Consider the following 72,089-nt stretch of genomic DNA (forward strand, 5'->3'; position numbering starts at 1 on the left):
GTTGCTGTACAGAGAGATGCATGACAGACGAAGTGGATATAGACAGATGATGAATGATAGATGATGGAGAGAGAGATGGGGACATAAGTAGGTAGGTAGGTAGATACATACATACATACATACATACATACATACATACATACATACATATAGGTAGGCAGGCAAACACACAGAAAGATGGGTATAACTAGATGATAAATGATGAGAGATAAGCAGATGACAAAGTGGTTATAGACAGATCATAAGTGATGACTGATAGATAATGGGTAGATAGATGATAGATGGACTGATTTATTGATAGATAATAGATGGATAAATGGTCAAATGATAGGTAAAGAGGAGATAAAAAAATCAAAAAGAAGGGAAGGGTAAGAGGTGTGGAGCTTAACCTCTAGCTACTGCTTTTTCTTGTCTGGTTTTCTCTAGCAGGGACTGTTTCTAATTCTGTTCTCCTAGAGTACTCCGTGAATTACTGGTGACCAGGCTAACCCCACATGAATTCTGATTCATATGGACAGGGACAGGGGTAGAGTCTCCATATCACCATTATTTTAAGATTTCCACATGATCCCTATAGACAACCTGAACTGAGGACCTCTGGACCAGGGGCCAAGCAGAGTGTGTTGAGTGGCAGAGGTTACATCCTTATCCCTGTACTTAGAAGGTAATAAAGGTGAGGTTTTGAGGGTTTCCTGTAAAGATCCTTCACAAGATGAAGGAAGTTTGCTACTATATCTAGTTTTAAGAGATTTTTAAAAATAGGGATTAGAACTTTATTTTGTAGTTTTTCTTGCTTTTCGAGCTGAAAGATAATTTTACATTGAACTCTCTTTTAATCTTATGAAAAAGTATTTATGGTTACAAGCTTCCCTTAGAATATCATTTTTGTCTATAACTCACAGATATTTTTGCTCTGTTTATATTTTTATCAATATATAAAGAGATTTTAATTTCTATTCTGATTTACCCTTCAGCTCAAAAGTAGCTCAAAATGTGTGTATGTATTTTCTGAAACCTTCAAGTAGGTGAGATTCTTCAATTGTCGTTTTGTTCTTAATATCCAACTCTATTGCAGTCAGTGTATGAAAATGCTCCATTTCTGCCCTCTAGAATTTATTATGATTTCCTTTGTGGCCCAAGCTGAGTTGATTTTTAATCTAAAACGTAATTGCAAGCGGTGTGATGGAAAACTATTATTCTCTGTTTGGCACAAAGCTACAAAATCAAGCCTCTTTTATTCACTAACCTGTTTCCTTAATTACTTTTTGTATCTTTGAGATGTCAACTTATTAAAGAAGCGTGAAGCTCTGCCCTGTTCCCTTCTGCTTCTCTCTCACTAGTCCTTGTGTTTTCTACGGCTTTGCTTCAGTAGGTCATGTCTGTGTTACCGAAGCTTCCTGGATGTAGGAATGCTCTTCGGGCAGATAGAACTGATGGAAGGCACCACGTGTGTGTATATATATATATATATATATATATATATATATATATATATATATATATATATATATGGGAGAAGATGGGTGGGTGTTGCAATTATGGAGATAGGAGAGTCCCAGGAGTCATCGTGCAGGCTGTATGCAAGCTAGATTCCCTGTCCAGTCCAGAGGCCTCCAAACCCGGAGAGCAGATGGTATATCTAACTCTCAAACCAAGCCCACACGGCCACTGGGGCAAGTCCTGGAGTGTAAAGGCTGGGGGGACTGGGCCTGTGATGTCCACAGTGAGGGGAAAGAAGACTGTGTCCAGTTGCAGGAGACAGACATGTTCCCCTTCCTTGGCCTTCAGCCAATTGGAGGGTGCCTGCCTACTTTGAGGACAGACTTCCCTTTCCTGGTCTACTCTGGTTCCCATACTAGTCTCATTTGGAGATGTCCTCGCAGGCATACCCAAAATTGTGCTGTCCTGCATTCTAGACACTCAGGCTGACACCTAAAATTCACACTTACAGTGATTTGCAGCCATTAGCATACATTCCTAGAGTTCTTCTGACCGTAAACAGTGCCCCAGTTCGCTCTCTTTTGTGCTGAAAATTACAACTGGATACAACTGAAGACCATCATATGAAATAAACTAGACCTAGAAAGACAAATGCCATGTTTTCTCTCAAATGTGAAACCTAGGTTTTTGGAGACCATCATAATAAGTGAAGTAATAGACCTAGAAAGGACAATGTCATGTTTTCTCTTAAATATGAAACCTAGATTTTACACACACACACACACACACACACAGAGAGAGAGAGAGAGAGAGAGAGAGAGAGAGAGAGAGAGAGAGAGAGAGAGAGAGAGACTCATAGGCACATTATGTGACAATAGAAGACATGTTTAGGAAATGGAAAAGACAAGCAGGAGGGGAGAGGAGAAGAAAGGAAATATGCTCAAAGTACATGATATACTTGAACACACCCTTGACCCCACTTTGTGCACTATATATATGCCAATCAAATTATCGAGTTTCACCATAGCCAGGGCTACATAGAGAGACCCTGTCTCAAAAACAATTCTGTTATGCTAGATGTTGGTTTTTAATGTTTTTGGATTTATACTTTCTATTTTCATGTGTTTACATTATACATGCATATTGGTGTCCACAGAGGTCAGAAAAGGATATTGGATCTTCTGGAGCTAGAGTTACAGGTGGTTGTGAACCACTTAATATGGGTGCTGGGAACTGAACTCTAGTCTTCTGGGAGAACAGCAAGTGCTCTTAACCACTGAGCCAAATAGTGATATATTGTGTCCCCCAATATATTGTGCATCCTAATAAACTTATCTGGGGTCAGAGGACAGAACAGCCACTAGATAGACATAGAGGCCAGAAAATGGTGGCACTCACACCTTTAATCCTATCACTTGGGAGGCAGAGATCCATCCGGATCTCTGTGAGTTCAAAGCCACACTGGAAACAGCCAGACATGGTGACTCATGCCTTTAATCCCAGGAAGTGATGACAGAAAGCAGAAAGGTATATAAGGCATGAAAATCAGGAAATAGAGCGGGTAAAGCTTTTAGACTTTTAGCAGCAGTTCAGCTGAGATCCATTCTGGATGAGGACTCAGAGGCTTTCAGTCTGAGGAAACAGGATCAGCTGAGGAATTGGTGAGGTGAGGTAGCTGTGGCTGGTTCTGTCTCTCTGATCTTTCAGTGTTCACCCCAATACCTGGCTCTGAGTTTGTTTTTATTAATAAGACCTTTTAAGATTCGTGCTACAGAGCCATTTATCTCCTCAGCCCTGAGGCTAATTTTTATTTCATAAAGTTAGCTGGCTTCTTCATTAGTTGGCTTTCATTATTCTTTGCCATTTTATTTTAAGATTGTCTCATGTAAACAACTATCCAAATATTTGGATAGTGTGGGATTTTTCCTCGGTCTAAGAGTCACTGTCTTTTGATGTCATTTGAAGCCATTATGGCTTCTCAGACATTCCAGGATTTTCTGTTTTTCCATGCTGTCTTCTCTTCTTATTTTGTTTGGTTGACTTATTGGTTTTGCTTTTTTGTTTGTTTGTTTTTATTTTCTCCTTTCTGGCTTTGGTAGAATTGATCGAACTTGATTTTGTTTCTCTTTTACGTTTGACACTTCATATTATATTTCTTCTCCCATCCACTATTCTTAGCTTTTCAGCATGGTACTTAAACTTACATTTTCCCCAGCATGGTACAAGTTCAAGTTGGTATCAATACATTTTGACACCATCTCCCCCTTCCATTCTTCTTTCTCCTCCGCCTGTGTTCACCCTCACCTCCCCCTGCTCCTCACCTCCCCCTGCTCCTCACCTCCCCCTGCTCCTCACTCCACTTTCACTGGCATCTCTTCTGGATTTAATTGTGCCGCCTCTACGCTCATACTTGCTTCTTCTAATCAAATACTTTTTCTTGGATTTTTCCCCCCCTGGAAGTTGTAGAAAATACTGGAGGGAGCTTAGTTTTTAGGAGCTCAGTGGTCTGTGGACATTTGACCATTTTCTTTCTTCTGGGGAGAAGACACAACTCAGCTATTTGTAGCTATATTCACCAACGCTCTGGAAGGTCCACCAAAAGAGAAAGAGCAGGACAGAAAAGGTGTGTACCAAGTGAAGGCTTCTCCCCAGTCCTTTTCCAAGTTAAGGAACTCAGCTAAAAGGCACATACATGTTCTGCATAGACCTTTATTTAACAAAAGAAGAACGCCATGATTGCCCCCGCCAGAGAGTCAGGTGGGCTAGCCAGAGTGGGGAGGGCAGCTTATTGGCTTCTGCGTTATGCATTTTTAAGTTTCTTGTGGTCCTCTCCCTCTTGGGAAGCCATTGTCAATCTTTTTCCTTTGGGTACCATCTTCAGCTCATCCAACTCTACTGTGTCTGTGTTTTTTTTCCTTCCCTACTTACCAAGATATTTGTTAGTGGACACATGGTCCCTGGGAAAGCATCCAGGCACGTGAGTTTCTGATACAGCAGGAAGAACCTAACTGAAGCTTCACGAGAATTTCTAGCCACAAGGGGAATTTGAACCTTTAAGAGACCCAGCTATAAAGACACAGCTGTAGTTTCCTTGGTTACCTCAGACTTCCAATTGTGCAAATATACACATGGCATGAAATTTTATCATCTTAGCCATACTGAGTGCACATTTCAGTGGCCTCTGGGACACTCATGCTTGTGCTGGTTGCCATCATCACACCCATCCCAGAGCTTTTCTGTCTTCCAAGCTGAAACTCTGCACCCATAAATACTAACTGCACAGTCCCCGCCACACCCCATGCCCACCACTGGTAACACCATACTACCTCTTTCACAGTAAGATTGACCACTCCCACTCCAGGCAGCCATGTGACCACTCACACTGTTAGTGGTTTTCTAACGGGGGGGGGGGGCTATTTCATTTAGCTACTGTCTTGTGCTTTCTCCACATTGAAACCTAGCTAGGACTTCCTTTATTTTTTTTTTAAGGTGGAATGACATTCTATTACAATAATATGCTATATTTTGTTTATTCATTCATCCATCAGAGGCCTTTTGGGTTGCTTTCACCTTTAGGCTACTGAAAACAATGCTGATATGGATGTGAGCTGTGTCAGTTATTTTTCTCACTGTGATAAAACACCTGACAGAAGGTGTTTGGGCTTGGGGTTTCAGAGGGATTTCAGAGGGTAAGACAGGGGAGAGTTCAAGGTGAGTAAAAGAAGCAGGGAGTCTGTATTGCAGAGGCAATAGGGAACTGACCAAGCAAGCCCAAACCAGGGGCCGGCTTAACCTTCAAAAGCTATTTCCTATTTCCTCCAGCAAGATTCCATTTCCTGTACAGTTTCCACAGGCTCCCAAGATAATGCTACCTGCTGAACACCTAGTGATCAAACACGGTGGAGGGCATTGCACAACCAAGTCATAACACAGGGCATCAGGCTGATTCTTCAGATTATAAAGTCCAAGCCCTTCTGAGGCTTATAATTTATCATCTTCAAAGTCCTTCTGTGTGTGCCTTTCAAATGTTCACTCATTGACTTCGGAGTTGGCTTCCACACATTGCTGGCTTCTGGTTGTAATCACACCTGGGCAAGGAGCTCTGTGGTATCCATGTACAATAGTCTACACACACACACACACACACACACACACACACACACACACACACACACACACACACATGAGGATGATGTAGTGGTGACTCTCTGGGAAGAGGCATTGGCTGCACTTCTGGACACAGGGCTCTCTGGTTATGCTGTGTGTCCTCAAGCACCCCAGACCCTCTCCTACCTCTCTGATCTGAACAGTCACACTGGTTTCTCCCGCTTTAAATACAATACTTTCCTATGATTCCTACAGCGGAATGGCCCCTCCCATCAATCCCCTCTCTGGAGCTTTACGCCTGTCATCTGGTGTCACAACACCCAGGCTTAACCATCCTTCTGACACCAGGCCTGTGTGTTTCAGTCTTCAACACTGCTTTGTAACATTTCTCCTACTCAGTCTAAGAGACTTCGCAAGGTTCCTGGTGACAGCATCTCCTCCTCCTTCCAGAATGTTTTGGAAGCTTCTAGGAACTGCTTCTCAGAGTCAGGTCAGAAAGAGGAGGCAGAGGCCGCATGCACATTATCTGCCATCTTGAACTGGTTACAAAGAATGTTCTTTGTAATGAAAGTTTCTTATCCCCAGACTTCTGTGCAAACCAAGAAAACCTGTTACTTGGGGGAAGAACAGACGCTCTGGCACCCATGTGTTTGTCTTTGTTACTGCAAACACGATTTTTTCTTTTCCTTTTTTTTTTTTTTTTTGGTGGCCAAATATTTTGACAAAAGTGTTGCAATTTCTTTTGTGTACTCTCCCTAAGGAATAGCTTTTCTTAAGCCCAGTCTATGGATAGTAGCTGGCCTAAAAATACGTGTTCCTTTGAGTAGCTTGAGTCTCCCCTGACCTACCTGGTACAGAGGTTTTTGTGTACCTACACAGCTAAGAGAAATCTTTTTTTTCTTAGCAACTAGTTAAGAATCTCTGTTGGCCTAGGAAACCTTTGTAGAGACAATTCCTGGAAAATCCTACCATGTACAGAAACTGAGGATCCAGAGAGAGAGAGAGAGAGAGAGAGAGAGAGAGAGAGAGAGAGAGAGAGGAGAGAGAGAGAGAGAGAGAAGAGAGAGGGAGACAGAGACACAGAGAGACAGAGAGAGACAGAGACTCCCTCTGTTCCTGTGGTTTTGGGTTGGAGCTGTAAAAATTAAACTGGCTGAACAAAAGTTACAGAAAGAAGGGAGTTATTTATCTGTGTGATGAACATGTGAATGGGAGGGCTCTGTGAGGAGTAACTCAAGGGGTTGGTGGGATTTGTATGACATGCAATTGATTTCTTTGGGAAAGACAAATGGATTTTTTAGGACTGTAAACAGGAAGTAGAAAATCTCTGACAATATTTGACTTTTCAGGTATGAGTGGTCTTTCCACCTTCTTCAGAGTCCTAAAGCCCATATGGAAAGGCAGCTTATGGTGACCTTATTTCCCCCAAAACTTGCTGCTTTTAGGCAAATAAAGGAAGGGGCTCTTTTATCCTGCGTTTGTTGACTATCAAATATCTTCAGTTCAAAGTAACCTTTGTACCAATGCTGAAGCCTTGAGAGAGTTCCTACTCCACCAGCAACGAGCTTTGGCTGCAGAGATGGGCCATTGATTTCCTCTTCCATCTCTCCTTCTCTTCTTCCTCCTCCTCCTCCTCCTCCTCCTCCTCCTCCTCCTCCTCCTCCTCCCCACCACCCACCAAAAGGAAAAGTAAGTGGGAAAGGACAGTGAAATGAGGGAAAGCCTCAGAGTCTGCAAAACCATTGCACTCAAAATCGGCCGCTGGGAACACTCTTTAATGGAAATGAAAGCAGGCTGAGGTTCACATCCCAGATGGCCAGAGGCTGCTGGCAGATAAAGACAGAGGAACTAGACCTTAGGGATTCTCCGGGACCCGGGGAACCCATGGCTTTCAAAAGCCGCAGATGGAGAGGGGTGGACCAAGCTTATCTCATTTTCCAAGAGCTAGTGAATCCCAGCTGGCCAGGGGAATATGCAGATGTCAACTGGGACTCCCTCTCTGGGTGGAGACTGTGAGCTGACTGCCCAAAGAAGAGACTAGTCATCCCCCTGTGCTGCCGTCTCCCTGGAGATGCATCCCTCTAGGGACAGCAGTTTGGATTCCAAGGACTTTTTAAATGTTCCTGAACTGCTGCATTTCAGCATTTGGACTCTGTGGACCACCACCACCCTTTCTGTCACTACTTAGGAAAAATATCTTTTGTCGGACCAAGTTTCCAATGGTAAGATGAAGAAAGTTCTGGAGACAGATAGTGAGGTTTGTGCCACAATTTAAGTCTTCTTAATGTCACAGAACGGCACACCCGCAAATGGCTAAAATGAAAAAAATATTTGCTTTGCATATTTTACCACGATAAAAATTCCTTTGTCTGATTTTAAAATGGCTTTTAGAGACATACGCTAAAATGCACATAAGTTCATGATTTGAAGCACACTGGGCACACATATTCAGGTGGTAAACAAAGTCATCGCCAAGACCTTCTCCCTGCTATCTGCAACCCTTTTCTTCCTCTTGCCACGCCCTGGCACCCATCAGCCCCTGAGACGACTGGTCTGTAGTCTATTGTTATGGGCTGGTTTACATCTCTTATCATTGTGTGTGGATGAAGTGAAGGGCACCTACTCTTCTTGGGTGTCATCTTTTGTTTGACAAGAGATTCATCCAAATCACGCCATTTACCAGGAGTGTGCTCCTTTCTATCGCTGGCTAGTCTTCTAATGCATGGCTGTACTACAACTTACTTTATGCAGCCATCTGTTAGGTATTCGGCCTGGCTTGAGTTGTTTTCTATTAACCACAAAAACACAAGGAATATTTATGGACATGTCTTTGTGTCTACATAAGCTTTGTCTCTTCTTTTTGTAGGTAAATAGTTGCATGTGTTTGCTGTTTTAAGAAAATGACAATTTTCCAAAGAAAAATCCTTAAACTGATTTGCATATATTTTCTCTTAGGCCGTGTCAAAGTGAGCTTTATCTGTCGACCTCACGTACCCTAGAGAGGAAGTCTCAGCTGAGGGGTTGCCCAGATCAAATTAGCCTGTGGCTATGTCTGTGAATGAACATTTTGATCATTGATTGATAGAGGCCGTAGTGGGTGGCCCCATTCCTTGGGCACATGGTCCTGGGCTATATGAGAAAGCATGAGCGTGAGGGACCCAGCGAGCTTCACTCCTCCACGGTTTCTGCTTCAAGTTCCTGCTTTAGTTCTTGCCCAGACTTTCCTCAGTGATGGACTTGACCTGGAATTGTGAGCCAGAGTACAACCTTCCTCCTTTCAGCTGCCTACCTCAGCTTGTTTTTCTCTTGGCCACAGAAAGTTGGCTGAAACAGACACACCTGGGCTTGAACTATGGTCCCAGCATGCTGCCAGTCACACGACCCTCAGTAGATCATTTCATTTCCATTAGCTTCCTTTTTTTTTTTTAATGTGAAAATAGAAATGCCCACCTTGTAGGAATCATGTGCAAATGTGCAGAAAGCACCAGTAGACACGTGGCAAAAACATTCAGGACACGAGAGTAGGGGCGGCTTTCCCAGTCCCAGGCCCCGGGGCTGTAAAGCCCACTTGATGTCACGCGTGTGTGTCTTCAAACAGATCTCTCTAGATTTTCTCCAGGGAATTCCATTGTTACTGAGAGGAAGCAGAAAGTCAACAGACTACACACCGAAGAAGTCATCCCTAGAAAACACAATGGCTCGTCTTCAATGTCAGCTGGACTGGATTAGGATCATTTAGAAAACATAGCTGTGCCTCTGTCTGTGAGAATGTTTCCAGAGAATGTCCCTGAGGAGGGAGAGAAGACTGGACTTGAATAAAGGCTGGCTGCTGGGACTGAATAAGAAGAAAAAAGGAAAGAGCAAACTAAGTGCCAGCACCCACCTCTCTGCTTCCCGACTGAGTTGACTGACCAGATGCGATCTTGCCGCTGGATGATGGACTGTGCCCAACTTAGGCAAAACAGACTCTTCCCCTCTCCCTGTAGTTTTTTTCTGTCAAGTATGTTGTCCTGGCAATGGGGATAGTAAATAATGCAGAAAATCAGCACGTCTAGGGCTGGGGATGTAGCTCAGCAGGAGAATGTTTTCTTCCCTAGCCCCAATGAGGCCTTGGGCTTCCTTCTCAGCACCAACAAAGAAAAGAAAAGAAAAACTCAGTAATCTGAAAGAATTGGTATATTTGTTGTAAAATGTTTTATCTTGTTGGCTACGTGATCTCAAGCAAGTACACAGACAGTGTAAACCTTCGTTTCCTCCTCTATAAATGGGACAATAACCTCACCTCACAGGACTGTCCTAAGATTGAGTGACAAGCCAACTATATACAAATTCCCACCGCGTAGTCCAGCATGCAGCAAGCACTCAGCAGATGAGAGTCCCTATCACCCCAGTTTTCTTTCCATCCTCAGTTCACTGGAACAAAATTAGGAGTTACCCTTCCCCATCTGGGAGTCCGGGGGTCCCATCCTGCTCCTTAAAATGGAGCCATTGTGTTCTGCCTCCTGCTGCTTTATTTCTGAGAAAATCCCCGCCCTCCCTCCTCTAGACAGAGCTTGCGTGGGGAGCAGAGACTTCTGTCCGACCCCTGTCTGTCTGCCTCAGACTGCCCACTTCACACTAGGTACACAGTAAATGTGCATGAATTAGGTGCTGAATGAATGAATAAGTAAATGACATTGCAGTTATGACAGAAGCTGTGAGGGAAAATTAATTTGCAGATGGAAATATTACATTGTGTACCCAATCTTGCAAAACAATGAGGCACAGCTTGCAGGAGTTTCAAACACTTTTTCAGAAATTTAATTGCCAGTTAATTTTCCTGCAAAACACAATAACCTCTACAAGCTGAAGGAAATAAAGCGCAGCTCTGGAAACCTCATTAGGCTCTGCCTCAAACCGCACTGGCTTTTTCTGCATTTGAAACCCAAGGATACACGCTGCTCTAATTGGCACTGTCTTTGTTCATGTGCGAGGTGTCTTTGTTCTACTTCCTTCCCTCCTCACATCCTGCTCAGATCTAACCTGGGACTACAGAAGTGGGGGTAACCTGGGCAAGCCAATCCTGATATCTCTGTCACAGTGTTATCTCATCATCAGGGTTCAGTCTGAAACCACATCAGGCAGGACTCAATCTGAGACCACAGTCGGGTTTTATTCTGGGACTGTTACAGTTTGATTGGAAAATGTGTATCCCCATGTCCCCCACTCCATGGCTCCTATATTCACACACTTGACCAACCCCCTAGTGGCACCAGTTTAAGAGACAGTAGAACCCTTGAAAGGCAAGGCCTAGCTGGAGGAAGTGGCTCTCTGAGGAGGCAGGCCTTGAGATTTATACACTGACTCCACTTCCTGCCCTGACTCTACTGCCTAATCCTCTGAGATGTGAACAAGCAGCCTTTTGCTTCTGCAGGCAGCAAAGTAAACTATTCCCACCACCATGCCCTCCCCACCACGAGGGACTGAACCCAGACACCATTGTCAACATGAACCCTTCTCCTACACAGTTCTTGTCAGGTATTTGGGCATAGCAATGAGGAAACCCGCTAACATGGGACCCAGGATCAGGACTCAGTCTGAGACCGCCATCCAGGCCCAGTTGTGACTATATTCAGGCTTCAGTCTGGGACCATGATCAGAAACACAGCCTCAGCATCCATCCATATTCACCATTATCATCTCTCTCTCTGACACACATGGACACACACTATGGAGCTACAGTTCAAACCAGAATTGAGCCAAATATTACACAAACAAGAGGTTCACGACACACTGCTCAGTGAGTAATTATTAAGTTAAATTATGTTAGACAGATCTCAGAACTCCAAGATGAGGTAGTGCTGGAGCCAAAGAGCAGCAAGAGGACACCACATGTCTAGAGAGAAGGGACCCAGAATTCAAGGGCACCAGAGAGAGCTGAATATTGTCTTGACCCACTTAAGTAGCTCTTGGCCAGAGAACTGCATCTGTCACCTTCAGTCACAAGGTCACCCACATAGAGATCTCAGAGCCCCAGACAGACAGCCTGGAGACGTGATCCCTCCAGCCAGATTGTACAAGCTCCAGCACCGGCTGTCACCTGCCCATATCACTGCTAAGTGGGTCAGCACTTTCCCATCACTCTGCTGATCGACAGTGTGTAAAGTGGCTGGGGTACCTCAATGATCACAGCTCAGAAGCCACCGTATCAGTAGCGAACTTGCACCTGCGGCAACATGGTGACTCTGGGAAGAATGTGCAATTTCCACCACCCCCCTTTTGGGGACATCCGTGTGTTTTTTAACATGTGTGAGTAAGCCCCTTGGTTGGTCTCCCCTCTCTGCTTCCTCCAGTGTCCTGTGTGAAGGACACTTTCAAGATGAGATGCAATGAAGCTAGACACAAAATTAATCAAATATGACAAACTGGATGCGGACTGCAACCCGTCAGCTGATATTCACCTCATTGGACTGGAATTCCTTGTTTACTGTTTGCTGTGTTTGTGAAGGAGCAGCATCACGGTCACTCTTCGGAATGACGACTAGAGAGACAGACAGGGAACGCCAGCAAGGGCAGGTCCAATACTTAAATTCTCCAAGGTTCCAAGATATAGTCTGGTTATTTGTGTGTTCCATTGGGTCTAGTATGAAGTGTCCCTTACATCCCTGAATATGCTTGTTGCCAAGGGCTCTTACTGCTAATGGCGTTTCCGCCCAACACAACCGAGGCCAGAGTTTGAGTGAGGCATGGGACCCAAGGGTCTGAAAAAAATGAAGCTCATCTTCTCTGCTTGCTCAGCAGACAGCCTGTCTGCCAGGGGAGACGTTGAGAAGAAGTTCCTTCCTGGGTAGCGTCCCACTTCGAAGCTAGGTGCACAAGTGGGGAATCATAAACTCCCTCTGCAGGGTACATCCGCCTCATCATTCCGGGAGGGTCATTTGTATCTAGGGAACATCAAACAAACTGGCTCCGTTTGGTTTATGGGCCATGGAGGGACGGCACGGGTGAAACAAACAGTTTGGAAAAAGAGTAGTGCTGGGAGTTACCTAGAGGTTTACAGTGTCCTGAGCCCACTGAGGATTCCATTAAGGCCAGTCCTGCTGAAAGACTTTACTCTGTCCTTGTCACTGCTGCGATCTGGCCATCTCTGTCCTGAAAATGGAATGGTGTTAATGCTGGGAACAGAGACAGGACACACTCATCTGCTGCACAGGACATGCTTAATCACATGTAGGCAGGAGGTACGGTATGTAGGTAGGAAGTATGTCAGAATGTATCCTTGCTCCTGATTGGATGGAGAGAGGAAGTATGTAGCCTTGTGGGTTTTGCCTTTATAAGCCCCTGACTAACTCACTGCCATACTCTGGGCGTCCTGGGTACAGAGCTGGTATCCACGGATTTGCCCAGTATTTAATAAAGCTTGCTTTAAATTTGGTTCAAAAATTGTAGTAGTGGTCATATTCTCACTGGGATTAACATTGTGGTGTGTGTGTGTGTGTGTGTGTGTGTGTGTGTGTGTGTGTGCATGTGTGTTGTGTCAGTTTTGTGTCCTTGTCTCTGTATTGTGGCGATGAGGGCAGAATCCTGGTTCAGAAAGTCCAGATCCACATCCTGTGCAGCATTGTGAAAGCTGCTTGCTTCTCAGGGCCTCCATTTCCTCAGTCATAAAACAAACTCACAGAGACAATTACCATGTGTTTTCCTCACATGTGGGCTCCAGGTTTTACATCCATATGTCCGTGTTCATGCATTTAGAGATGACATATATAGTAGTTAATTTTGATTACCAACTTGATGGGATTTGCATTACTTCTGGACACATTTGTGAAGGATTCTCCAGATCAGATTCCAAAAGGGATGAGCCCCCAACCCCCCACGCGCACGTGTATGCGTGCGCGTGCGCCCCTTATTTTAAATCGTGACCATCCTCATGATCTGGAATGCTCACTCACCGGCCAGCACCAAGATGGCAAGGTTGGTTTCCACAGCCGAGTCAGCTCTGTCCCACAGCAATGACTGGCGCACACAGTAGATATTGAAAGCTGCCCAGAGAGGATTTAAGACACATGGGAAGATGTGAGAGGCTTCTGTGTCAGTACAAGGCCATTGCATTTAAGGGACTTGCTTGCTCATGGATTTTGGTTTTGTGCAGCAGGGTAGAGACCGCGGTTCAACTGTCCACAGTAAACATCTGCTGGGTTAACAGCTCACTCGATGGTATTTATATGCCTACTTGCTTACTTCCCAGACAGATCTGCTTCTGAAGTTCCTCAAAGTCTTCTGTGTATTTTGGGTCCCTGAATCAGGACTTTACACACAAAAGAGAAAGATGAGAGATTGACTCATATTGAAAAAAAAACAACTTATTTTTTAATCTTCATCTCTCAGCCTTGATAGCGCATGAAACCAGTCAATGTGTAAGATGGAAGTCAGCGAAGGTGATGTCGGAATCCAGACTTGGTGAGCTGAGTGTTGGGATCCATTTCAGGCCTTGAGATTGTCAAAAGCATTCCCTGGGGAGCCGCTGTCTCAGCCACCATCTCATTACACAGACCCTAGGGGAAGCTAGGCATTTGCTTCGGAGATTTCGCCCTCTGTGGTACTTAATTAGTCATAGCTCACATTAATTGGCTTTTCTCCTCAGGATGATGTTATCCAAGACCCAGGCCAACACAGGCTGCCTGGGAGAGAACTGTCAGCCCATCCAAACCCCTGAGGTCTTCGTGAGCTAAGACAGAGTCCAAATGGGGAAGGGGCTGGAATGTGTTTCTTCAGATCACAGGGAATGACAGGTTGGAATTTCACAGCCCATTTTCTTGAACATAAAGGGAAGAAAGACAAGGATAGGATGGTTTGGCAGCAGATGGTAAGCAGGATCAGCCGGGGGGAGAATCTTTTGGGATAGAAAGAAGAGTGGTAGAAGATGCCTGCATCAAGGGTGATACTGATCCTCACCTACCTGGAATGTCTGTATTTTCTGATCTCAGAGGCTTCATCCAAAGGGAGCTGGGAACTAAAGAGCTGTCTCACATCTTCATTTGAACAAGCACCAATCAACGCCCCCCCCCCCCAGAAAGCACCTGAATAAAATGTTAAGCAGGGTCTAGCTGGGTTGCCATTCAGGACCAACAGCAGGGAGCCAGGTGGTCATGGCAGAGGGACTGGCTCTCACAGGGGACACTGCAGAGCTGGGCCAGGAGGGACCACAAGCTGTGGACCATCAGTCTTCCCCAGGAGAGAGGGATAGGGATCTGTCAGTCATCACAGAACAAGATGGCCTCTGCCTATGGAAGCTTTTTCCTCTCCTCAGCCATGACAAGATCGCCTGAGACCTGTTTACCTCCCAAGTACCCCGACATGACGCAGGGAGAAAAGCTAAGCCCTGGCTTCCAGAGTTGGCCTTAGAGGACAGAGGAGCCTGAATGAAGCAGCATTCAACACATTTCTCCACGCTCTTCAGAGGACTGAAGAAAGGTAAAGGCTTAGGAACTGTCAGAAATTGGAGGAGACTAAACATATGTGGCTACCAAATACAGCACAGGATCCCAAGTTAGATCCCAGACCAGAAGTTGGGCATCAGTGGGAACTGGAAAAACTGAATAAAGTCTAGAGATTAGTCATCAGTAACAAGTGAAGTTTCTTATTTCAATAACTGTAGTTGTGCAAAATATTAGTGGGGGCTGAGGTGAGGATGATGTGTGGGCTTTTTTGGTTGGCTGGTGTTTTTCTCTTTCTTTCTTTTGGTAAATTAATGGATCTGACCGAGATTTTTGTTTTTACTGAAATAAATTCAATTATTTGATCTTTCTCCCCAAACTGAAAACCAAGATCATTATTCACACAACAAAATTAACTAGTAAAAATGAACGATTACAGGAGCCCACCCAGGGAGATGCTGGCCAAAGGATACAGAACGTCATGTGAGTAGGAGGGAAAAACCAGAGCTCCATTGTATAAAATGATGACTGGTTAATGACACTGTCCTGTACTTTGAAAATGACTAAGAATGTAAATTTTTTAGTGCCCTCATCACAGTTGGAAGTATGCAAGCCAATTCATATGTTAATTAGCTCAATTTAGTATTCTATAATGTATACACACTCCAAGACCTCAGGTATACAATGCATGCATAGAAACTTTGACAATTTAAGAGCAATTCAGCTCATTTAAATGTGAATATGGAATAAACTAGACACTGCTGCCCACTGATGGCCCTGAAGACCTCTGTGAAAATGGAAATTAACAACTGCTCAGGAGCCTTATAATCTATGGGCACCCAACCCCAGCTTCCTCCCAGATGGAACAGGAGGAGGGAAGGGATTTGAAAAGTGAGTCATTTTCTCACCCTGTGATGCAGTTTTAGTGTCTTGTCTGAGAGCCTCTAGTACACATATACTTCTTCCACTAGGGAGGGGAGAAAACACGGTGGCCCTGGGGCTGAGGGACAGGTCAGCAGTCCCCGCTGGAGCACAGGAACATCACAGGTTCTCCCTGGTACCTGGGACACCAGGTTCCCCCCACCAGTGATGAGAGTCAGAACAGTATCCATAGGATACTCCCATAAAGAATTTTTTTAAGTAAGCATATATATATCAGTCAGCTATTGCTACATAACAAACATCTCAAACTTAGGGGCATAAAACAATAATCCCTTACTATCAGGCCCAAAACCTTGCACAGTTATTTGGGGCAGCCTGGGACCCCCACAGATAAACTAGAACAACTCTGATCGGTCCGTCATTCTCTGGGGACCAGTCATCTGTCTGGGGCTTGCTTTTCCTCTCATGATCATGGCAGAGAGTGAGAGGAATCTCTAAGGAAACACATCTCAAATCCTTGTTCATGTCATATCTCTAACATTCTGTTAGCCAGAGCAAGCTACAGCCAAGCCTGGCACCAACTGGGTGGGAGAGTGGTCTTGGAAGGAAGAAGGAATGGATATTGGCTGAATTTTTCTAAAATCCATTCATATTTTATAAATGTGTGTCTTTTTTGTTTCATATGCCACAGCTCATGTGCAGGTATGGAATATGTAAACAATCTTAAGGAAGGGATTGATGATGGGCTGTCTATAAAGAGAAGTAAGAGACAGTCCAGCAAGGAGGAGGCTTCACCACTATTAAATCTTTGGATTTTGTAGTTTTGTTTGTTTGTTTGTTTGTATTTTGGGTTTTTTTTGGAGGGGGGGATGTTATTGTTTGTTTGTTTTGAGAAGTGAAGCCCCAACACTATCTCCCAAGGCATTTCTATAGTAATTTTCTTGCTTGATGTCCCCCTAAGATGGTTGTGAAACAGGCAAGGAGGGGATTTCAGCTCACCGTTGGAAATGAGAAGGAATTTAAATCCCCGCAGGTTAGAAAGATAAACCATGTCATCCCTACACTCAGATCAGCAGCGTGCTGCTGCCCCACACCGTGGTGGCAATCCAGTATCCACCGGCACCACCCCATGCTGGACTCCCTGTGAGGATATTAAGCACATGCATAAAACACACAGTTCCCCCCCCTCCCTGGGAGAAACAGGGTGTGATAAATCCCCTAGAGATCATCTGGTCCAACCTGGGCATTCTACATGTTTTACACATGGGGTGAGGAGAGGCCATGAAGTAGCTCTCTTCATCTGTCACCCCTATTTCTGGTGGGACCTTCACATCTGCCTGTGGGGAAGAGCTTAGAACAGTGATTTCTCAACCTGCGGTTCTCGACTCCTTTGGGGGGGTCCAATGACACTTTCACAGGGGTTGTCTAAGACCATCGGAAAACAGATATTTACATTAAAACTCATAGTAGTAGCAAAATTACAGTTAGGAAGTAGCAATGGAAATAATTTTATGGTTGGCTGTCACCACAACATGAAGAATTGTATTAAAGGGTCACAGCATTGGGAAGGTTGAGAACCACTGGCTTAAAGGATTGAACACCTTGTGACATCATTTTGCAGAGCAGAGAGCAGGAGACAAGGCTGGCTGATAAGTTCAAGCTGTCCCCATAGGGCATCCAAGAGGCTCCTCCTTGGCTTGGCTGGCAGGAATCTGCAATCTGACTGGAGTAGCTAGTTGAGTTCTCAGAAAGCAAGAAGCACTCCTCTCCGGAAAAGCCAAAGGACTCTGCACCACCTGGGTAGCTTGGTGCTTGCTCTGTGATGGGCCGTGCTAGTTGCAGATGGCACAAAGCTTTTTCATGCCTGAGCTGGGGTGGCGTGCCTCAGGCTCCTTCGCTACTCAACCCATATGCATCTTCTTACCAAAGTCCAGTGCCTGCGGAAGGGCCCAAGTGGCTGCCTCCTGAAACGTCTACCCCAAGTCACACACTCCTAGATTGATTTTTCAGCATCCGAGACATCCAAGGAAGCCAGCTTTTCCTCTTGCCCAAGTGCCTCATTTCCCTTCTCACCATTAGGCCCTGCGGAAGGCAACTAAGAACCACATGGGAGGAAATGAAAGCCGGAGCCAGATGCTGGTTTGCTAGCCGAAGTGAGTGGGACCCGCGGAGTCCCACTTAAGCCATTTTCAACTTTGCGTTGAAATGGAAGCGTCTGTGAGCCGCGCTGAAAGCTCCTGCAATGAGTAATGTCGCAGAGCGAGCACTAGGAACAAATGGATGCTAATTATTTTGTGCAAGGCAAGACACGTGGAGAATTTAAACAGGGAGTCTGACAGAGCAGATGGCGTGGAGTTGAGAAGCTCAGGGAGGCCGGGCTGCACACTTTGTGGAAGGGGCTGCCCCAGGCACTGATCGGCTTGATACCCCTCCGCACAATCCCCAGCCTGCATTCAGGCTCCAAGCCCCTGCTGTTTGTGCAGCTGGCCAGAGCTGGGCTTGACAGCTCCTCTGTGCAGTGGGAAATCCTGGAGGCTGGACTAGAGGGGGACACCCAGCAGTCCCACAGGGAGCCTGATCAGGAACACCTCAGGGCTTTGGGGACAGCTCTTTCAAGCCTGCCCCAGGGAAAATGGTTCTTGCTTCCCACTCCCTCACCAGAGCTGAGCCAAGGTCCTGTGGTTAGTTCCTCCCCTGGAACCCTCCTACCAACCTTACATGCCACCCCCTCAGTGGATGGTCTCTGTCCTGGTGAGGACTGTCTTCTGAGGATCATTATTCTCCCAGCTCTGGTCACTTCCTGTGGACCTTCCTGGTTTGAAGTCACATCCTCTCTTCAGCCTCTCTTGGCCCCCTCTCCCCAGCACCCCAGCTTGGATCACCCAACTGCCTGCATCTGTTTACAGACCACCACTCTGAAGTGTATAGTAACTGAGTCTCTCCAGGACTGGGGAATGACGAATTCACCCAAAGCTCCACTGGAGTTGGGTTTTGGACTTTGCCAAATGGAGTAGAGCTGGCCCCTGGAGGGCAAGACAGGCCCATGACTGTTACTCAGCACACAGACAACAGCCAGGCTGCTCATTGAGAAGTGGTACATGAGGAAGCTGTGACTCCCCTCAGTCTTCCATCTACTCAAGACACTTAGCCCCCTGGGCAGTCAAAGAAGCAACAGGGCAGAATTTCCCTGGATGAATACACAACAACCCAGAGCCCACACCTGGGTAGGGTGGGGAGAGCAGGTGTGGAGGGAGACAGCCAGGCACAGTGAGAGGAAGAGACAGAGTTAGGACAGAGTCAAGTCTCCCAATAATCAACGCTGTGTCTCTTTGTCCACATCGTGGAACAAAACTGGCAGTCACAGATGCATGGTGTTTGTGTCAGGCTTGAGGTGTGCCTGGGGCGACTGTGAGCACTCCACACGGATTCACCCCATCAGTCCTCTCCACGGTCCTGTGAGTCTAGAAACTATAGCCATGAGCATTTTACAAATAAGGAACCAGGATGAGAGTGATTAACTTGCCCAAGGTCACGCGGGCAAGTAAGCCCCAGAGCTGGGGCCGGAATTGTGAGTGCATCTGTGGCCACATGACACAGAGATTAGTGCCAGTGAGCTCAGTCACTTGCATGTGTAGGAGTGCTTGCCCAAGTGGGCTTCCCTGGCCTCCAAGAGGATGCCCAAGGCAGGGATTAGCTTTGCAGATAACCCAGGAATGTTTCTAAATGCCATCCCCTCAGTCATCTCCATCAGCTATATCCATTATTTTTTTATCAATGGGGCTACTGTCCTGAGCCTTTCAAATACATAAAACATCCCGAATTTCTCCCACACTGAGATAGCCAGTGCAGAGAAAGCCTATGGGCATTTGGGAGGAAGAAGTCCTGAGTTCTGGGGTCAGTTCTGCTTCTCTTGTTAGCTGTGTGACCTTGGACAACAGCCTGAACCTCTCTGAGTCTTTGACTGATTACACAGAACACTATTCAGGGCACCTGGAAATGGGAGGCAGATGGATGCACAACACACTCTGCTCCAAGGAAAGCAGCAGAGAGGGCTGGTTGAAGTGAGGATGTTAAGTCGGGTGTACTCAGACTGCACTGAAGGGACCTGAGGCGTCACAGGGCTGAGATAGGCAGGTGTGGGAAGACTTAAGTAGGAGAAGGGCAGGATTTTCTTCGTGGGGCCTCGAGTACAGGGATGAAACGGAGCTAGTGAGTGAGCCCAAAGTTGCAGAGGGCTTGGGAGCTTGAGGACCCAGGGCCCTCTTCTAGCGTCTACCCCAGGGGCTGCAAACTCAAGTGACTCCTGCTGGCAGGGAGGGAGATGTAGACAATTAGAAAAGAAAAAAAAAAAGATGTCAGAAAAACCAGCATGAAAAATTGGGGAAACTCTTTAATTCCACCAATGGCTCCCTTTCAGAAAGAAAACACTATTCACATTTGATGTGTTCTCTCTTCTCTTCCCCGCTCCAAAATTAAGTAGAGATAAAAGCATAGCCATTGGGGGAGGAAGGCTAGAGAGACCTCTCATGAGCTAAGAGTATATAATTGTCTTTCACAGGATGGTTGTGCAGTTCCCAGCACCATGTCAGACACCGCACATAGCTCCAGGGCATCCACTGCCCTCTTCTGGCTGTTATGGGCACCTGCACTCACAGGCGCATACACAAAGAAACACACACATGCACATGATTTAAAGAATAAATCGTACTTGTTATGAGCACAGTCACAGAGATGAAAGTGCAGCTTAGTGCCTGGAAGGTCACTGCATCCACAGCTGTGTGTCTTGATGTTCTCATCTCACACTGTCACCAGCATTTTCTATTTTCATTAGAATTCTTTCCATAATTTTCTAATGATTCATAATTTACCAGATGGAGACACCACAGTCTACTGCTTCATCTTAATGGTGGACTGTTAGGACTGGATCTAATTTAGTACTACAGCATATATCTTTGTCTCCATCGCTGCTCTCTCGTAGGTACATTTCTAGAAAGGGAATTCTGAAGACAGTAGAAATGCCTTACGGCTTTGACAGCCCCTTGCTGAGCGCCCTCTCATCATCTGGGAATGAGAATTCATCTAACCACAGCCTGAATATTACAGTGCTTAAGAGATTACATGTATCTAGATATGAGAAATTGCAAGGTTGAGATGCTCTGGCTTTTGGTGCAGTTTCCATGAAAAGGATGCTCTTTGCCTAGCCTCGGCCTCAGGAACAGCTAGACTTTCTGTTTGAAGTGCTGGTTGCCCAGTGGCAGTCCCTGCCAGTAATGAGTCAGGAAACCCATAGCCTGCTCCTTGTCACTCCCTGCATTGGTGACTGGGAGGTGGACAAATGACTCTGCCTGCTGCCCTGGTTCCCAGAACCCACTTCCTAGCAATACAAGGGAGCCATTTGTCATTCTGCCACAGAGCTCAGCTCTGCCAGACATCTCATTCTGCTCCCCCTGCCAAGGACACAGCTCAGAAGGGCTCACTTGAATCTTGGGCTTTGTGGATCAAATAGACAGAGAACTCAGAGACATTGGGTCTAATTTGCTGTGTGACCTTGAGCTAGGTACTAAGTCTCTCTGAGCCTCAGCATCTTCAGTTAGACTCTGTGATGTCACAAGTGTCATCCTCCAACCCCCAGAGTACTCAAAGAGAAAAATGGTCACCTTGTTCTGACTGATGGCCAGAGCCTGACCCACCGTGAGCTATAAAAGAAGAGAGCTAAGTCTTATTTCTCGCCATGGAGAAGTAAGCTGTACAGTGCAGGGTGGAGCTGAGGCCAGAAACACTGCTAACAACCTGGACGTCCCAAGACCATCCACCACGTCCTGAGGAAGCGAGGCCATGTCCAGGTGAAGTCAGCATACAGAACGAGACAGCACAAAAGGAAAAAGGCAGTGAAGGCCCTCGGCACCACCTGTGCCGTGGACTCTGAGCTCTAGCCTGCTGTGGGGAGAGGTAGCACCCCACAGTGATCGGAAAGGCCCTCTCCATCCTCTGGAAAGCACACAGCCAGCTCTTCCATGGAAACCTGCTTTCCTACATGCTCAGTTCCTACTCTTTCCTGAAGAAAACAAGTAGGGGAAAGGTTTGGGGAGGGGCAGTCTGCAGGCTGAAGAAACAAATACCAAGGGGAGCAGTTGGCTTCAGAAGCCCTGGGAAGGAAAGGGACTTTTGTTTGCCTCTTTTCCCCAGCGTCCCCGTTTAAAGGAAAGCCTCTGACTGACCAACAGTCCTTCTAAAAGAATGACAAACAACGGGCATTGGAGCTGTGCATGGGCGTGTCTCCCAGTCTTGACGCAAAATGAAAAATGCAATTCTATTTATTTCATTGCTTTTTGAATCTGACTAGGGATTTGATTTTGTTCTAGTAAATTGCAGCTTGCAAGAGCCTCGGGTGCCAATGCAATTCCTGGAAACGAGGGATAAGATTGTGCACAGAAGACTCAAAAATAACTCAGGCAGGGAAGAAACTCATCAGGATCCTGCTCTTTAAGGCTGGGGAGTCCAAGGCTGACAATGGGATCTTAAGCCTGCTAGCTGCAGGAGAGGGACATTATGGGCCTCTGGGTTCTAGTGACCTTGCTCTCAGAACTGCTCTGTGGACCTTTGAGGCAGAGTGTACAAAGGCAGGAATCCTGGAAGCAGGCATCATCAGTGGCATATTAAACACAAGTGAGTAGAGCAGGTATTTATCAGTGTGCAGGTCAGGATTTGTGCTCCCAGGATTCCTGGCTATCTCAGTGCACAACGAGGGCACACCTACAACCTCATGCTGAGGAAACCACCCATGCCACCCTTGCCACCCTCTTTAAAACCTCTCTCAGTCTTTTTGCTGGCCTGGTACTCCAGGAAATTTTTTGGTAAGGATTGAAAGAATATTCTAAGATTCTACCGAAGGCAGTCAGAAGCAGGAAGTCCTCATAGTGGTGGAGACTCAAGACCTGGGGATCCTGGAAGCCTCAGCCAGGCCTTCATGTTGCACCCTCCTTCTTCCTCTCTTGCAGCGGCCCTTCCCACATAGGTGTATCCACCCTCTTCCCCTTTCTCCCAAGTGCTACATTCCTCTCTGCTGAAAGAATCAAACCTCAGCCCCTAGGAGTCTTGGCTGATATCCTGAAAATTTTGCAAACCGAGACCTTAAAGGCTGGTGGCAAGCAGGGTCTGCAGTCCACCCCAGTGCTTCTTCAATTCAGGTGCCCCAGCTTTAGTCACACAGTTCTCAGTCCCCCAGGCAGCTCTGTCCAGCTGTGGTGCGGAGGAAGTTCATTCATCAAGCCCACGGATGTTTCCTGAGTACCAGTCATGCATTGAGCAAGGAACCTTCTGTGCACGGTGAGTAAGGCAAGATTGTCCTTGCTCTCATGGGGTTTAGAATGACATCAAGTTAAATAATTGCATGAGTAATCAGTCTGTGCTGTCACAGAGGAGAACAGTGTGTCATGAATGTATGGGGCTGGGTGCAGTGGTAGGCCAAGGCCCAGGGTTTAGTCCATAATGCTCATGTATGCAAAGAGAGGCAAAGAAAAAGTGGAATAAGGACTATCTTCATTTGGAGAATCTGGGAAGTTTTCATTGAACATTTGATGCTTAAGCTGAAAAATTGAAAGACCCCTGGAGAAATACCAGGAGGAGAGAAGAATGTTCTAGGCAGAAGAAACTGCATGGACAAAAGCCCTGAGGTCAGAGGCAGAGAGCACAGTGCATGCAGAGAATTTCAAAGGTTTTTACAGGTGGAGTGCAGTGAGCCAGAAATCAAAGGATGTCAAATGAGTCTGTCTTGTCCCGAGCCACATGAGCTGACTGTGGAAGTTGTTTTAAGGGTTTCTGTTTTCTCCTTGGAGGCACAGAAGTTTAACCAAAATACATTCAACAGGAGAAAGGTGTGAACAGTTCTCGAGGACATGGAGCAGAGCTCTGACCCCGCTGTGAGCTGCAGCATTGATCTCCATTTTACATGCTGGGGCCCCAAGAGTAAAGGACACTCTCACAGCATGTGAGCATCTGGCTGCCTTTCAGAGTAGGCTCCATAGTGGTCCTGGGGACTCAGTGCTGCTGTGATCTGTTTCACAGGAGAGACTCAAGGGTGCAACTTGCCTGAGATCTGGAAACTACTACACAGCAGCAGAACTAGGAAAGGAGCCCAGGCTGGCAGTCCGTAGGGCTCAGCTGGTAGCTTCCAGGTTATGGTGCAGACAGCACCTCTTTAGTCAAATGGAGCTTTAAACACTCAAAGACAGCAGCCCTATCTCTGTCTTTTTTTTTCCCCAGAGGGAAGAAAGGAGAGGGAGGGGACATTCAGTGAACATCTGCTCTCATTAAGCAACTTGCCCAAGGTTCTGCAGCTGGTCTGACTCGCAGTCCACAGTGCCATGAATACATCAAATGTTCTACGGTCTTCTCCCTTCTTCCAGCCTTCCAGCCAGCGTGTTATTGGTTGTCCCTCCTGGCTTCGTTATCAGGAAGTCTGATAAACACTGTGGTGTCTCCTGGAAGTCCCTACCCAAAAGCCTTCTGACAAATGTTCTCCAGAGACTTCTGTATTCAGCCACCAAATAGCTATGGGCACTAGTATTCAGCCCACCAGATCCCCCACTTCTCCATTGGATGCTCAGAAGTCACCCACAGTGTCAAGTGCTATGCAGAGTCACAGGAAAGGATCTTGAGGCAGGTGAGGAGCTGAGTTTGGGCCTGTGTTGCACAACTTAGCTGTGGTAACCTGGGTAAATCTTAATGTTCCCCTGACCCTCATCTGTGTGAAAGGCCTGCTCTCCTCCCCGATCTGGGAAAAAGGATAAGGAGATCATAGTAAAGAAAGACGGGCTGGAGAGAAGGCTCAGCAGTTATGAGATCTTATTGCTCTTGCAGAAGACGCATGTCAGGTGGCTCACAACCACTTGTAACTCCAGCTCGAAGGGACCTAATGCCCCCTTCTGGTCTTCTCTGGTACCTACACCCATGTACCTACACACAATTAAAGGAAAATAAAGTCTTTACAAAGCAGCAAAGGAAACAGACTTAGAAAGTAGGAAGTATCACCTGGCTGGGAGATCATTTCCCAATGTCTTTGTGCTGGGATGAGCTAGCTAATGATCCTCTCCCAGATTCTCAGGTATATTTTATTTCCAGAGAGTCCCCATCAACTGCCTTAATCATCCTTCTCTTTTTTCCTGGTTCATGACCCCACCGTTACTGTGGCTGGAAGTTATCATCCAACTGACTAGTTCATCATCTTTAATCCGCATTTCCCTGTAGATTCTGTATCAGTTACTTCTTGTGTCACAGTGAGAAAATACGTGACAGAAACAGTTTAAGGGAGGAAGTGTTTATTGTTGCTCACAGTTTGAGTCTCAGTCCACTGTGGTGGGGCAGGTCTGGTGGAATTCAGGATGATGGAGCATGTGGTAGAGGGTGTTCAATATTGGACTGTGTAGCACAGTGATAAGAACCAGGGCCCAGCTGTCACCTTCAGAGGCCCACCTCTAGTAACCCACATCTGCCATCCATTTCCCACCTTCTAAAGGCTCCACAGCCTCCTAAAACAGTATTACCACCTGGGAAGCCACCATTCTACAATATGAGCCTATGGGAGATGTTTTGGGTTGAAACCATGAGATTTCTGCTTAGCACATGGCTCTTAGGGTGAGAAAAGACTCTCCTGAGGAGGTCACCCCAGCATCATGACAGGCCTCGGCAGTGCGCCTGTGCCACTGGCCATGCAGAATTCTTGGAATTCTTGCCGCTGCGTGGGGATGGAAACAGTTGCCTTGCCATTCCCTGCTGAAGTTTTTGTCTGATCAGCCAGGCACGGAAGCCTTCACAGCCAGCCTATGGGAAAGAGCGGAAGCCTAAGCTGTCAATGCTCAGGGAAGTCAGACTGCTCCATCAGGAACGCCAGGCCAGGCCTGCCTGCTGCCTCTTCCAGGACAGAGGGTTCCTGGGCCCTGGGCTCAAGCCACAACTCCGTATTCCAGGAGTTTGAACAAGTAGTCAGATGTGGGTGTGAGTGTAGGTTTGGGCAGAAGGGAGCCCTCAAAGTCCCCACTGGGTCTCAGGCAGCCACGAAATGGCTGGTCTGCAGGATCAGCAGCCAAATCCCAGGGTCTGCAAGAACCAGGTATTTGCAAGAAATTCCAAACCATTCAAAGGGGAGGCAAGCCTGAATCCATGCTAGAAGGCTGCATTCATCAGCTGGGGCACCAATACTCAGAAATATCTCCTTGTTGCACCACTGAGTCATAGGCATTTCAGAACTGAAAACCTCAGTTCAGTCTGTGTGCAGATTTCCTCACTTCCTCTTTTATGAACCAAATTTACCCAGAGTCCTTCAGGCTACAGTCTTCTCCCAGGCAACAAGACACTAGAAGTAACTAGCCATAGCTCTCATCACTCCACACTCCAGCACAAGGCTCAGGTGTGTTGCCCAAGCATGTTTTAGAGGGTAAAATGACAGAAATAATCCAAAACATGCCAGCTCAGCAGTGGATGTCCTGGGGATCACCATTTTGGTGGTTCCCATCTGCTCTGCCTTCCTTGTTACACCTTGCATGCCCAAATCCTCGCAAAATTCAAACCAGCCTGCTTTAGGGTCAAATGGCAAGGCACCCATGAGCCCAGACTCTGGCTTCAGAATGCCCAAGTTCACAACCCAAGTCCCACATACTAGCTGCATGAAATTGGAAAACAGAATGTCACTGAGGCTCCATGACTTCATCTACAATGTGGGGATCATCACAATCTCGGGGTCACTGAGGGTATTAAATTGAGTCAATGAATGCAGTATGCTTAGACCACCGCCTGGCCCTTGGAGGGTTCACTAAGCCCTGATTACTCTCATTATGCAAGTGCCCTTGTGCAGAATTTGGTGTGATATGGTGTGGGGCGTTTACCCATCAACCCCACAGTTCCCCAGAGTTTTCTTGAGTGCGAGCAGCAGGAAATATTAGATAGAAGCATTTAGATTGTGGAGATAAATAGATAGAAAATAAAGGATAGCCTCGAGAGGGCCTAGAACCTTTTCCAACAGGCCCTGACCGTCTTTGCCCCAGGGTATTTATAGAGACGCCAAGGGGTGGAGCAAAAGACCTCCTCCCCCAGCACAGCCAAGTGCAGACCATTTCAGACACCTGCACTCAGGCCTGTGGCCCTAATCATCCTCTATGCGGACCTGCTGGGTAAAGCCATGAGGAACCTGAAAACAGGCTCTGACAATATGGTAGAGGCTCTCGTTTATACTGTGCCAGGGTGATTCTGTCCGACAATATGGTAGAGGCTCCTGTTTATACTGTGCCAGGGTGATTCTGTCTAGACCTCACTATTGGGTCTGTTCTCACTCCCCATGGTCTTCCACTTGCTGATTTTGAGGGTTTGGGTCTGACGGGTATGAGCCATATGGAGTCCAGATGCAGAGTGTGCACTCAGTTGAGTAGATGTTCCTGCTCCTGGGAGTCCCCAGCCTCTGGAGGAGTGGACTGTCTCCTTCCCTGAGTCTGTATCACTGTTTGCTCTACAGTCAGGCTGTGTCAGTGTAGAGAGTGCCCATGGATTTATGCTGAAAAAGGAAGAGGGATCATCGGAGAGTCCACTAGAGACAGTGAAAAATAGCAGTGCATCAGATGTTTGGAGGAAAAGCAGGGGCAACTGCGTCCAAATGCTCCTGGAGACTGGCATGAGTCCCACCCAGGGGTACACATTTGCCATACCTCCTTTTGCCCATTTTGTAGTCTTGGTGGGAAATGGCCATTTCTGGAGCCACCAATTCTCATTCTTAAAGTTCTGAGCACAGGACATCCTGGATCATAACAGCCTTTTGAAGACTGACACCAGATGTGGGTCATCCAGGCTGAGACCCTGGGGAGGACCAAGACACAGAGGCACCACCCAGCCTTACTCAGAGTCAGGGAAGCCAGAGTGCCCGGACCCTCCAAATTCATGCAGAGAACAGAGACTACCCCCACCTCACTATGATTCAGCATGCCTTTCCTCACCAGAAGTGCTCCTGGTGGTGGAGGAGACACATGGGCACTGGAGACCAAAAGACCCAGGCTCTTATTTTTTTTTAATAAAAGGTAGGGATGAGCAGTTTGTGAAAGTGTGAAGATCCAAGTTCAGATCCCAGCACCTATGCAAAAGCCAACAACTGTTGAACCTCTCTGCAACTTCAGCACTCGGATGGCAGAGCAAAGCTGATGAGTGCGCTCATTGGCTAGCCAGCCTAGGCCCATTGATGAGCTTCTGTCTAGAAAGATGAAATGAAGGATGATCAATACTGAGTTTATTATGCTAAGTGAAATAAACAAAAAGGCAATACTGTGGCTCCACTTCTGTGAGGCGCTGTGAGACATCAGCCCCAGGGACAGAGCACCGAGTAGGGGCTGTGGGGCAGGTGGAGGGACAAATGGGGAATTCGTATTTATCAGGCTGGAGTGTCAGTTATGAAAGATAACCTGGTCTGCAGGTAGATGGTGGTGACTGTCACACACCTGTGGGATACTCAAAATTAGTGACCAGGTACCTAGGATTCCAGTCCGTGGAAGCTGAGGTAGAAGGATCTCAAATTCAAGGCCAGCTTGAATTACACAGTCCCAGGCCAGGCTAAGCGACATACTGTAACCCTGTGTCCAAAACCCAAGGGCTGGGGATGGAGCCCAGTGGTATATCACTTCCCAGGCCCAGACAGGCCCTGGGTTCTATCCCCAGCCCTATGAAAACACAAAAAACCAAAAACCAATACTGGTGACCCTATCCCCAAGATCTTTCTGACCTTCACAGCTCCAGCTTGTGATTTAGTGCCCTTTCCTCTCAGCTCACCTTCTCCCCCTTTATCATGACAAGCCTTATAGCCTCCAACCCTTTCCCTGTCAAAGACAAAATAGTGCGTCACTGTGAACCTTGCGGGCACCCTCCATCAGTAGAACCTGACCTTAAATGGCCACTCTTACCTTTCTCCCTCCCCAAGCTGTCTCTACAAAGGGAAGATCTGGGATTTATTTTCCCACTGATGAGCACTGTGCCAACAAGTCCCACCAGAGAACAAACGTTACCCCAGTGAGAAGGCCATGTTAAGTACTGCATTCTTTCACCCTCCAAAAATCATGTTAAACTACTTATCCTCCTGCCTTTCTGCCTCCCAAATGCTGGGATGGTGTATGTGTGTTTTCCTAGCATAGTGGATAACTATTTACTAAGTGGAATGTTTGACTAAAATTCATAGAGACCATGGAGCCAGGTGGCATCCTGAAGATGAAGAAGAAGAGTGAGGTGAACATCAAGAGGGTAACCCAGAGAATAACTGGTATCTAGTGATCTGCCACAGGTTTGCTTCCTGATTGGTTTGCAAAAGCTGATACTGGGGAGAACATCAGAGCTAAGCAGGTTGCCTTGACCTATATTCTTCTGTTACACAATAGCATTGATTGTCCATATGTTCCAAGACATCAGAGATTTTATTTTCTCCTGTATACAACTAAAACATCCACTGCTTTTGAAAAGAGAATAGAAGGAGATACCCAATATACTAACAATGTTTATCTCTAAGCAGAGACTCTGTAGGTAATTTCTCTTCACTGACTATCCCGCATAACTTCCCAGACCTCCAACCTTTACCTGCTTGCCCTCTCCATGCTCCATGTTTTCACTGCATCCCGGTCTGCATCCCCATGAGGTCAGGGGCCTTTGTCCTCTCTTCTGCAACTTAGACATCCCAGCTCCCCGGGAGGCCCTCAGTAAGTATCTGTTCGAACAAAAGGATGTCCTCACAAGAAACTTTATACACAGAGGGGAACCTACTCAAAGAGGTTAAGCCATGTGTCCTTTAAGCCCAGCCTAACTGCTAAAAGACCCACCTCTCCCAGACAGTCCCTCAACCCCACCCAAGGTCATGTCTTAGTCTCCCTGACTGACTCACACTTCCCTGCTCTGAATCTTCACTCCTGCCCTGGGTGCACACTCAGAAGCTGCCTCTGTCCTCCGGGCCTGTACCCACATTCTCTCTTGCCCTGGACCACTCTCCCTGGGTCCTTCCTGACTGCCAACTCCTGGCCATCCTATGTATCTCAGTGTACAGGCTCTTTTCCGTAAACCTGGCCCTATTCCCTTGCTGAGTGAGGCTGCTCTGCTCTAGGGTCCCAGGCACCCTCCTCTTTCTCATCTTCCCCTGTCTATCCTGATGGTCAACACTTGCCTACCCATCTATCTCTTGCACCTATCCCCATCGCCCAAGCTCCATAAAGACAGATAACACCGAACTCAGGACATTGCCCCATTTACAGAGGCTTGGCATGGGCACTGGTCTTACCCCTGGGTCCACCACCTCACCCCAGGTGGCCTCCTCAGCAAAGGCCCAGTGCCCAACCTCAACTCAGCTCCTTATCCCCCTCTGGACATTCGACAGGAGCCCCTGCAGACTCTTTGGACACCACCCCTCCCTTGGCTGTGGGTTTCTTACATTCCTTTCCTGTAATTTGGGCATACTTCCTCAGATGAGGTCCTTTTGGGACCTCCTCTCATCTTGGAATTCTTGGGCATACATCTCTCAAGAGAGTATCTCTCTGGACCAACTAGTTGGTTCTCTCTCCAGAAGTCATAGCATGCCCTGAGACCTATACTTCCTATACCATAGGGAGGTGCAGACCAAGGTGTGGTCTGGCTCACTCTGTTCTGCCTTCTCTTTCCTTCTCTACTGAAGCCTCAAGAAAGTAAGTAGGTGATGACTTGAAAGCATTTCTTACATGCTGGGCACTGCTGCCCACTCCTTGCCTTAATAGCACTTCCCTTCCATATCTCTACCGAGGAGGTAACAGCTTCTTTCCCCATTCAACATTTGGCCACATAGAAGAGATGGAGCAAAGCTGGGATTTGAACCCAGAGCTCGGTACCTTGAATACAGCCTTCCTGGTAAGGCCCAGCTACTCAAACACCACTCACCTTCCTTTCTGAGGATACCACTCCTGATGCTATGCTCCACCTGCCCCCACAGGCTGGTTCCTCTGTATCCTTCAGCATCCCCTCCCCTATCCTTCCGCAGGAAGCTCCCTCCTCCACTTCCCGCTGGCTGAACCACTCACTTTGTAGACTACTGGCTTCACCAGGACAGCCATGGAGCCTCTCCTGCAGGCCCTGCGCCCCAGCTTTGGCCAGTAGATGCTCCTTAAATACTTAACAAATGAGCCCCCCGGGATGGAGTAGAGGGCCTGACTCTCACTTTTCCAATCTAGAAAGCTCTCTCCAGCAAGACAAAGACCTCATATTACTCAAGGATATAAATCGACAGTTTCAAAGGCTTAATCCTTCCACACTTGCCGCAAACCCATACACACACAGAAATAAATACGTTTCTTTTTTAGGAGGAAAAAGAAGGCATTTCATGGCATCATAAACATTGTACTTTATTTTTCATCTCACGGAGCCTGTCTGGGTTTGGTTACGCTCGGGAGCCCGACGAGGACTCAGAAGCCAACACGCACATGAAAAATCGCGTCGCTGCCGCCACGGAGGCGCACAGAAGGAGCAGACGTGGCTCTCGGCGTCCATCTGTGTGTGTCCAGTGGTCATCAATCACTCCTGGAATGGGACCTGCGTGAGTGGAGCGGCACTGTAGTCCTCGGTAAATGGCAAAGAGATCTGGTGAAAGAGAGGCTGTGAGGGCACAGGGAGATGTAAGTGATGCAGAGTTAAGAAAGCAAGGACATTTTCAGGGTCTTTAAATTCGAAGAGCCCCAGAGCCCCAGTGCTGGCCTGGCTCCAGGTCAGCCTTGTCCTTTCTGGGTCCATCAGAAGTTGCACAATTCAGCCACAGTCTGTCTGTGTGCAATCCTTCACTCAGCCACGCAGAGTCTCCTTTCCTCTTCTGCTCTGTGCTAGAGAAGAGTGTGAGGTCCAGCCCTGGTCCCTTGCTATTTGAAAATGGCTGGATTTGGCTTTACAGTTTGATGCAGACAAGGGCGAGCTAGCTCGATGGGTGGAAGGCCTGCACTCTCAGCCCCCTCCTGACTAGGCTCTCCTGTGTCTCTGGTGAGATGGCTTTCGGGAATGGCCTCTGTAAACTGGAAAGAGCTTGGCCAAAGTGACTGTTTCAGAGAGTCATACTATGTGTTTACTGTGCCCCTCTTCCTGTGCTGAGGTGTTACCTCTCCATGTGATAGCTGAGGCTTGTCCTCTTTGGGAGATAGCATTGCATGAAAGCGAGATCCTGGTCTGAAGAGATGAAGGTCCCTATATTGTGTCACACTATTCCTAGGGAGCTATGAACAGATATATACTCATCACAGATAGGGAACTGACCACAGACCTAAGTTCAGATTCCACCAAAGTGTAACGTGAGTTTTATTGAGGTTGCTTACAGGAGTAGGAACGACTCAAAGACAGATGCATCGCCACAGCCCATCACAGCCTGAGTGACAGCTCATGAAAGTTGGAAACCAGGGACTCATTGCACAACCTGCAGGCAGCTCAATAAGAATGTCCTCTCCAGGTGGCTCAGCTGGTCTGAGGCTCTTCCAGGCAGCTCATCTGATCTCTGCTTCTTCCAAGAAGTATGGCTGGTCTGCCAATGGCTCTTGGCAGTCCTTGTAGCTTACCTATGCTTGGAGAGGAAGGGGCCTAAAGAATCTTGTCAGTTTCAGGAACTTCCTAAAGTCTTTGAGTTGCTTACTTCCTAAGCTCCACAAGCTTCCCTGCCCAATGACATGCTTTACCTCCCTTTAGAACAGTTTTATCTAAGAGGAAATTAATTGTTAGACATCACTTGTTGTGGTCTAAATTTCCCCCTGTTGGCTGGGAAATTTGAAGGCTTGGTTCCCGCCTGGTTGTGTGGTTTGGGGAGGTTTTGGTAGTATAGCCTTACTGGTGGAGCTATGTCACTAGGGACAGGCTTTGAGACTATGTAGATTCCCCCACTTTCGTTTGCTCTCTTAGCTTCCTGCTCCTGCCACCATGTCTGCTGTTTGCTACCATGCCTCCCCTTCTCGTGGACTCTTATCCCATACATTGTTTTTTGGTTATGGTGGTTATCACAACAGAAAAGCAATTGATACAATACCATACAAGGAAAGACACCAGAAAGCTGGCTCTCCCCTATCCTCTGTGCTGGTCAGCTTTTTGTCAACTTGACACAGGCTAGGGTCACCTAGGAAGAAAGAACTTCAATTGAGAAAATACTTCTATCGGATTGCCCTGTAAGCAAGTCTATGGGGTGTTTTCTTGATTGATGATTAATGTGGGAGGGCCCAGTCCACTGTGATTGGTGCCACCCTTGAGCAGGTTGGTGGTCCTGTGTTATATACAAAAGCAAGCTGAACAAGCCACCAGGAGCAAGCTAGTAAGTGGCATTCTTCTCTGGTCTCTGCTTCTTCAATTCCTGCCTCCGGGTTCCTGCTTGAGTCCCTGCCTTGGCTTCCCTTGGTGATAGGCTGTGATTGGGATGTGTAAGCCATATAAACCCTTTTCTTCCCCAAGTTTCTTTGGGGCACAGCAACAGAAAGCAAACTAGGACAGTCCCACATGGGAAGACAGTGAGACATGGGTGTCAGGAAGCCAAGAAGAGGCCCTGAAGAGGGTCTTTTGATCCTGGATATTAAGACTTCTCAGCTGTGAGAAATCAGTGTCTATGACCAAGTTGCCTACTTTTGTTGTTATTGTTGCTGTTGTTAGGGTGTTTTGTTATGACAGTTTAAGTAGACAGAAGACAGCATGCCATATCTCCTTCAGATTGTCAGGGATATAGAGCATGCACCCGTAAGAAGGAAAGAGTCTTCAGAACAGACAGACCTTCAGAAACCTACGTCCCAGTGTCCTCAGTGGCGGCCCACCTTGTGGCTCTGTGTATCCTAATCTCATCTTATTGAAAGGACACCAGTCAGACTGGATGGAGGACCACTCTAAGTACCCATTTTGTATTAGCCATCTACCTCTTGTAAGTTTCTGTCTCCAAATACAGTCATATTCAAGGCACTTTTCATCAGGGATCAACCCATGAACTGGGGTGATGTAGATTCCCATACCAGCACTCAGTGCACGCCTCTCCTTACAGGGAAGGTAGGAGTTGGGCTTTGTCTCTTCCATACATTCTGTGTTGGTCATTAAAACTTCTCCAGACACTCAGGGACACTGGTGAACAATGTCTACTCAAGCATGTGCAGACCTTATGACTTAAGAGTTCCACTCCCACCACAAATGTGCCCTGTGCTCACCCTACAAGGGACATCAGAATGCTTGTAGCATTAGCACAGAGCATAATGGCCTTGAACTGGAAGCCACTCAGACACTTAGCAGGAGTCACATGGCTAACTAGTGTATAATGTGTTCAAATGATGGAATATGTCTCACCCAGCAATATTGAAGGGACTACTGCACACAGCACCCTGGATGAACCTCACAAGCACATGACTGAATAACAGCAACAACAAAAAGCTAGATCCAGAGCAGCAAGGGTGCCGATTCCACCCACACAGAACATACAAACAGACAATGCCGAGGAAGGCATGGTACCAGCAGTCCACACAGTGTTTATGCATCAGCGTGGGAGGTGCAAAGGAGCTAGAAGAGTATACAGAAATGCCCCGTTTCTTCCTCTGCAGGCTGGTTCAACTCATGCGAACTCTGAAAACTCTACTATACACTAAGGAGGAGAGAAATTGGGCAAAACACCTGGTGTTGACTTCTGACCTCTGCACACATGTGCATACACATGTACCCACACACACATGCAACACAAACACAATAAAAAATACACAAATAAAAAATAAAATAATTTAAGTATTTTCTCGGCACTGATGAAATGGCTCAGTACTGAAGAGCACATATTGCTCTCCCAGAGGATTCCAGTTCTGTTCCCAGCACCCATGATGGTGGCTTGCAACCATCTGTAACTCCAGCGCCAGAGGATCTGATGCTCCTCTCTGGCCTCTGTGGACACTTGCACTAACATGCACATATTCCTATACAGACACACATAAATAGACACTAATTTAAAATTTAAAAATTTTTTTAAAAATGTGTTTCAGGGGAAGTTGTGGAAAGATGGACAATTCTTCTGGAAGGAAAAGCCTTGTTCTAGAATGACTTCTGTGATAGTTTGAATCAGAATGGCCTGCAGAATGGCTCATGTATTTGAACACTTGGTCCCCAGTGTGCAGAATCATTTGGGAAGGATTAGGCGGTGTGGCCTTGTTGGAGAAGGTGTGTCACTAGGGGTGGGCTTTGAAGTTTTAAAAATGCATGCCCTTCCCAGCTAGCTCTCTGTCTGGCTCATACTTGTGAATCAAGATGTGAGATCACAAATCCCGCTATCATGCCTTTGCTCCACCATCAGGGACTCTAACCCTCTGAAACTGTAACCCCAATTAAACGCTTTCTTTTATAAGTTGCCCTGGTCGTGATGTTTTGTCATAGCAATAGCAAAGTAACTAAGACAACTTCACAACACGAGTTTAAGTAAAACCCAGCCCCCCCACCCCCCGTCCTTTTGCCTCTGACAACTCAGTGCTAGTTTATGCTCAGCCCAGGCCCATCACTCTTAATCTCAGGCACCTGGGACCTGATCTGAACTCTTGCAGTGTCTGCCCATCATGGAGTACCCTCCGCTTCCCCAAACTGCAGGGCTAGAAGACTTCTGCATCCTGGTGTCTGTTCCCCAGAAGCCTTACCTGCCTGATTTGCTTGCCCTTGACAGAGATCTTTGCTAGAGCAGACTTGTGAAAAGAAGCACCTTCCCAGTCCCAAGCCAGGAGGCTGATGGCACGGTTCTGCTGCTCACCACCCCTGTAGGCTACTGCCTGCATGCTCTCTCCTTAATAATTTGTAAGACTGACACCTGCTCCCTGACCCTGATCCTCAGGAGAAGGCATGCTTTCCACTGACCCAGATTCTGCGCCTTTGACTGTGAATAAAGAAGTTAGACTTCTGCCCCCAGAGATCAACGCTTTGCAAGATGCTCGCTCAGATTGGATGAGAAAGAAAACAGGTCTGCTCAGGGTCTGAGGTCATTCTTTGTGGGAAGAATGCTGGCCAGAGGGGCTGTGGAGAGAGGCTGTTCTCTGGGGCAGCCTTGGGAAGAATGCATCCTTCTCAGAGTTTCAAGGTGCCTCTTCTGTTTCTGTTAAAAGCCTTATGGAGGTCTAATTTACCTACCATAAAATTCATCTTTCTCTGGGCACAATTCCCTGATCATTGGTTTATTACAGAGCTGTGCAGCAAGCAGCACAATCTAATTTTACAGCATTCCCACACCTCCCTATAGGAATGGCTGTGCCCATTAGCACTCACTCCATTGTTCCCGAAATCCACCGCCAAGCCCCACCAACCAATAGCTTACTTTCTGTCTCTGTAGAGAGGCCTGTTCTGAACCTTTCCTGAAAATGGTATCTTATAGCATGTGGATTTTCTATATGGCTTCTTTCACTTAGTGCAATGTGTTTGATGCTCATGTGTTGGGGTTTATATCGAGACGTAGGTCCTTTTTATTGTCATATACTCTCCCATTGTATGGACATACTACACTTGACTTACTCTTTCCCCAGATAATGGGCACTTGGGCACTTCCACAGTTTCAGCTATTCTGAATTCTACCCCCATGAACACATGCATGCAACACCTTTTATATACATGGCATATTTTTATCTTTATAGATAGTATATTTTTATTTCTCTAGAGTAGATACACAGGCATGGAATTGCTCGATCATGTGGGCTCTCTTCAACATTTTGAAGAACTGTCACAGTGTTTCTCCAGACAGCCACCTGTTGGGTGTCTGCATTCTTGTCAAGACTTTTCATTGCCTGGGTTTTTGTTTCTAGTCACCAAGTGGGCATGAAATGGTCTCTCCGTGTGGTGCTCATGACCCAGAAGCTGTTTGTGTGTTTAGTGTGCTTTCCTAAGGAGACCTACTTGTTAAATAATATATTACAAAGATGGACCCCCCACCACCACCCCAAAGAAAAGAAAAGGTAAATGTGACTCTGTAACAGACCCTGACTGTCGTCTTCACGCTACCATTTACTGGGTTGGTTTTACACAACTACACACATCAACACCTTGCATATTCAACTCAACTTCATTTCTGCTATTATGACCCCCATTTTGTAGATGAAGAAATGGAGCAGGGCTGTAACGGAAATCCAGATCTGTCACTGAAGTTGATGTTCTTCAGTTCCCTCCTGTGCTTCTGTAGCCAGATGCGCTCTGTCATGCCCAGGGAATAAGTGCTCTAGCCCTCAGCCATCAGAGCCAGGACTCAGAGAATGGGGAGTTTCTCAGGCACCATCCTACGTGCTTTAGATATTAGCTCACACAATCTCCCTAACCAGCCTGAAGCGTGTTCCTCATTTTTCTATTTCAAGACTAGAGGGCCGAGTTCACAGAGGTCAGCTCCCTTCGTCAAGTTCACTCAGCAGAATTGACAATCAAACAGCCAGTCAGTCTTGTTCTGGAACCCGGGATCTCACATGTCTGAGGTTATGATGCCCCTGTTCCAGAAAGGGGGTTGACTTACTCTCATGAAACAGAGACCAAGCTGTATTCCTCCCCCGCCCCTGCCGCTATAATGACTAGAAGTACCCCTCCCCTCTGCCACTCTCCCAATCTGATGACATAGAGGCAGAACCATGTCCCCTCCTCTCTCCCGTTCTGATGAAAGAGAGACACCTCATGCACAATCCATACCTCACCACTGTTCACCATGAGAAAAATAAGTCTGTTATTCTCAGAACAAACTACAATTGCTAGGAATCAGGACCTGGCTAGAGCTGCTCTCTGGACTGGCCAGCCTAGGTCCTAAGGTCCTAGTTGGTGCTCAAAACTGCTGACATCTCCAGGAATGGGGAGACGCTGCACACCTGCTATGTTGAAAGTTATGTGCAGCTTAACAAGATCCCTAGGTATTCCACATGCCTAGACTCCCCATGTGCTCATTGGAGACGAAGAAACAGCCCTAAGAGCCGGTGTTCACAGTGGCATCTTCAGCCCCTCTCTGTGTACCTCATTGATCCTTGGGCACACCAGGGAAGCTCTGTCTATGGAGCAAGCACACTCTGCTAGCCTCTGGCACCTCCCAGGCCTTTCTCAGAGCTCAGCAGACACCAACTGCATGCTCACCTCCATGCTGCTCCCTCCTAGGGTTCCTCTACCTTCATGCTAGGAAGCTTCTCCTTCCAAGGATCTCAGCAGCTGAGGCGGGGGGGGGGGCATGGCAAACATCTAAGACTGTGGGTGGATGCTTACTGTAAGTAGGGTGTAGGTTATATTTTCCCCAAACCCTCATGACTCCCTTTACTCACACCCATTTGTGTCCAGCATCCCCTCTACCTGCCCAGCTGCTGGGAGTGTGACATTGGGAGGCCTATCTTACGTTCTTCCTGGGAACAATGATTCCATGAAACACTCCCATCAGAGAGCATGAGGAAGACATTACAGGGCTAAGTGCTTTGGAGAAAGACCCTGCATTGAAACTGTAAGAATTTAAACTGTAAGGATCCTAAGGCTGGAGATATGGCTCTGTAGTTAAGAGTACTTGCTGCTCTTGCATAGGACCCAGGTTAAGTTCCTAGTACCCACATGGTCACAGCTCACTACCTTTCATAACTCCAGTTCCAGGGAATCTGTTGTCCTCTTCTGGCCTCTTTAGGCAACAGGCACACAAGTGGTATACAGGCTACATGTAAGTGAAACATCCATACATACTGTATTTATGAATCGCAATTTATTCAGAATTACCCAAATGTATTGGCTTATACATTTTCTGTTGTCAAGTAATCAATCCCTGTAAATTTAGTATTACCAACATCACATCCCAGAAAAAGCTACTATGGACAGAGAATCTAGTTTCCACTGTCAAAGGCCAGTGGGACGCAGGAGTCTGCACTTTATCACACCGTCCTCCCTTTCCAAGAGATGCTGCTCCAGAGGCAGCATTGCCTCACAGCACAGCACAGCCCGGGAGACCGACCAACCACCATCTCCCAGCATGCCATGTTCACTCCCTGATGCCATGTTTGAGACGCTCTAACCTGTAGACTTGACTGCTATCACACAAAGTCAGAGTCATGACGGCTTACTCAACAGACGGTTGTTTCTCCCAGTTTTAAGGTCTTGGAAGTTTTAAATCAAGGTTCAGTATTTTCAGTGTCTGGTGAGGAACCATTTCCTACTTCAGGTGGCCGTTCTTCCAATGCATCTTCGTGAAACAAAGGTGAACAGATGTGTTTGTGCAAATGTGTATGTACATGTGGAGGTCAGAGGTCAACATCAGTCATCTTCCTCAGTCATTCTCCACCTTTTTTGTGGGGGGCCAAGGTCTTTCATTGAATCTGGAGTTTTTCTAAGCTGAACTAAGCAGCAAGTTCCAGGGATCTTCCTGTCTTACCTCTCCTCAAGCACGTGATGTGCACCCCCACCCCATGCTCTTTTATATGCATGCTGGGGATCTGAACTCAAGTCCTTGTGACTGCATGGGAAGCACTTTACTGACTGAACCATCTCCCCACCTCCATGAGATCTCCCTCCTGAGGGTATGAATCCCAGTTACAGGGTTCTGCCTTCATGACTTAATCACCCCCACATCCTCACTTTGTGATGCTAGTATGTTGGCCTTAAGATTTCAACACATCCCATTGTATCCCACCCTCAGACCCCCCAAACTGTGTGTCACCCTTCTCTGAAAAGTACCGAATCCTAGTAGAACTAAAAGTCTGCACCCATTTCAGCATCAATGAACAGAACCGAAGTTTTAAGTGTTACCTGATTATCATCTAAATCAGATACAAGCAAAACTCAAGTGAGCTTATGAACTCAAACGGGGTCTGTGTTTCCAAAACAGAGTGGTGGGCCAGGTAAGATGGAGAGTCCTATTTTAAAAGGGAGAAGCATTAAAGGATAGGAAGGCTGGGTGCAATGGCAGATACTGAAGGAGTGTTTGAGCCAGGACTTTAAAGTCAGCCTAGGCAACACAGTGATATTAGCTAGATAAATGATGGTGACTGGTTGGTTCATAGATGATGGGTAGATAGGTGATAGATAGGATAAATAGATAGATGGATAGATAAGTAGGTATATAGATAGATAGATAGATAGATAGATAGATAGATAGATAGATAGATAGGAAGGATAGGGTGATGGGTCTCAATCAAATACAAAATCTTACAACTTGAAAATCATCTTCAGATCAATGCTTTTTCCTTGGTGGAGGTCCTACCCTCATACATATCCATACAGGGTAGAGACTTGTCCCCAAGCTCTAGGTGGCCCTGCTCCTATAGCTTTGCTGAGTTAGCACAAGCCCACAGCTCTCACAGCTTGGAGTGACAAGCCTGTGGTTCTTTGGGGCTAGGCTCGAATGTTAGGCCTCTGCTGTCTTGGGCTCTTGAACACAGCCTCTCTCCTGTGGTCCTGCTGAATAATGACCTAACAGAAGCTCTCTAGTTCTGTGCTATGGTTTTATTCCCATAGCTCCCAGCAGCTCCATTCTTAGACATATAGGTGCAGGCAGCCCTATAGCCACGACTTCATGTACTATGGATATGCACATGCTCAGTGAAAAGTCAGCCACCTGTGACTCCCAGAGAGGTGACTGTCCATACCACACTGGAGCCAGTGGAACTGGAGTGACCAACAGTACCTGTGGCCCCTCCTTTGAAATATTCTTGTAGTCTCTGGATCCCCTCTCTAGTGGTTGGGCCCTTTTATTGATAAGTACTGCCATATGCCAGATACTTAACTCATTTATATGAAACATAGCACTTAATGCAAAGAGCTTTCTACAGTGAAATACCCCCTTTCTGCATTTAATATATCAAGGAATTGATACATGAAATTCAAACTGATTTATCCATCTTTGTAACACTTTAGCTCATGCAGCCTAACTCCAGAATTTGAGATCTTAATCAATCTATTATAATTGCTGGCAACCATTAAACTTGTCGAACTATAAAATAGCCTGAACTTTTAGTTTGCTTTCTCACATTCTCTATGGAAAAGCATCTAACTGCAACTAGCCATTTGCTCATCTTTTTTCCTCCAAAATACTTTAAATTTGGTGAGTGTATTTTGGTATATAAGCATAACAACTACACTCACTCAGCACTATGCTAAGTGCTTTACATAAGATTTCTTTTTTAAAATAGTATTTTTGTTTATTCTTTGAAAATTTCATACATTTACACAATGTATTTTGATCATATCCCTCTACCATTACCTCCCTAGATCTCTTCCTAGTGCCTTGTACCCATACCCATCACCCTCTCAACTTCATGTCTTCTTTTTTTGTTGTTAATAAGCCCCAATGTGCAATTAACACTGCCTATATGTACACAAGTGTGGGGCCATCCACAGGGGCATGGCCATGTCCCCAAAGGAGAGTGACTTTCCTTTCTTCAGCAACCATCGGCTGCTAATAGCTTCTCTGCCAACCCCGACTCATGCTGGAATCTTGACTGACTTGATCTTATGCAAATCTTGTGCAGGTAATCACAGGTGTTGTGAGTCAATATGTGCAAAAGCCATGGTATGTCCACAAGTCAACATTTCATAGCTCTCCTCATCTGTCTGCTCTTACATTCTTCCCACCCACTCTTCCACCATGTTCCCTGAGCCTTGGCTGGAAGAAGATTGATAGAGACGAACCATCTACAACTGAGCACTCACAGTGACTTATAGTCAGCACTTTGACCAGTTATGAGTCTCTGCATTAATCATTACTCACTGCAAGGAGAAGATTCTCTGACCAAAGTTGAGAGCAACACAAATCGATGGGCATAAACAGAAATATTTAGAAGGCTATTTAAAATGACCACAACAGTAGGTTGCCCCTAGGGCCTATAATCTCCTCAATCGTGGGCTTTTGACCAGGTTTACAATACCAGGCATGAGATCTCTACCAGGGAGCAAGCCTAATATCCAGTCAGATGGTAGCTGGTTACTCCATAAGTGTCATGCCAATGTGCACAAGTGGGTCTATCTTGCCAAGCAGGTGAGAATTGTAGCATGCAGGGTCCACTGCTGTGTGAGACTCTGTTGTTCCTCCCTCAGCAGCCTGGACAGCACCTTCCAGCACTATGTAAGCTAGCTATCAGGTAGGGAGTTACCTGTCAGTCAGTGTTGAGTTCATCAAGTTTTGCACTGAAAGTAGTCTTTGCAGCAATAAGGGTTTCCCATCTCATTATTTTAGGCAACCAAGAGTAACAGCAATAGCTTGTGTTGTTTGAGGTGCCCTTGGGGACTCAAGTGGATGATTCTTAAACAATAATCTCTGGCTTCTATTTAGATGGCTGTCTAACCAACCTTATTTATCAGATGGCCACAAACTTTCCCAAACAAACTTTTTTTTTTTTTTTTTTTTTTTTTTGCTGGAAGTTTCTCTGGTCCCACCTGGCCCCGGGGTCCTGCAGCCACTTATAAAATAATCACTCAGAGGCTTATATTATTTATAAACTGTATGGCTTATGGCTCAAGCTTCTTGCTAGCTAGCTCTTATAACTTAATCCAACCCATTTCTATTAATCTGTATGTTGCCTCGTGGCCATGGCATCTTGTTGCTCCTTCAGCATCTTGTTGCTCCTTTGGCAGCAGCAAGCATCTCTCCCAACTCTGCCCTTCTTCTCTCCGTATCTCTGCTTGGATTTCCTGCCTGGCTGAAAGCTTTCTCTCGACAGCTTTATTATCCAATGGGAGCCACACATATTCACAGCACACAGAAATACATTCCACAGCAAACTTGTAAATCCTTTACAGTCCATCCTGAGAATTCCCAATCTCGAGGTCTGAACTCCTTTCAGGTTTTTCAATAACATCTTTGAATCATTAGTCTTTTCTTGCATCATGCTATAAGCATTCATGAGATGCCAAGCCACTCCTTCAACACTTGCTTTGGTATTTTCTCAGCCAAATTTCCATCCAATTTGGCTTCTTACGAGCTCTGCCTTCCATAAAACACTAAGATGAAAGGACAACTCAGGCAAGTTCCTGGACAAGTAGTAACAAAGCTGGCGGGTCCTCCCTGGTTAACAACATGCTCATTTCAATCTAAGGTCTCATCAGAATGACCTGTGCCACCTACTCTGATAGGAATGTGTGCCCCAGAGTTCATGGGTTAGAAACATGAGGTAGTGCTAGTGAGAGGTGTTTGACTATGGGGATACCACTTTCATGAAGGGACAAATGCCTTAGAGTGGGAGAGAGCTGGTTACCATGAAAGTGGGCTCCCCGTTGAAAACTTCAAGTTCAACACTCTCTTACCCTTTCTCTCTTACCATCTTCCCACCTTCAGCCATGAGACGAAGCAGCCCACAAGCCCTGGCTGAATTCTGGAACCCTGACACTGGACTTCCTTTCCTCCAGAACTACAACAAGTTTCTTTTCTTTATAAGTTTGTCTTTTTCTTTGTAAGTTACCCAGTCTTTGGTACTTTGTGATACAGCACAAAGCAGGCTAAGAACCATCCATGCTTCTACCAACATTCTTGATATCTCAAATACTCTCTAAGGTCAAGGCTTTCTCTGCAGCTCTCCACTGTTTTCTTCCAAGACCTCATCAGAGTCATCTTTAGCAGTCCATTTACAACAATGTAGGCTTTTACCAGCATGCATCCCAGCACTCTTCCAGCCTCTGCTGGGTGCCCTGCTTGAGGACCAACTTCGTACTGTTAGATATTTGCACAAAAGCCATCCACCTTTTTGGTACCAATATCCTGTCTTAGTTCATTTTCTACAAAATGAACTTAAGATCCTGAGAAAGCAAAGTCTGTGCTAGCTCTTGCTGATCCCAGCATCCCTTGCGCCCAGGAGAGCCAGTCATGTAACAAGCCACTGTGGCTGAACGAATGCAGTGTTTTCTACGCTTCCACCCTCACCTGCTCACAGAATGGTTCATTCTGTACTCATATTATCTGTGGATTCATGACCAAAGAAAGTGGAGGTAGTGTCCACCATGATCACAAAGTAACTTGAGGACACAGCTCAAGGCAGGAGGGCAGACGATCCTAATCATACTGTTTGGTTGAATGATGAGAGAATATGACTTTGTATATATTCTGGACTTTGTAGTCAAATGTGGAGGTTCTAGGAGTGACTTGGAATTGCTTAATCTCCCTATACCCCAGATTCTCATCTACAAAATGGGGCTATAAGACACTCCCCCATAAAGTTCTTTCTGGGGCTTAAATGAAAGCTCAACTCAATGCCTTCACAAGGTAACTACTCATTTGATGCCAGCTGCTATTATTAGAATCATAACCGTGGGTGATGGGTTCTCAGAAGAGATTTGCATCCCATTGGGAGGTAAAGAGCATCAACCCTCTGTCACAGCTTCTGCCAAAATGTGAGGTTCATTCCTTCCCTTTATGCAAAAAAAAAAAAAAAAAAAAAAAAAGGCGTGTTCGACTTGAGCTCCAGCAAAGAGCTCTCCCAGACTACTATCGGAAGGTGAAAATGACTTCATTTTCATTCATCTTCCCGGGGCTGTTTCAGCTGACACTGGCAACAGAGCTTTAAGCATTTGATATTGGCTTGTCCTGATTCATTACCCTGGCCCCTTCCTGTACTCCCACCTCCGCAGGCTGAGCTGCTCCAGATGGTCCCCATCAGAACTCCAAGGCTCCCCGGGCCAGTGGAAAGCACCCAAGCTGCCTCTTGGTTACTGCAGGTCTTGCAAAGTTATTTCCTTCTCTGATTGGTCCTCTCATTCCCCGACAATGCCAGCCCTGCAATGTCACGTAGAAATGGCCACCAGGGAATGGCTTTTAAAACAGCAAATTGTATCAAGGGCGGGGCTGTGTGAGCCCCATCTTCAGCGAGGAATTTCCCTGTTTGGTTTGGCCATCCAGTGGAGCATTAGACAGCAGTTTAATCATTATTACCAGTGCTGCACTGTGGCTCTCTGGAGAAGCACTAAACTGGAATGAAAAGGAACTGACATAATTAGTCTGACACAGTTCAATAGGGAACTATTACACCAAAGGTAATGAGCTCCAGTGATATGTTAATGTTATTGTAAGAAATTATGCCAGCGCAACAAAGTGGCTTTGGGGTGGGGGTGGGGACAGGGGACAAGCTGGGAATTTTCCCAGGCAGTAGACTAATGAGAGAGAAAAAAGAGACAACAACAAAGCAAGAAGGCTTGTAAAAACCTCTTTCTCTTACCTCCAGGTATCTGTGGTCACTTGGGGCTGAGGATCTGTTACTCAGGGTCCAGGGCATAGAGGAGGCCATGTAGGCAATGCTGTCACTGTTGATACAGACAAGTAGCTGGATATTTGTTCAGCTAGGAAAATAAAAGGATCAAGAGAATTACTCTGAGCACTAAAAATCAATGGAGGGATATGGTGATAGCAGTTCCTTTCTGTAGTTCTTAAACATCTCACAGTTTAGAGCTTGGCGTCAGGAAGCAGAGGGACACACTCAGACAATAAGGACTCCGATGATGCCCACTAACTGTAACTCTAACCAAGGAATTTAACTCCCATGACCTCAGCCTCCTCATCTCTGAAATGGGTACATCAGTGCCTGCCTTCAAAGCTGAAGTTAAGCCCTAAGGCTCCCACTAGACAGAAGGGGTTCGATAAGACAGGGCTGACACAATGCTGGCCATTTGTCCTTGCACTTGGGCAATCTCTGAGCATGCTGTCATGGACCAAAGCCTTCTGATATTAACATCAAATCTCAAAAGAAGGAACATTTGCACAGTTTGAACTCAGAACATTCCAACATTTCCCAGGCACCAAGAACTCACGCCCATCTTCCATGTTCATAGGAGTCCTGGCAAAGGCCAGCACAGGACATAACTCAAGTGGGGACTTTTGCCTGGTGCGATTATTTTTAAAATCTGAATTCTCTTAAAATATGGACAAAAGGAAAAGCAACTAACCTTATGGGAGGTAGAGTTTCCCCTACACAGAACCCCCTTTTCTTATTTCTCCCCTGGCTAAAAGTTAAAAATAATAATAATAATAATAACCATAGTCAGTCTTCAGAGGCATGGATTCTAGCCACATTGGTGGATTCAGCCCACCATAGATCTGAGATATTGAGAAATGAAATATTGTAAGTCTTGAACAAGTAGAGAGCTTTTCTTGCTATCATTCCCCAAACAATACAGTATTAACAACTACTTGCATATGATTTACATTGCATTGGACAGCGAAGCAACCTGGAGATTATTTAAGTCATGCAGAAAGATGTCTGCATGTTCTATACAAACAGTATCCCATCTTATGCAAGAGACTTGGGCATCTCTGGGTTATGGTATCTGGGAGGGAGCCCTGGAAGCAACCCCCCTACTCCAGAATATAAGAGAATAGCACACTGCCCATGATTTATATTAATTTCTAATCCATTGCCTCATTCTCCCAAAGCAATCTCTGTGAACCGTACAACAGGCACATTCTTTGCTCCATTTCATAGATAGGAAGACTGAGGCACTGCAGATTAACCGTCATCCTCGCTGTGTCACACAGCACAGGAGAGGAAGGACAAGCGTGAACTTTGACACCAATTCCTGGAACGAGGGCTATGTCCCTGGGCTGCTTCCTACGTCCACAAGCTGCACCCTCCATAAACCTCAGCCCAGGGGGCAAGACATGCTTGGAATGAACCACCCAAGCTGAGAACCTTCTTTATACCCTACAAAAGGGAGGTCCTTTGCCTGCTGGGGCCATGGGTGACTTGGAAATCAGCCTTTTGTGGTCTGTTTTCTGAGAGAAGGGAGGCCACCCTACTCTCCCCTGTCAATGTTTTACCTTCTCAGGCCAATCTCTGCAGACCACAGGAGCAGCTTTGCCTGAAGAGTTCAAGCATCTCTCAGACAGCAGGCAGCAGCAGGACATTCAACAGCAGGCCAGCAGCTCTCCAAGTGCGCGCCTCTGATCAGCAACCTCGGCAACATTTAGCACTTGTTAGACACCCCATTTCTCAGGCTCCACGGCAGACCTGCTGTGTGTGATGCTCTCGGAGCACAGCCCAGCAAGCCGCAGTTCACAAGCCCTCCAGGGCAAATGATGCACACAGCATTGTGGGGACCTCTGGTCTTGCATGCCATAGGATAGAGGAAAAGGAGTGAGATCTCATTCGGACACTCCTTTTTTTCTTTCTCTCTCCCACCAGTCTCTCTGTACCTTCTGCCTGCCCTACCTCTAAGTCTGACACCTCCTGCGTGGTGTACCCACACCCTTCCTCTGGACTGTCCACTGAGCAGTTCTGGAATCTTGCCCTTTCTCCTGCTCACAGTCTACAACACTGCAGCTAGATGCCACAGGACTTGCCCTCTTCTGGCAGAGAAATGGGCTTCAGTTCTACGTCAGGCTCATCCTGTCAACCAAGAAGGCCATCCACTCTTTTCCTGACCATTTAAGGGCAGAGTCATTCTTTCCGCCAAAGAATTGATTTTCTTCTGAAGACGTCACGTTCTAGCCTATGAGGGAAGTGTGAGTTATTCTGTTAGTACGGCTCGTCCCACTCACTGTGAAATGATGGCAGGCCCTTATCTCCTATTAGAGCTACATCTCCTGACTCTCTGGGCCTATTTTCACACCAAGAAACCAATACGTGTCTGAAAGTACCTCTGAGTCACCCAGCCTGGTCTGGCTCCTCATTTTTTTTCCTGAAGGAGGAGGGGTGCAGTTCACCCCATTCTCCTTTGCTCACTACATGAATGATGGAGACAGGAAGAGCAGCAACAGGGCTGGTGATGCTGCTTACCAGTAGGACCCTACCTTGTTGTCCCAGGCCCCACCAGTACCCACTGGGCAGGGTTTCATGGTCCCCTGTCCCTAAGAGGACCTGGAACAGCAGAGGCTGGGTCAGGCTACCAGACGGTGCTGGGTTCTACTTCCCCGAGTTTTTCTGGACCAGCTCTAAAGCATATGGCATGCCAAGATCCATGGCCCCTCATCACTGTTCATCTTCAGAGGAGGTGGATTTCTGCAAACAAGCAAACTTTCTGGAGCGGGCCCTGCCCAACAAGTACATGGAATTCCTGCTTATGGCTGTGGTCACACATGCATGGTCCATACAACAAGTGCCTCCCCTCCCACCCTGCTGACCATGAGCCACAGAGGGAGCCGACATCTTCTCAGCGGACAAGGGAAAACCCTAGTCATGTGTTGATACCACTTGTTTGGATAACAATGTCCCTTACAGGAAGAATATCAGTTCTGGGCCATGCCCTTCCCCAGTGTAGACAGGAAAGCCTCAGTGCTAGGTTCTACCAGTCAGCCAATCCAGTGAGTCACAAGGAACCCACCAGAGATTTTGTTCCCAACATGTTTTCCAATGGCCACCAGCAGAGGAAGCTCTCAGGAAGACCACCTCTGCTTTCTCCAAGCTGGATCAGAAGTTGGGGTAGGGCCAGTTTATTGTCTTTAACCTCACACTTTAACAGATTTAGATTGCAACTGGCCAGACAGCCTGACTTAAACTGGCTTAAATAAAACAAGAAGAAATGTGTGGGCTGTCCATAACCAATGTTTAGCAATAGGCTCGCTGCAGGTGTGGCTGGATATAGGTGTTCCAGTGTACACTACTGACAAATGCATATTAAGACTTCCATGTTCCAGGTGTGGTTATTAGTATGAAGACTAAACTCTGACCTCGTGAAAAGTAAGCCTGTGTCACATAAGATTACCACTGGTTGATGCTGCATCCTTCCAGGTTCAAATCCACAAGGAGCTCAGAGTCCAAGCAAAAGTCCCCGAAGCACTGACTAGTCACGCAGGAGTCACACCCTCAGCCTAAAGCCCTTAATCTGGCCAAAGGAGGTGGAGGCTGTCAGTGACTCAGCCTCTGATCTCATGGTCCTTTCAGACCAATGAAATGGATGAGAGGAGATGGATAGTTGAAGATGGGATTAATACTAAAATAACACATGGTCTCCTCTCCCATTCCCTCTGCCTATTGGTCTCCTTGCTTGAGGATTGCCTTTTCCCCTGAGACGCAAGCTCCTCTGATGGACTGAGCAGGCAGAGCTAGACTCTCCTTCCTCCCCAGGCTTCATCTAGAGGCAAAACAATAACAAAGCATGTTCAGACACACAATGGGCAGTTTACCCATTCATTTCCCACTCTTTGTCACGTCCTCTGTCCCTGCAAGATGATGAGTGCTAACAGTTGAGTGTGCCCCAAAATTCATGTGTTGAAGCCCTAGCAGCCAGTGTGACAATGATGGAAATGAGGGCTTTGGTGGTTATCAGGGTTAAATGATGTCACAAAGGTGACACTCCTAAGATGCAATGAATGTTCTAAGGGGAGACATTAGAAAGGGTGAGCATCCTCTCCCCACTCTGACAAGCACAAAGAAGAGGTCATATGAGGACACAGTGAGAAGCATCCATCTGCAAGCCAGGAATAGAGCCCAGCGCCCAGCCATGCTGAGCTCAATCTTAGACTTGTAGCCTCAAGACAGAGAGGAAACAAGTGACGGATGTCAGAGTCCCTAGACTGTTGAATTTCTTGTGGCAATTTGAGACAGACAATAATGGAATAGACCTTGACCCCTCCCTGCCCAAAGCCCCTGAGACCATTTGAAAGGGGACTAGGGCTGCAAAGAAAGGTATTTGCTGCTCCAAGCAGTCAGGCAGGGAGACAGGGGAAGCGATGGAGGGATAGGGTGTCCCAGGTCTGTGTTCTTTTCACTGCAGACTACATTGGACTGCAGTGAAGAACCCTGCCGGTCCACACAGGAGCAGAAGGCCCAGCCTTCAGTCTCCATTTGCACTTGACTTGCTAGCTGATACAGTGGGTATCTTCCCCTCTCTGAGAGTCAGTCTCCACATCCATAGGGTGGGGATGCAGAATTGCATATACGCCATGTTCCCTTCCAGCTCGGATGCCCAGCTTGTCCTCTAGGGCTTCTGGGGCAGCAGCAGTGCACACCCAGGTAGCACCCATCCTTGTCCACTCCTCCTCTCCACTCAGGGTTCGCAGAGATGGGAGTACCCACATTCCAGGGAAAGCAGCATCTGTTTGTCCCCGCAGAGCCCCGAGCTTCCCGGGGTCGGGCTGCTGATAGAATTTCCGATGCTTAGTCATACTTTTTTGAGTAAATATCATGGTAAAAAGACATGACATTTCCGGGGCCAGTCTTCAGCATTAATAAAAGATTCCAAGAACAGAGTGACCTTTTCACAAAGGATTTGTAAATGCCAAAAACTACATAAAACCTCTCTTTCTGCGGCAGACAGGATTGTCACAGCTCAGCATTTATTCTGCCACATGCGAGGCTGGCTCTGCCTCCTGCCAGGTCCTTATGATGCTGGTGAGGAGCTGAGGGCATGAAGCAGGGGAGGAGGGAAGGGGAAGGGGAGAGGAATAGATGGAGGAAGAGGATGAAGGGGACGAAGGAGAAAGACAAAGGGAGAGAATGGGATGGAGAAGGGGGCAGAGAAAAAATGGGCAGAGTTCCAGGGGGGCCACCTTGGAAATGTGTGTGGGTTGGCTCAAGGAAGTTGATACTCCATCAAGGACCACTCAGTCACTGACCAGGTTCCTGAGTATCATGCACCTATGTTTGTGTCCAACCCACAGACTCAGGCAACCAAAAATAACTATGAATGCAGACACAAAATCGCAAGTCTAGGACACTGTGAAGATTTATTTTTTTTTATTTTTGTGACTTATTGTGATTTGATTATGCAGTTTTTGAGTGTAAGATTAATAGATGACAACACTGTGTCAAGAGGTTGGACACACATGACTGCCAACTCTTAGCCACCATGACTGCCACCACCACCATGGGACCAGCTGCATCACCTCCTGCTGGCCACAAAAAGGTGGCTTGAGTGGCTGGTCCGTCCATAGGAGCACAAGCATCCTCTTGCTAGCCTTCATGCATGCCAGGGAGACAGAACCACAGGGTGAGGGCGGGTAGCACGGCATATGGAAAGGACACACATTCTGGGAACAGGATCTTCTAATTCCAGGCTAACCAAGCCTGTTTCTGCATCCATGAGAAAGGGCCTTCCTGTTAAGGTTAGAAGGGTGACATTATGACATCATAGGACAGAAGTCATAGGAACATTAGTAAGGGCATTCTTGTTAGTGTGCCACACTATTCTTCCTTCTGGGGGCCTCTGAGCCCCTTCTGCTCTTTGGTCTTTCTCAGTGGTCAGGCCAAGAGCTCGGAGTATCTTTAAAAGTAGACCCCATTCTTCAGGTAAGAGAGTTTATTGGATCTTTCCCACACCCCGAGGCAACTGCCAGGGACTTGAGAAGAGCAGACTCTCTGAGGGAGACCTTCCACGTGAAGTATGCCCTAGAAAGACACTTCATCCCCTGAGCTGCCTCCATGGGGTCATAGCTGGACATGAAGTTCTGAGCTGCTCTGGGCTGGACTCACTATGCCATGATGGTTGACAGATCCTAATATTCTTTCCTTCTTTCTTTTTTTTTTTTTTTTTTTTTTTTTTTTGGTTTTCTGAGACAAGGTTTTTCTGTATAACTGGCCTCAAACTCACAGATATCTGCCCATCTCTGCCTGCTTGTCTTTTTTAAAAGACCATGCATTATACAAGAGGACTTAATAATGCACAGCAGTGACATGAGGCAATTGTCCAGTTAACAAGGATAGAATGGGTCACACAGCCTGGCTCAGGCGCCTGGCTCATGGTTTTAGAACATGGACTGCAAAGAGTGTTTTAATTCAACTATGACAAGCCAGGCTTTGGTGGGCCACACTATGTGCAAAGCAGTAAGGAAATTCATACAGAGAAGTCCTTACTATCCCTTTAAGCCTCACAGTCATGAACAATGAGTCCTTATAAGAATTAGCTCTTGTGAAACAAAGGACCAGAAAGTTCAAGAGATTTGCCGTATCACGCAGCAGATTGAAGACTGGGACTCATTAACTGGCCTCTTCACCCATTGTTCTGCGGCCCATCCCATGAGAACCGGACTCTGAACCAGTTTCCAGTTGTGTGTAGATGGATAAGAATGTCCACGGAGTCAGTGAGACAGATGGTGACATCTCCCAGGTTTCCTTGAGGGACAGGTTCACAAGTGAAGGCTGCCATGAACTGGAGCATCCTGCCAAGTAACAATGGAGAGAAACTAACAAAGGCAAAAAGCATCATGGGAGCACAAAAGGCAGACTTTGATGGTTCGGAGGGTGCAGCTGGGGGCTGAGGGGGGTGGGTCCTTGCCTGTGATGACCTCATGTGGCAAGAGAAAGGGGTAGCTTTGAGCCCTGACCAAGGTATACAAGATCAGGAGTCAAAACCCAAATCAGGCCCATTAGAGTGAATCTGAGGAGACAGGACCCAGAAGACATAAAAAACAGATCAGCAAGGGCCTTGATGTACAGAGGGCAGACACAAGCCAGGGAGATCAAAATCCAGGGAAGGTCAGTGCAGTGGCAACATTGGCGAGGGAGTGTGGTGATCAGTCAGCCCACCACAGGTTCCTGCTGCCCTTTAGGAAGGTTAGGTCCATGTAAAGGGTCCAGTGTAGCACAGACAGCTGAGGGTCCTCATCATAGAAGAGGCTGGCAGCTGAAGTGACAGCCCACATGACAGGCCAGTGGGCAACCACACTGGGCTCAGAGGCCGAGGAATACATGTTTTATGCTCCCAGCTGCTCCTGCAGGGCCATCAGGGTGTCTCTGACTGTAAGGTCTGTGTGAGCTGTCAGCAGCCTGTGGCTGCCAAGAAAGCAATTGCCTCCTCTGACTCCATTAATAGGAGCTTAGTGTCGGGATCAATGTGGCTAAGAGTCCCGCCGCACTCCACACTTGTCAGCCTGCATCTAGAGCTCCAGGCTGTGAGGAGCCCACGTGGCTCAAATACTTCTCTTGGGGGTCCCTAAACTGGGTTTAAAAGCCTGTATATCTCTTTGGGGCATGGTGACCCCCATCACTGTGTCTGTGGGGCTTGTCTCATCTGAGAATGTCCCACCTCCAGTGGGTTTTGCTGGACTCACTTTTCCTTTTCTTAAAGAGGCTACTTGCATTCCTCTTCATGATTGCCTTCCTCTCTCTCCAAGGCATATCACCCAGGCCCCGACCTCCATCATTACAACTTCTCTCTTCCTTGGCCTTCCTGCCTCTCTTATAGGCACTCTTGTGATTATAGTGGGCTCACCTACATCATTCACCCAAGATTCTCTTGTCTGGAGACCATTACCTCACAAAGTTTCTTGGCTGAATGTGGTGGCATACACCTACAATTCCAGCATTAGGAAAGCTAAAGTAGAAGAATCATGAGTTCAAGGCCAGCCTGGGCCACGTATTGAGTTTGGGGACAACATGAGCTGTGTAGTGAGGCCTATCTCAGAATAAATAAATAATAATTAAATAAATAAATATGAAAAGTTATTTGCACATAATGTAACATAGTCACAAGTTCTGAAGGCTAAGACATAATTCTGCCTACCACATTTCTTATTATTTGAAGTAAATGTATGCCTATCTCTACAGAGCCACTGTTCATTAACCCCTGTGGGCAGGTCTACTTTCTGGACCTGGAAGCTGTAGTTCTAATAGTCAGACAGACAGTCAACAGACATATGGGTGGAAATTGAAATTAAGAGCCATCACTCACATATGCACATGAGTATGCAAATGTATACATGTGTGAATGCAAGTTGCACTGGGAGTGGGCAGGACACCCTGGCCCACAAGTGTATTCTACCGCAGGGTCCTCTGCTCACAGTCCTGCCTGTATTGCTTCCCAGGTCCTTTCCTTGGAGTCCACTTTCCAAAGTGTCAGGTCAGCGTTTTCCCAAGTCATTTACCAAATTGGATTAGCTGTGGACAAGGGCCATTAAACAAATGCACCTCCCACCTTGATTTACTGGAAGAAAACAAGAGATGTTTTCCTTTCTGGGAAGGTATCATTCTTGTGCATGCTAACATGCAAAGACAGAACTGCTAGCTTTCTGTGTCGCCTGTCCCAGAAAGGAACCCACTGAGAAACCGAGCCTCAGCTGTGGAGCTAAGAAGTTGCCAAGTATTCACTCTGCCCAGGGAGGAATGAGAGTGTGAGCAAGGAGCACCTTTGGGCAGGAGAAGGGTGAACACAAAGATCCTGGGTCCCCACGCCAAGAAGCTAAGAGCCAGGGATACTGGGAAGATGCGATGGTAAGGAGCATGACAGTTGACATCCACAGGTGGCAGGACCTCAGGTTCCATCCCTCACTGCACCTCACACCCTATGGGATTACAAAGCATCCCCATGTCTCCAGCCTTGTCATGCCCCCATAGCAGCCCTGATGAGAAAAGAATCTGAACAACAATTGCCATCCAAGGGACAGCTTCAGCTCAGAGGGAATAGGTGGCTTGCAACCAGGGACCGACTCATATCAATCTTAAGAGCCAGAAATCAAAAGTCCAACTTTCTTGCCTCCAGAACTGCACCTCTTCTGTGCCTCAGCTGTACTTCTCATAGTGTGAACTCTTCAGCGCTCACATGAGCAAGCCGGTGTGGAGTAGGGCGGAGTGGCATTTGGACACTCTCCCGAGGTCCACAGTTGAGTCCCGTGCAGATGTGTCATGAGTTCTGCAAAGAAGTCATTGGACACCTGAATATACTCACTGTTTCTGGGCAGGTAACACAACTCCAGTAATGGCTCAGTGAAACCATGCTTGCCTATACCAAGCCTGCCCAAGAATAGACGGGGACAGGAGAGAGGTCCAAGAGCCCCAGCCCACCCCTAACAAACTACTGGCCGCTGATAAACTCTGCGAAATGGGAAGCCGCTGCCAGCACTTGTGTAACCTCCTACAAGGTTCCCACAGAGAGCTCCAAACCCATGGTCACACAGACAGCCCTGTTTAAACCCACTGGGTCAGAAAACAACAAAAACACGTAAATGTGGAAAGGGACGTGTAGCTAGGAAAGGGGGTTGATAAGGAAGGGAGGGAGGAAAAGGAGGGTGGGGTGAGAAACATCAGAATGGACTGCATTTATGTATGACTATGTCAAAGAACAAATTTAATAATGAAAGGACACTGGTCACTTTAACTTTCCACACACAACACAACAAAAATAAGGCAAAGGCTGCTTGCATCTCTCCCACCAGGACCTGTGCTCAGTGGCACGCTCAGTCAGAGTCCAGGTGCCACAGGGTGAGTCACGTGGCTTTGTAAAGGGCAGCCGGACTTGATGTTTCATGGTAGTTAAACTTGGTGTCAACTTAACTTGGATCAGCTAAGAGAAAGGCCTGGGAGAAGGTCTGCGAGGGAATTTTCTAGAAGACCTTTCCCCAGAGTAAACGGCACCTTCTGATGGAGACTCAGTTGGAAAGAAGCCTGAGGGGGAAATGGCTGCTCTTGCCTGCGTGGTTTGCATCTTGCTGGAGGGTGCAGTTGCTCCGCTGCTGCTTCAGCCGCCCTTCACTGAGGTCAGAACTTAGCTTCTCTGGCCTTCCAACATAAACTGAAGACCAAAGCTCTCCAGTAATCCTCCAGGCCTTCAGTGCCGTATTGGAACTACTGAGGCATCTTGTCCTGTGGACTGAGCATCTACTGGCTGGGTTCCCAGGCTCCTCATTGTGAATGTGGCCAGGGTTGGACCACCCAGCTTGTATCCTGCAAGCCACTCTCATAATGTCCCTTTTGATATATATTCATTCTGTCTGTTCTTGTCCTCTAGAGAACCCCGACTAACACACGATCTTTATGAGAGCAATAACAGACCTCCCAGCCTCCCATCTCTACAGGCTTGGAGCTTCCTGGAGGGTCTGCACCACCCTCCCTTAGATCATCCAGGGAAAGAGACTCCCTTCCCCACTCTGGATGCCTTCAGCTCCCTCCCCTCCTCAAACCCAGTTTACCAGAAAGCTAAATGAGCCCAGTTCAGCGGACGAATCAGCTCAAGAAATTGTCAGACCAAATTGTCTTGTCAGTCACTTGCCAACAGGGCCTTGGAGAATCACCCGAGCTGCTCACGGGAAGGCATGATTTGTAAGCTTTGAAGCCCAGAGGAAATGCCCACAGAAAGCTCAACCCAGAGAACATCTCTGTTATCCTGGGGAAAACAGGAGGAGCCCAGGTAAGGAGGTGAAAGTCAGGAATCACCTCCCTCCCCACTGACACTGCTGTAGCTGGCCGACTGGCCCCACATTAGTTGGGCAGTTGGTTCCTGTCCTGTGCACCCATCTGACCCGAGCACTTGAACCCACACAGACCTTTCTCACAGAGACCCCTTACCCCTCCCTCTAATGCCTGCAACGACTTCAGAGAGGAATTATAACATCACATTGGGTTGAAACAATGCTAATTAAGCAAATATGATTCCTCTCAAGTTAAAATTTCTCATAGGGGCCACAGAGATGGGCCAATGGGCAAAGATGCTGGTTTTGAGAACTTGATGGTCTGAGTGTAATCCCAAGAGACAGTGTGAAAAGCCTGGTATGGCGGCACACGCCTGTAACCCCAGCACTCCAAAGCAAGGTGGGAGGCAGAGACAGGAGATTGTCTGGAAGCTCACAGGCCAGCCAGCCTAGTGTACATAGCACAGTGGAAACAACAGAGCCTGCTTCAAAAACACAGTTGAGAGAACCCACCTTTCCTCTGACCTCCTCAAACAACCATGACATGTACATGTAAGTCCACACACAGACATCACACACGTGCATGCATGCACACACACACATGAACACACACACACACACACACACACACACACACACACACGAGAGAGAGAGAGAGAGAGAGAGAGAGAGAGAGAGAGAGAGAGGAGAGAGAGCACAACAGTAATGAGGAACTTTAATTCTTCATATAGCTGTCCTGAGATTATACATAGAAACAGCTCCAGGTGGCAAGTTTGCCCTTGTAAGGATTTGCAAGCCCCTGTGACAGATCCACACCTCAAGGCAGAGATTTGAGAGGTGGGTTATTATACATCTAATGTATATATTAATATCCTCTGAGATTTTAGCTTTAAAGGTGGATTTTTTCTAAGTGCACTTTGGTGTCAATTGGGAACATCCCACATAGTAATAGGTATTTCCTATGCCACCTGTTATGGAAATAATAAAAAATATAAACCCATGTTGCAAAGCCCCTCCTAATATATTTCAAATGGGTTTTCCATTGCCTGTGTGGGGTGGAGACGGGGCTGGATATTTGGGAAAATCTATGTCTGTTGCCACTTTTTGCATCTGGATATTCCTTACCCTCTCCTCTACCTTTCTTTCTTCCCAGCTTCTAGTTCCTTGTACGAATCATTTTCTGTTTCTATAATAAAATACCCAGCCAGGAGGTAATGGCACATGCCTTTAATCTTAGTACTTGGGAGGCAGCAGGAAGTGGGTCTCTATGAGTTCAAGGTTAGCCTGGTCCTGTTCCAGGATGGCCAGGGTTACACACAGAGACCACATCTTGAAAAAACAAAAACAAAACCACAATGACCCAAGACTAGATAACTATAAAATACAGAGGGTGTGCTTTTGAGACTAAAAGTACAAACCCAGGCAGCCTCATCAGTTCACCACGTCAGATGACATCATCAGCTCAGAACATGGCAGGTGACATCATCAGTTCACACCATGGCAGATGATGTCATGGTGGGAAAAAGAAAGATCACATGGTAAGACAGGAAGTGGGGGAGGATTTTTTCCTTAACTGACTCTCAAACAGACTAAGTCATTCCATGAGATCAGTATTAACACTTCCAGTGGTCATGACCCCTATAAACTAATCATCTCTCATTTGACTCCACCTCTTAAATCTACCACTTCTTAATTCTGTCACATTGGAGATCAAGAATCCAACCCATGAACCAGGGGAAACAAAGCACATTCAAACCACAGCACTCCTCCCTTAGTGACTCAGTCTCTCTCCAAGGACACTTATGCTCTGTCTGAGTACAGTCTCCTTCCTGCCTCAACCTTAGGAGTCACAAAGTGGAGTGTTGCAACTTTTCTGTAAACCTAAAACCATTCAAAGTGAAACATTTATTTAGAAATAAAAGAGCCAGTCAAAGTGATGGGCCCCAAACCTCCGCTCAGATGTCCCACGGCCAATTTCCTCACAAGCTTATGTAAGTCACAACCACACTGCATCATAGCAGGTAATAATTTTTCCCACATGACAAAAGATCATTCCTTCTGTTAATACAACAGTGACCTTGTCCTTTGAGAAAAACGACTCCAGCACATGTAAGAAGCATTTGACTCTCCATTCTGGTTGTGAATGACACTCTCTCAGAGGGCAGAGCCCAAGCCCAGATGTTAGTTTCTTGTTTCAAATCTCTCTCCCCCCGCCCTCTCTCTCTCAAGCATTCATCTACCCATGATGATGAGGGGGAGGGGGCTCCAGTGCATCTTACCACACTATAACAATCAAACTAACCAGACACATCAACCCTCCACCTTCTGCATCCTTGGGTTTCACACCTGTCATCCTCTGTATCCAAGGGTTTCAAATCAAGTGTAGACTGAAAATATTTTAAAATAAATTGTGTGTATTACACACACAAACTTTTTCTTATTTTCTGATCAGTAAAATGCAACTATTTATATAATATGAACACCACATTAGGTACTATAAGCAATATAATGATGACTTAAAATGCATGCAAGAACACACAAAGGTTATTTGCAAATACAATGTCATTTTGTAGAAAGGATGCCATAGATTGTGATGTCAACAGGGAGTCTAGGAACAAATCATCTGAAGATACCAAGGACTGACTATATTTAGAATTGATTGACTGGTATTACACTGTCGTATACTGGTGTAATCATTTCACATTATTTGAACACACTGGCTACAACAGAGATCAGGATCCAGTGTCTTTGAGCCCAAAGAGAAGCCCTATCAGGCAGGTACTCTGACCTCCATTCATAGACTGAAAACCTCATTCAGAGAGCAAGGCCATTTGCCCAAGGAGACATTACTGTCAGTCATCAGTAGAGCTAAGGCTTTAGCCCCAGGCCTCTGTAGAGATCAGAGTCTAGTGTTTGTCCCCAAGGTCATGCCAAAAATAACCTAGGCTGGCTTACACCAATGACTTAGCACTTGTCGTTGAATTGTGTTTCCAAATTATTATTAATAAGTGAGCCAAAAATAACTCTGAAGACTCAAACATAGCAAAACTTCTTAAGGAGAAAAGGCACCAAAAGAAACCAGTGCTCTGATGGAGGCAGGGCCTGAGGCAAGAGCAGATGCAGCCTGATGGAATCCTCTAGGAGATGGGCTGGGCTGAACCCAGAACATGCAGGGACGAGGAAGTCTGAACCCTGAGTACATGGGGACATGGGAGAAGGACTGAACTGAGAGTGCCCAGGCACACCCCAGAGTACATGGGGTGACTTAGTTATACTTTCTATTGCTGTAACAAAACACCCTGACCAAAAAGCAAGTCGGGGGAGAAAGGGTTTATTCAGCTCACACTTCCACATCACAGTTCATCATTGAAGGAAGTCAGGATAGGAACTCCAACAGGGCAGGAACCTGGAGGCAGGGGCCAATGCAGAAGTCACGGAGGAGTGCTGCTGACTGGCTTACTCCCCATGGTTTGCTCAGCCTGCTTTCTTATAGAACCCAGGACCACCAGCCCAGGGATGGCATCACCCACCATGGGCTGGGCCTTCCTCCATTGATCACTAATTGAGAAAATACCTTGTAAGCTTATCTGCAGTCCAATCTTATGGAGGCATGTTCCCAACTAAGGCTCCCTCCTCTCAGATAATTTCAGCCTGTGCCAAGTTGACATAAAACTATCCAGCACAAGGGGAACGGGGGAAAGGCTGAACCCTGAGTACACAGGGGCATGGGGAAAGACTGAACCCTGAGCACACAGGAGCATGGGGAAAGACTAAACCCTGAGCACACAGGAGCATGGGGAAAGGCTGAACCCTGAGCACACAGGAGCATGGGGAAAGGCTGAACCCTGAGCACACAGGAGCATGGGGAAAGACTGAACCCTGAGCACACAGGAGTATGGGGAAAGACTGAACCCTGAGCACACAGGAGCATGGGGAAAGGCTGAACCTTTCCCCATGGAAGGTAGACAACCAAATCTTCTGCAGTAACAGCTGCTTTGGATTGCATTAGACTCTGCAGAGAGTGCTCATTTTGGAAAACCCTACTTATTCCTCAAAACAATCTGAAGAGACAGATTATTTTATTAGCTGGGATGCTTTAGTTACAATACTATTTCTGTAAAAAAAAAAAAAACTAAATGCAGTTTGAACACTAAAAGAGCCTTACAGACAAGATGTTGCTTTAAGTTCCTGCTCCGAGTGCTCCTTTTGATCCCAACACATGGTGCTCACAGATAAAATGTAAATAGTGGGGGACTCAGAAGACAGCCACTTTCAAATGCAAGATAAATGTCTTTCTGGTCTAGAAATGGCAGAAAAAGACAAAGAGAAAAGATAAGGTGAGTTGCAGGTCTACTGGTTTCTAGCCAAGAGACGGAAAGAGGAGGCTTCGGTCCTTTCCTGTGGGACCAGAACAGCTGTGTGTGAGGTAGGGATTCTTCCAACTCCTCCCTGGAATGTGTGCCCATGTCAGGAGAGAGAAAGGGGTCCAAGCAAACTGCAATGTGCCCAGCCCAGGGTTGTGGCTGTGTGAGAAAGGTGGGCAGCATGGAGATAGAGCCTTCCAGCCAGAGCCTGGGCAGCCCAGCCAAACTCTAGGCTCTTCATTTTCATCTTCCTTTCTCTCCTCAAAGAACCAAAGTTTCAACTGGACACCAAGTGTCCAGCAGGGGTCTCAGCAGCTGGGTTGACAATGACGAAAAGATGAGTGTGAGGGGGAGGGGGAGGGGAAGTGGGGGCTACGCTTTCCCTCCTAAGGGGCCACTTACTGACAGCTAACTGTCCAGTACATCAGTGGAACCTTTAAGAGGTGGAGTCCAGGAGGCTAGAGAGGTGGCTCAGTGGTTAAGAGTGTCTTCTACTCCTTCATAGGACCTGAGTTCAGTGCTCAGTCCTCACATCAGGCAGCTCACACTACCTGTGAGTCCAGCTCCAGGAAGATCTGAGCCTTCTGGCCTCCTCAGGTGCTCTCTCTGTCTTTGTCTCTGTCTCTGTCTCTACTTCTCTCTCTCTCTCTCTCTCTCTCTCTCTCTCTCTCTCTCTCTCTCTCTCTCTCTCCCTGCCTCTCTCTCTCCATCTCTAATAGAAATAAACCTTTTTTGTTTGATTGTGATTTTTTTTGTTTTTTAAAATGTGTTTCTCTGTGTGGCCCTAGCTGTCCTGGAACTTGCTCTGCAGACCAGGCTAGCCTTGAACTGAGAGATCTACCTGCCTCTGCCTTCTGAGTGCTGGTATTAAAGGCATGAGTCACCACCACAAACCAGCATGTAGTTCTTTTTTTTCCTTTATTAAGAAATTTTCTACTCGCTCCTCATGTTATCCACAGACCCCTCCTCTTCCCTCCTCTCACCTCCCAGCCCTCTTTCCCAAGCCACCCTGCATCCCCACATCCCCCAAATTGAGGTCTCCCATGGGGAGTCAGCAGAGGCCAGCACACTGAGCCTAGGCAGGTCCAAGCCCCTTCCCACTGCACGAAGGCTGTGCAAGGTGTCACACCACAGGCACTGAATTCCAGAAGCCTGCCCATGCACCAGGGACAGATCCCGATCCCCCTGCCTGGATGTTCCCTAAATAGTTCAAGCCAAACAACCGTCTTCCGTGTCCAGAGGGCCTAGTCCAGTCCCATGGGGACTCCACAGCCACCAGTCCATAGTTCATGGGCTTCCACTAGTGTGGCCAGTCATCTCCAGCATGTAGTTCTTAATAAAAGAGGTGGAGCCTAAAGAAAGGTCCTTAGGTTATTGGGGAATGCTGATCTCTTGGAGAGAATTTTTCAGGAATACATTGATAGGAAAGCCTGAACCTAAATCTACCTGACCTCTGGTCTTCTCTGTGACTTCCCGTTTGGCAATGCAATCTTCCCATTTCACTATGTCCTAGTTAAACATAAGAACATAAAAGGGGAGAAGTTGTTTTTAAATTAGATAGAAAAATAAAGCCAGATAATCTACAAAATGACATAATGATTGAAGTTTCTCTTCACAAGAGGGGATAAAAGTCAGTGAAGTCATTCTGTTCTGGGGTTAAGAAGAAATCATTGGAAGCCTCAAATTACATTCCCAGCTAAACTATCACTCCCAAAGAAAGTGAAATCAGGACTTTTTCAGACATAAAAGACCATTTACCATCCAGAGAAGCTAACTGAGAGAACAATCAAAGAATGAACGTATGAGGAGAAACAAGAAACCAGAAGTAAAACCCGTAAAGAACAATGTTAAACACAGAAATCAGCAGACTAAGTCAATCACCTCAGTCATTTTCTACATAATTATGTCATGGGCCACCAAGATGACTCCACTAATAGGGCACTTACTGACAAACCCAACAACCTGATTTGATCCCTGGAACCTATGTGGTGAAGTAGAAATCTGACTGCCTCAAGTCATCTCTTTCCTTTACACATGCCATGGTACACACACACACACACACACACACACACACACACACACACACACACACACAAACACACATATACATACTTACATACTCTCTCATACACACACACACACACACACACACACACATACACAAACACACATATACATACTTACATACTCTCTCATACACACACACACACACACACACACACCACACACACCCTTATATTCGTTCTCTCACACATACACAAACTCACACATACATACACTTACATGCCCTTTCTCACACACTCACCATTCACACACACTCTAAATGTAATTTAAAATTTTAACTGCTACTTCACTACTATATAATCACTAAATTACAACACCATCTAGAGTTCAGCCTAGCAATGAGGAGAAAGACTCAGAGCTTAACTGCAGTATGCTAAGTAGAGTTTTATCTGCAGACTAGAAATAAAGCCTAACCTTTGACTTTGTCACAAACACCGATGTACAAAGAGAAGCGCTAAAAATGTAAAGCTCACAGATAAAGCCAGAAGAGTACAGTTTGTAGTTTCCAAGTCAGGAAGAGTGGGGAGAAACGAATCAAAGTAAGTTTTGTCAGTCTGACCAAGACTTGAACAATAGAACTGAAACAAACCAGAAATGAAGACAGTCTTACACACTAGCCACCGGCACAAAGTGTGAATAGATAGACTTCAGCTGTTACAGAACAGTCTATCAGATCAGACTTTTAAAAATCTGGCTGTGTGCTAGTTTCATATGACAGAGAGAACTGGACTAAAGAACCAGAAAAGGAAACATCCTAGACAAACTCGAAGGGAAACCTGGCCTAGCAATGCTAATGGGAGCCAAAATGTGAAGCAAAAGCTTCAATAAGGAGTCATTACTATACCTACCGATAAGGGGAACACACTCCACCAAACATACATAATAATCATGAAATTCTATGAATTCAAATAGCCTGTACTAAATATGGGAAGCAAAAATTGGCAGAGTTACAGGGAGATATTGCAAGTATCCAATCATGCAGGAAGGACTTAGTGCCCTCCCCCAGAAACAGATCAAGCAACAAAGCTATGGATTATCTGAAGCACATAATTAAAAGACTTGATGTAATAGATAAATGTGGAGCCCTGCTTCAATCAAGCATGGGTGTTCATTCTTTTCAGGCCCAGGATACACATTATAAAACTTGACTTTGTATCAGGTCACAAAATAGTATCAAAAAAATTACAAAGAATCTATACCACACACAGTGTGCTCTCCAACAAATGCTGAGAATTATAAGAGAATCCATCAATGAAGGTAGCTTCAAAATACATCTGAAAAATAAAAGCACACATTCCAAAATGACATGAGTGAAAAATGAATGCACAATGAGCATTTATTAAATATTTAAAGCAAAGGACAATGACTACACTTCATGTGAAACTTGTGGGGCATGATGAATGCTGTTCCTAGGGGAAATTTACCCTTCAGCATATTTGTTAAAAACCGAGAAAGATTAAAAATAAATGAGTTCCTTATTTAACTCCTGAAGCCAGGAAAAATGGGTTGAGGGACAGCTCAATGGTAAAGAGCACTTGCTACTCTTAGAGAGGAGCCAGGTTTAGTTCTCAGCATCCACATTGGGCAGCTCACAACTACCTGTAACTATAACTCCAGGGCCTCGAATGCCTTCTGGCCTCCACAGGCACTGCACTCATGTTCACACACACACACACACACACACACACACACACACACACACACACACACACACCCTTAATTAATAGAAACTGAGAAAGAAATAAAACATTTGAATAAACCAGTAACATCAAGGAAATGAAGTGAGTAGTCAGAAGTCTTCTACCCTCTCCCAAGTTCAGACTATTAAAGGAGCAGGGTCCATGAAACCCTAAAAAGATGGATACTCTGAACAAAATACAAAAAGAATGTAATTTCCCTGCCCTAATAAAATGGACATACCAAAAAATCCAAGTGAACATTCTAGATAATGATATTTTAACATCCTCCCCAGTCAAATCAGGAAAAAGACCAGAGTGGCTATACTTAGCAGCAATTTTCAAAATTGTCAGGAAGTCTAAACTAATGTGCAGAGAGTAAGGACCATAAAGGAAGAAATAAAAAAAAATGTCATTATTTTTTACTGATATGGTTTACTGTACAGAAAATTTCTTTCTAGGTGGTCAATGAGTGAGTGAGTAAATGAATGAATGACTGAAGCTCAGCTTGGTTCTGCTGGTTCAAGAACAAACACACAGGAGAGTCTCTGTTCCCTGGAAGTTCAGTTGAGAGGTCAGCTGACCTGCTTGTCATACCTCACAGGTGTGCCTCTCAAAAGCCAGGGAAAGCCTTTTGGAGTTATCTCGATTTAAGATGGTGACAGTGTTTCATCATTCAACAAGAATGTTGGTTTTCAAACACTGGGCTCAAACATAACATACCAGTTGGTGGGTTCCCAGCTTCCCCTTTCATCGGGCCAGTGCCTCACTTGCCCCCTCCTAGTCCCTGCAGGGGAAGGTGCTGCATTCTGCAGTGATGCAGTCCCTGCAGAGTGGGCATCAAGCCTCAGGGCTGAGAGACACTTGCTCTATTAAGGGATCCCCACTTGAGTGCCTCCCACATACATGTCATTGCTGTCGCTCAGTCAGATGTGACGAGTGAGGCTGACAGCCTTCCTGTCTGAGTCTGAGAAGGTGGGAGGCAGAACTGTGCCTGGAACCATTTTCCTGCCAAATGCAAGGGCTGGTTCCTTCCATAGCTAGGACAGCCCTGATCTCCATTCAGCTGAGCCACCTTTTTTTCTGACTGACTGTGACCCCGTAGGAAGCTTTTTCTGAGGGATGCTCAGTCCACAGGGCTACCATCTGACCCCTCCCGAGTCACCAATCAGGAGTCAGCCACTCTCCTACTTTTTCTGCCGTCTTATCCCAGGCAGCTGGTGTTTATGAAGACCAACTCATCCTAACCTTAGAAGTGAAGGAGGAGAATTTGCAGCATAATCAGGTATGGCGATGTACATACATAATCCCAGCCCTGTAGAAGCTGAGGCAGGAGGATCACAAGTCCACCTGAGGTACCTATTATGACCTTGTCTCAATTAATTAATTAATTAATTGATAAGAACAGCCCAAGTTCAAATTCTCACTCTGCTGCTTAGCAGCTATGAGTCCTTGGGGATGTCACATTGCCTTTTCCTAAGCTTCCGTTTCCTTTACTGTGAAGGCATTCAGAACACCTGCTCCCAGAATCCATGGAAGAATTAAATGGAGACAATGCCCATAATGTGCTTGGCACAGTGCCTGGGACATCCCATGTTGCCTGTAAAAGGCTGTAAACCAACATACCATCAGTGGGGTTCAATAGACAGGCCATAGGATATGAGAATGAATCCCAAAAATCATGATTGTTTTCCTGGGAACAGGGGGTGTTTTCTGGAGGATGCACCACTGAACAGGACCTGGGAAAACACGTCTTCTCTGGAGGGGGAGGAAAGGGATGACACTGTAGACTGAGGGAGTGTGTGAGCATGCTGGCACTAAGAGAGAAGAATGTGGTGTTGTTCTACAGGACAAGTAGAAGGACACCCACAGCTTGGACAGGCGGCCCAAAGTGAGAGTTACTGTGCTATGTGGTGGGCACATAGTGAGGGGTCTTTGCATTCTCTGGAGGAGCATAGAGAGTGGGTAACCTGCCTGGACTCCTTGATCTCTCATACTTCTCAGCCTCTCCTCCTGTCCTCCTTAGGCAGTGAGAACCTTGAAGGTGGGATTGCTTGGATCCGTCTCATGGTTCTCAGGGAACCATGTGTGGTGTATCTCCGTGTTTGGTGAGTGAATAGAATACAGCTTTCCTTTTAAAGGACCAAGAGCTCCTCCCCGATCCTAGCCATCTCTCCCCACAAGGATGGATCAGAACCAAGGGCGAGAATGAACATGTATCTTCTAAGCAGGGATGGCACGCTCCCAGGTTCTGGACTGACTCTGAAGGAGGAACTCAGCACTGGAGCTCTGAACCAGGCTATCAGGTGTGAGCACAGACCTGTATAACCCACAGTAACGTGTGACAATAGCCAACACTGGAGGTCCACCAGACCTGTGGACAGCTGCCTCACCCAGTAAGTCTACATTCCAGCTGTGTTTCCAGTCTTGGAGACAGGAAAGCCAGGTGGTGTGATGTCAGCTTAATTCAGTGGGAACTACAGTCCTCAGAATCCCCCTTCTCTATATTCTTTCAAGTTCAAGGTGACTCCAAGAGAAATTGTCACAAGAGGAGGAGGGAGGGAAGAAGCATGGCACCTTCTCTCCGTAGGCCAGGTGAAAGTCAGAATGCACTGTCACAGCTCACACATAATATCACATTTCCCAACTGCTAATTCACCTCACTGCTGTGGGGGTGCTGACAGGGATGTACCTCACCCAGATCTTGTCAGGTCTCCTTGAGTGGTTTCCTTGTGTGGGTGGGTGTGGGCATAGATGTAGTGTAAGTTTGTTTATATGTTCTTGTGCATATACATACGTGTGTGAGTGCTTGTACACCTGTGTTTGGAGGCCAGAGGTTGACAACCAGTGTCTTGCTCAATTACTCCCCACCTTGTTTAATTTTGTTTTGAGGCAGAGTTTCTTATTGAACCTAAAGTGCATAGATTCACTTGAACTAGCTGGCTAGATTCATGCAGGAAGCCTCCTGCCTCTGCCTCCCTATGTTCTGGGATTATGGATATACACATCATGCCCAAATTTCTGCTGAAGATCAGGATTCATCCTGCACAGCAGAAACTTCATGGACTGAACCATTTTCTCAACCCCTTATTCTTTTTTTTTTTTTTTTTGGTTTTTCGAGACAGGGTTTCTCTGTGTAGCTTTGCGCCTCTCCTGGAACTCACTTGGTAGCCCAGGCTGGCCTCGAACTCACAGAGATCCGCCTGGCTCTGCCTCCCGAGTGCTGGGATTAAAGGCGTGCGCCACCACCGCCCGGCTCATCAACCCCTTATTCTTATAAGTCTTAGGCTAGGTATATGTTTAGCTCTGCATTAAAAGATTTCTTCTCAAATCATGTGTCACCAAGATTAGAGACAGCAAGCAGCGTGTATAGACATCCCACAGTCCTTGTGGAACCCAGTCAATAGCTCTGGTGCATGTATAACAGCCAGCTCTCTGGGTACAGTCCCAGTATGAACACTGATTGGCACTTTTATTTATTTTGAATAAGACAAAGGGGAAGACATATATGTTAGAACTTCATTTCTTTGTCAATGTTATAAGCTTCTTCTTGGCTAAATTGAAATGATGGTTTGGAATTCTGTTAGATATTTCCTTTACTCATTACATTATATAATGACTACAAAGTTATCTGACTTTTTGAATTTCTTATAAATTTTTATTTGCTAAACTAACATTTTCTTCACTACTTTCTTTTTAAAAAGTATTGCATTTTCTTTGTGTGTGTGTGTGTGTGTGTGTGTGTGTGTGTGTGTGTGTGTGTGTGTGTGTATTTTTGTCTGTGTAGATGCACATGCCATGACACACATGTGAGGTCAGATAACATCTTCCACCATGTAAGTTCCAGGGATCAAACTCAGGTTGTCAGACTTGGCAGCAAGCACCTTCCTTTACCCACTGAGCCATCTTGCCAGCCCATTTTAAATGTGTCTGTCAGTGGAATAATAAGTCAATTCTTGATTCCTTGTATTTACCAGTGTCTCTGGTATAACTGCTCTCATTTGGGGTTAACTGAAAGCCACCAATTCGATACCACCAGACACGGGGCTGAAGGCAATGTACAGTAGAATGTGTGATACTGTTCTCCACCATTCAGAGGTAACACACAAATAAACTCAAGCACATAGGCAATGAGACCTAGCAAAATAATCGGGAAGTGATGAGTTTTACGTATTTATTATGGCTGCTTTTAATGTGATTTATTTACTTGTAATCTTACATAATATAATTTTTAGTAATGGCTGTGTTGGATTAGAGAAACTCTGAAATTTAATAATAAGCTCTCCTGAGCTGGTATGAACCAGCTCTGTGCACCATAGGGTGCTGCTGTCTCCATGATTGCAGCTTGTCTGTTCCTCTCCCTGAGTGCTCACCCAGCAATCACACTGCTGGTCTTCAGTGACTTCAGACCCAACATTAGGCACAGAGGCAGCAAGCCCACTAGAAGTCTTCCCAGACCCCATGGTTGTGCCTAGTCTCAATGCTTGTCATGTTGTCCCTTTGTGGAACTCAGGGGTTTCTGCTCCAGTATGTTAATGCTGATTAACACAGAGATAAGTGGATTTCTTGAAATAAAAGAAGGTTCTGGTCACCCCTGAAGCAAGCTCCAGGTGTCTGTGTCCATCTCTCAATCAGCATGAGGATCCGAGTTCAATCCTCACCACCTGTGTTAAAAGATGAGCGCAGCAACACATGCCTGAAATCTCAGTACTGGTGAGGCAGAGACAGGAGGATTATTGGAGTTTGTTAGGCAGCAAGTCTAGCTAAAACAGTGAGCTCTAGGTTCAGTGAGAGGTTCTCTCAAAAGATAGGAAGGAGAACAATTGAGAGAGACACCTAACATTGGCCTATAACCCCCCCACACACACACACACACACACACGGCATTGGTGGTGTTAAGAAACACCTTGATTCATGCAGGAATATAAACCAGCAAGTGCCTTGCACCCCCAGATATGCATGGGAAAATACCATAGTGTGCTGGACTAGCTTTCAGCAGCCATCCCATGGAGCGACAGCATCAGAGACAGGTGAACCTGACCTGCTAGCAGGTTGACCATATCTCTGGTTCTAGCTCAAGCATGAGGAAGCAGCTTGGCTGCTTGACTGTTTAGGAGTGAGCCTGCACATGAGTTACACACATGATCCAAAAATCTCCAAATCTTTTCATTTGCTGAGATTATTTTAAAAATATGACAAGTAAGGGACCCAACCCATTCTGATTTGAAAGTAGGAAGTGTGGCCAAATTCATACTTACAAAGTTGGACATCTAAGTTGCAGAAACTCAACTCACTTCTGAATCCTTCCCTGCTGAGCCTTAGTCTCTTCCAGAAGGTTTGTGTGTGTGTGTGTGAATTACTTTTCTGTTGCTATGATAAAATACCATGGCCCAAAGCAACTTATAGAAGAAAAGGTTTATTTTGATTTATGGTTCCAGAGGGATGAATCCATCATGGCAGGGAGGCATGGCTGCAAGCAGTAGGCAGGCAGCAGGGGCAGGAATCTGAGCGATCACATCTTCAATCGCAAACACGACACAGAAAGACTGAATTGTAATGAGGTTGTATACTTTCAAAGCCCAACCCCACTGATATACTTCCTCCAGCAAGTCCAGATCCCGTATGCCTCTCCAAACAGCACCACCAAGTGAGGCCCATGGATTCAAACACATGAGCCCGTGGGGGACATTTCTCATTCAAACCACCATAGATTGTGCTTAGAGTTTTGAACCCGACTCTAAAAGCATGGAAACAAAGTCCACCAGTTGGATGTGGTTTGGAGTTGGAAGTTGACGTTGTGTACAGAAGGCAGAGGGGCTGGGACTCTACTCAGTGATCAAGTGATAAAGCCTGGAATGCACAGGACCCTAAATACAATCAGCACACTGCAAAACAAAGACAGACAGACAGGCGGTGGTGGCGCACACCTTTAATCCCAGCACTCAGGAGGCAGAGGCAGGCGGATCTCTGTGAGTTCGAGGCTAGCCTAGTCTACAAAGTGAGTTCCAGGAAAGGCACAAAGCTACACAGAGAAACCATGTCTCAAAAAAACCCAAAAAACAAAAACAAAACAAAAACAAAAACCAAAGACATCGAAAGAGCACCAGCCATCTGCACAAGGCTGAAGCTGGGCTAGAACCCTATTGCAGTGAGCAGGGCCTCCTGCACTCTGAGAAGTTCCTTCTTTTTCAGACACAACTCTGCTCTCTCTGGACAAATAAGACACTGGACACCTGGTCTTCTAAACCTCTGGTGCCCAAAAGTATTGGATAAAGTCATGGATTTTGATCACTGAACAGATGGTCTCTTCCTGGAGTAAGGAACTTCAAAATCCTTCTCTTTAAATGTCCTCTGGGGTGTCCAAGGTGAGGGCCTGGGTGTCATTTGAGATCTGCCAACTCAAGCCCTGCCATCTGCCGAGGTCTCTCATAGGCCATCAAGACAACTGGTTACAGGGACATCAGCCACAGCTCCGCTTCCAAGGCAGAGTGGGGAATAGAGCGCAGGAAAGTGTCATGAGCTTTGCAGTCAGCCAAACCTCTTCCTCCCCTTCCCCCTCCCTCCCTCCTTCCCTCTTCCTCTCTCCCCGCCTCTCTGTATGTGCACATGCCCATATTGGGAGGTATATGTGATCCCTCAGATGCCTCAGTTTCTTCTTCAGCCATCAAAGGGACTCTACTTTATTAGGATTAAGGACAGCATGCAATAATGCATGTAAAGCACCCAGCACAAAACCTGAGCCTAAAAAACACTCCAAATTCTAAGCTATTGGTCTGTACACAGTGCTCAGCTGCCAAGTTCCCTTATGCTTCTATATGTAAGTCTGAGGAGACATTTTTATACCTTTTTGGAGAAGGGAAACCAAGCTACCCTTTCCCCGAGATCACATTGTGGTGGAGTCAGGACTGAAATGTCTGCTGAAAGTTTTTCAGTCACATTTTACCTTTTCAGATCACTTTACCTCTATCCTCCCTCAATCTTTGAGGCATTGAGTGACTCAGATTTTGTCACCATTCTTCCACAAAGTGTTTCCATGGAGAAAGAGCCTGTATTTCCTGAAGGACTGACACACACACACACACACACACACACACACACACACACCAGGGAGCTGCTCTGCGCCACTGGAGCAGGAGAAATAAATCCTCTTCCAATCTGCTTCGATGCAGTCCAGAGACCAGGAAGCACCTCCTGCTCCAGCCCCCGCAGAGGCCATATGGGCCAGGACAAGGCAGGATTAAGTGTTCCTGCATGAGGGGGTGGAAAGGCAGCTGCTCTCATGACCAAGGGCTCCAGAGAGGGAGGTTCCTCTACCTGCTGCAGCAGATGAAGACTCCTTGCTGATTGGCTGCTCAGGGGAAAACACCACCATCCATCCATCTCTGGTCCCTAATGAAGGGTGGAAGCCTGGACCCATCATCCTCGTCAGCACCATGGAGAGCTGCTGGCTCCTGGGCTGAGCATGCAGCTGCTCTCAGTCTGGCAGAAGGAAAGGGAGAGGCAGAAATGAAAAGAGAGAGAGAGAGAGAGAGAGAGAGAGAGAGAGAGAGAGAGAGAGAGAGAGAGAGAGACAGACAGACAGACAGACAGACAGACAGACACAGACAGACAGAGAGACAGAGAGAGACAGAGACAGAGAGACAGAGAGAGACAGAGGGAGGGAAGGAGGGAGGGAGGGAAGAAGGGAGGGGGAGAGGGAGAGAGGGAGAGGGAGGGAGGGAGAGGGAGGGAAGGAGAGAAGGAGAGGGAGGGAGGGAGAGAACAGACTGAAAGAGAGAGAGAGAGCGTGCCGAATGAAGGACAGAAACAGACAGATAAGCAAAGAGATGCAGACTGGGTTAGAGAGAGCTGCAGGATGGCATGCAGAAGAGAGTGGGATAGAATTTAAATCTAGGCTAAACAACACAAATGAGAGCCAGCATGGATCAAGTACTTTCTATGGGCTAGTAACTAAGCCTAGGGACTGTCTCCTACCCCTTCTAGAGAGAGGTACTGAAATTATCCTGCCAACAGAGGTCTCCTGCCCACACTCTTAACAGAATTGGGCCTTGTCTCCTAAAACCACCTCATTGACAATGTGAACAAAGTCTGAATGAACAAATGCTTCTAGAACAAGGCCCATTGGCTGGATACTGACAAGGAGCCAGAAGTTTTCAGGTGAGCAACTTGTGCCTCCTTCCACCAGGCCTCC

At 46.5% G+C, this 72,089-nt stretch overlaps 2 long non-coding RNA genes across 3 annotated transcripts; one reads left to right on the plus strand and one right to left on the minus strand.

Annotated features, from left to right (window-relative positions):
* Positions 1–21,283: 21,283 nt before the first annotated feature.
* Positions 21,284–29,152, plus strand: LOC128122802 (uncharacterized). Of its 2 annotated transcripts, XR_008222496.1 has the most exons (3): positions 21,303–23,171; positions 24,108–24,507; positions 29,050–29,152. It is a non-coding gene; the product is annotated as an uncharacterized LOC128122802 (long non-coding RNA). The 2 variants fall into 2 exon arrangements; XR_008222497.1 differs by lacking the exon at positions 29,050–29,152 and having other exon boundaries at positions 21,284–23,171; positions 24,108–28,145.
* Positions 29,153–31,360: 2,208 nt separating this feature from the next.
* Positions 31,361–47,055, minus strand: LOC128122803 (uncharacterized). The gene is made up of 3 exons (XR_008222498.1): positions 46,555–47,055; positions 44,960–45,080; positions 31,361–31,472 (listed from the first exon to the last, which is right to left on the minus strand). It is a non-coding gene; the product is annotated as an uncharacterized LOC128122803 (long non-coding RNA).
* Between the last annotated feature and the right edge of the window lie 25,034 nt (positions 47,056–72,089).

The sequence above is a fragment of the Peromyscus californicus genome, unplaced genomic scaffold, assembly GCF_007827085.1.
Source record: "Peromyscus californicus insignis strain IS unplaced genomic scaffold, ASM782708v3 Scaffold_3__1_contigs__length_106647218, whole genome shotgun sequence".
NCBI lineage: Eukaryota > Metazoa > Chordata > Mammalia > Rodentia > Cricetidae > Peromyscus > Peromyscus californicus.